Consider the following 72,089-nt stretch of genomic DNA (forward strand, 5'->3'; position numbering starts at 1 on the left):
ATGTGGACCATTTTTAAAGCCTTGATTGAATCCATTAAAATATTGCTTCTGTTTTATGCTTTGGCTCCTTGGCTGCAAGGCATGTGGGATCCTAGCTCCCTGACCAGGGATCAGACCCAACCCCCTGCACTGGAAGGCGAAGTCTCAACCACTGGACCACCAGGGAAGTCCCCATATAGCATTATTTTTAATAAGAAAAAAAAAAAGGGAAAACAATCTCAAATGTACTAGAAGAGGTGAATTTGTTTGAAAAAATGTGGCATATCCACATAATAGAATATTATATGTTTATTTGAAATATTAATTTATATTTATTTTGAGAAAGCTTTCATGATTTACTATGTGAGAAGAAACAGGCAGAAAGTCATATGCATTCTCTGATTCCAGTTTTTAAAGGATAGTTGTCTGCTTAGAATGATTTTTAAAACACATACATCAAAATGTTAACAGTAATTATGCCTGGATGATATGTATTTTCCTTTTTTCTATATTTTCATAATTTTTCAATGAGCATGTATATATTTTATAAACATAGAAAAACATAACTACTGCAAAAAAAAGATTTGTTTTGGTTTATTGTATTGTTAAACATGCAAATAGCTACTAATTAAGGTTAACCCAAAAGTATCTCGTGTTGATCAAGCTTAATTTCATAAAATCGCTATGTCTAACTGACCCATAGGCTTTTGTTGACTTCACCAAGACTAACGCCATCTTCTAACCTGGTACGCACCTTTGATCCTCCCTTTATCTCAAGACTAAGGAAGCAAGTATCCCCCTGCCCTCCATCTGCTCACATTAGCCAACCCTTACATCCCCTAGGAACCAGTACAAGTGCCTCCTCCTATGCAAAGTCCCCTGACTACCGCCCCCCGCCCCCCGCAGAGCAGTCACTTCTTGCTTTCTGCTCCCCTAGACAACAGGCACACTTCACTCCTGCATCTCCCATTCTGAACTATAATCATCTCTTGACCCCTTGGCTCCAACTAGACTGTGAGGTCCTCCAGACAGGAATTATATCTTATTCATCTCTGTACCACAAGAATTTAAACCCCATATGGCAGGTGGATACAGTAAATATTCACTAAATGAAATAATCTATTTAAATCTCCACGATCATTGTTTTTTATGGAATTAAATAAAATAAGAGAAAAGATATAATAAACCCAGCCCCTAGGACCATGCCTGACACAAAAAGTTGAAAAATATCTGATTGGTGAATGACCATTATCAATACAGCAATCACTTTAAAAATTAAGCATGTATTTTTCTCACATGATTTGCTAATTTCAAAAGACCTTTGAAAAAATACATGAGAATTCTGAGGCAAAAATAAAGAGGAAAAATTAAATACCTACACACACCACTATATTTATGTTTGCTCTTTGTTCTCTTTCATTTATATTGAAATAATTTTACTAAAGTTGTAAATTAAATTTAGCATTCTTAAGAAAAAAGGAAGATGAATATCCATCTTGATGCTGCATTTACTAGCTTGAATTAGCCAGGCACATAGGAAACAGTTGAAAGAATGTTCATAACATTTGACCCCTAATTTCACTTGGGAGAATCAGTATTATAGAAATAATCCATTGTGTATTTTAAAATGCATTAATGTATATAAAATAGAGTGTTAATATTTATATATACAATCATACAAAGTAGCAGTCAAATAATAGATTAATGGCCAAGTAATAGAAAACCCTTCCACAGCATAGACTATTAAGCAGCATTAAATATTAGAGTTCTTAATAACAGGGAAATTCTTTCACTAAAGTAGTAAGTGATTAACTCACAACACAAATTTATCTATCCAACATGAGCTTTAATAAGTGAAAATATATAGACGAAAAGACTATATGGAACCTAAAACAGTGGTCACTTTAGGGAATTCAGATAATGAATACATTTCTGTATCATATTTTCAATGATTAGCATGTCTTTATTTATTTATTTTTAACATCTTTGTTGGAGTATAATTGCTTTACAATGGTGTGTTAGTTTATGCTTTAGAACAAAGTGAATCAGCTATACATATACATATATCCCCATATCTCTTCTCTCTTGAGTCTCCCTCCCTCGCACTCTCCCTATCCCACCCCTTTAGGTGGTCACAATGCACTGAGCTGATCTCCCTGTGCTATGCAGCTGCTTCCCACTAGCTATCTATTTTACATTTGGTAGTGTATATATGTCCATGCCACTCTCTCACTTTGTCCCAGCTTACCCTTCCCCTTCCCCATGTCCTCAGGACCATTCTCTAGTAGGTCTGCATCTTTATTCCCATCTTGCCCCTAGGTTCTTCATAACCATTTTTTTTAGATTCCATATATATATGTTAGCATACAGTATTTGTTTTTCTCTTTCTGACTTACTTCACTCTGTATGACAGACTCTATGCCCATCCACTTCACTACAAACAACTCAATGTTGTTTCTTTTTATGGCTGAGTAATATTCCATTGTATATATGTGCCACATCTTCTTTATCCATTCATCTGTCGATGGACACAAAGGCTGCTTCCATGTCCTGGCTATTGTAAATAGAGCAGCAATGAACATTATGGTACATGCCTCTTTTTGAATTATGGTTTTCTCAGGGTATGTGCCCAGTAGTGGGATTGCTGGGTCATATGGTAGTTCTATTTTTAGTTTTTTAAGGAACCTCCATACTATTCTCCATAGTGCCTGTATCAATTTACATTCCCACCAACAGGGCAAGAGGGTTTTACTTTATAATTACAGGGAATAAATACATAGGGAGAAACATGTAACAGAATGTTCCTATTTTTCCCTAGCTGTTAAAATTATGGCTTTTAGAGCAAAAGCAAGAAGAACTATAATCCTGCAGCCTGTGGAACAAAACCCACATTCACAGAAAGACAGACAAGATGAAAAGGCAGAGGGCTATGTACCACATGAAGCAACAAGATAAAACCCCAGAAAAACAACTAAATGAACTGGAGATAGGCAACCTTCCAGAAAAAGAATTCAGAATAATCATAGTGAAGATGATCTAGGACCTCAGAAAAAGAATGGAGGCTAAGATTGAGAAGATGCAAGAAATGTTTAACAAAGACCTAGAAGAATTAAAGAACAAACAAACAGAGATGAACAATACAATAAATTGAAATGAAAAATACAAGAGAAGGAATCAATAGCAGAATAACTGAAGCAGAAGAACAGATAAGTGACCTGGAAGACAGACGGTGGAATTCACTGCTGCAGAACAGAATAAAGAAAAAAGAATGAAAACAAATGAAGACAGCCAAAGAGACCTCTGGGACAACATTAAACGCAACAACATTCGCATTATAGGGGTCCCAGAAGGAGAAAAGAGAGAGAAAGGACCCGAGAAAATATTTGAAGAGATTATAGTAGAAAACTTCCCTAACATGGGAAAGGAGATAGCCACCCAAGTGCAGGAGGTGCAGAGAGTCCCATACAGGATAAACCCAAGGAGATACACGCCGAGACACATAGTAATCAAATTGGCAAAAATTAAAGACAAAGAAAAATTACTGAAATCAGCAAGGGAAAAATGACAAATAACATATATGGGAACTCCTATAAGGTTAACAGCTGATTTCTCAGCAGAAACTCTACAAGCCAGAAGGGAGTGGCATGACATATTTAAAGTGATGAAAGGGAAGAACCTACAACCAAGATCACTCTACTGGGCAAGGATCTCATTCAGATTGGATGGAGAAATCAAAAGCTTTACAGACAAGCAAAAGCTAAGAGAATTCAGCACCACCAAACCAGCTCTACAACAAATGCTAAAGGAACTTCTCTAAGTGGGAAACACAAGAGAAGAAAAGGACCTACAAAAACAAACCCAAAACAATTAAGAAAACAGTAATAGGAACATACATATGGATAATTACCTTAAACGTGAATGGATTAAATGCTCCAACCAAAAGACACAGGCTCGCTGAATGGATACAAAAACAAGACCCATATATATGCTGTCTATAAGAGACCCACTTCAGACCTAGGGACACATACAAACTGAAAGTGAGGGGACGGAAAAAGATACTCCATGCAAATGGAAATCAAAAGAAAGCTGGAGTAGCAATTCTCATCCAGACAAAACAGACTTTAAAACAAAGACTATTACAAGAGACAAAGAACGACCCTACATAATGATCAAGGGATCAATCCAAGAAAAAGATATAACAATTGTAAATATTTATGCACCCAACACAGGAGCACCTCAATACATAAGGCAAATGCTAACAGCCAAAAAAAGGGGAAATCAACAGTAACACAATAACAGTAGAGAATTTTAACACCTCACTTACACCAATGGACAGATCATCCAAAATGAAAATAAATAAGGAAACACAAGCTTTAAGTGACACAATAGACCAGATAGATTTAATTGATATTTATAGGACATTCCATTCAAAAACAGGAGATTACACTATCTTCTCAAGTGCACATGGAACATTCTCAAGATAGATCACATCTTGGGTCACAAATCAAGCCTCAGTAAATTTAAGAAAACTGAGATCATATCAAGCATCTTTTCTGACCACAACACTATGAGACTAAATATCAATCACAGGGGAAAAAACGTAAAACACACAAACACACAGAGTCTAAACAATACGTTACTAAATAACCAAGTGATCACTGAAGAAATCAAAGAGGAAATCAAAAAATGCCTAGAGATGAAAAACAATGAAAACATGATGATCCAAAACCTATGGGATGCAACAAAAGCAGTTCTAAGAGGGAATTTTATAACAATACAATCCTACCTCAAGAAACAACAAACATCTCAAATAAACAATCTAACCTTACACCTAAAGGAACTAGAGAAAGAAGAACAAACAAGAACCAAAGTTAGAAGGAAAGAAATCATAAAGATTAGAGCACAAATAAATGAAAAAATTGAAGAATAAAAACTATATGATCCGAAGAGACAGACAATACCAAGAATTGGCTAGAATTTATAGAAAATGGAACCTGCATACATTGCTGAGAGGAATGTATAAGTGTGCGGTTGCTTTGGAAAACAGTCTGGCAGTTCTGTAAAACTGGAATTACTATTAAAAATAGAATAACTACATGAGCAGGCAATTCCACTCTTAAGTGTATACCCAAGACAACTGAGAACATATGTCTATATTAAAACTTTTACATGATTGCTTATAGCAGCAGCATTATTCATAGTAGCCAAAAAAGTGGCAATAACCTAAATATGAATGGATAAACAAACTGTGGTATACCCACTGGAGGAACTATTATTTGGCCATAAAAAGGAATGAAGTACTGACACATGCTCCAACAAGGATAAACCTTGAAAACATTATGCTAAGTAAATCAGTCACAGAAGACCATATATTATATGAATCCCTTTATATAAAATGTCCCAAATAGGCAAATCCATACAGACTGAAAACAGATTCATGGTTGCCAGGAGGTAGGGTAGGGGAAAATGGGGAATGATTGCTGCTGGGCTGTCAGGTTTATATTAGGGGTGAGGATAAGGCTCTGAAATTAGACAGTGGTGATAGTTGCATAATTCTGTGTAAATACTAAAACCCACTGCATAGTCCACCTTAAAAGGCTGAGTTTTACAGCATGTAAGTTATATCTCAACAATAACTATATATATATATATCAAATATTTGAATTTTTCTGAGTCAAAATTCCTTACAAGTAGAACAAATGTCTCTTAGAATGGCTAAATTCTTAAGAATTTTTAAAATCAAATTTAAACTTGAAGCCAAAAAAATTAGTTATTTCAAAAACAACGTACAAAAAATCTCATGGATATTTTCACTATAGCAGAACCCGCTGGGAGTCTGCAAATCAATTATGAGTGGTGTATAGAAAACAGTGATACTTAAAGCATTTTATTATCTACTACAGAGGCTACAAAAATGTAAGCAAACCATTCTCTTTCAAAATCAGCCTTGAAACAGTACTTACCAAGTACACTGCTCTTTGAAAGAAGGTGTAGTCTCCAGGATTTTGTGCACTGTGATGGTTTCAAACTCATCAGGGTCTAGCTGTTCCTTTTCAAAGGGCATTCCATGAACAGGACAACAGGCAGTGGACCAACTCCAGTCTGCTCATAGTAGCCTCCTGCTTCCTGAAACACATGGGACCACAAAGAGCATATTTTTGTCCATCCTGAGACAAATGGAACAAAGCATATTTTTCACATATACATGTTCTAACAAGAAAAAAAAATCAACAGAAATATGGAAACCAAGAAATAACTGAAGAAAAATTCTTTTAAAAATATATAAAGAACTAACACAGCATTGTAAATCAACTCGACTCCAAAAGAAATTAATTTAAAAAATATATAAAGACCATCATAGTTAATATCCTACTATGTAAATCTGAGTTTAAATTACTGAGTTTTAATAAAACCACACACACAAAAAAAATTAAAAATAAAACCATATGATCATCGCAATAGATGCAGAAAAAGCTTTTGATAAAATTCAACACTGATTTATGATAAAAAACTCTCCAGACAGTGGGCACAGAGGAAACCTACCTCAACATAATAAAGGCCATATATGTCAAACCCCCAGCAAACATCATTCTCAATGGTGAAAAACTGAAACCACTTCCTCTAAGATCAGGAACAAGAAAAGGATGTCCACTCTCACCACTATTATTCAACAGAGTTTTGGAAGTCCTAGCCATGGCAGTCAGAGAAGAAAAAGAAATAAAAAGAATACAAATTGGAAAAGAAGTAAAACTGTCACTGTTTGCAAATGATATGATACTATGCATAGAAAATCCTAAAGATGCCACCAGAAAACTACTAGAGCTAATCAATGAATTTGGTAGAGTTGCAGGATACAAAATTAATGCACAGAAATCTCTTGCATTCCTATACACTAATGATGAAAAATCTGAAAGCGAAATTAAGGAAACTCTCCCATTTACCATGGCAACAAAGAGAATAAAATACCTAGGAATAAACCTACCTAGGGAGACAGAAGAGCTGTATGCAGAAAACTATAAGACACTGATGAAAGAAATTAAAGATGATACCAACAGATGGAGAGATATACCATGTTCTTGGATTGGAAGAATCAATATTGTGAAAATGACTATACTACACAAGCAATCTACAGATTCAATTCAATCTCCATCAAAATACCAATGGCATTTTTTACAGAACTAGAACAAAAAATCTTAAAATTTGTATGGAGACACAAAAGACCCCAAATAGCCAAAGCAATCTTGAGGGGAAAAAACGGAGCTGCAGGAATCAGACTCCCTGACTTCACACTACACTACAAAACTATCCTTCTTATGGTTTCCTATAATTTTCTACAAGAGTGTAATTTTATTTTTATAGTCAGAGTAAAAATAATGTTATTCTAAAAATGAGAGGAAAGTATTGTTTTATAACTATAAAAAAATCTATCCTGAATGTGTGCAATGATTTAATTAAAATAGTTTTCACTAGAATGTCATTTATAGTAAAAATTTGGGAAAAAACCCCTAAATGCTCAATAATAGAAAATTAAATAAATTATAGCATATCCATACAAAGGAATCTTACAGAGAGCATTAAAAACAATGTTATAGGTAAATATTTAATAACATGGAAAGATATATGCCTAATATGCTCTTAAAAAAAGTTAGATAATGGTATTTATACCAACCTCTTTTTTATTAGTAAACAAAAACATCTGTATAGAAAAAAAAAAGAATGGAAAGAAAGATTAAAACCAAATATCAATGTTATTTTCATTGGACAGTGGTACTGATGATAAGTTTTAGCTTCTTTTTTTCCCTACCTATTTAAGTTCTAAGTTTTCTATAACAAGTATCACTATGTAAAAAGAAAAAAGACCCATTAAATTATTTGCCCCAAAGTCAATTCCCTCAGGCATTTTCCATATAAACATACCCAGAAAGACACATAAAGACATTGACATTCAACACCAGATGTTATGTGAAGTGATTCTTAAATTTAGTTAAGGTCAAAGTAGACTGACAACCAATACTTAAAATTTTCCAGGACACAACTATCTCTACGTTGATCTCTAGAAGCTGCTTTTAAGGTCTCAACTGAGTAATTGTCTAGGCATTTATACATACTAAAAGCAGGGTTTGTTTGCTTTTTTTTTGAGAGAAAACATGGTCCCCAATTGTTGGAATCCTTTTTGTATACCACTGTGCAAGGTGCCCACCCTCCATTCAGCAGGTCATGTTCCCTTAATTTCAAAATGGCATGCCAACCCTTTCTCCAGGACACTGTGTAGATAAAACACAGTATCTGCATTTAAACCGCAATACAGAGCATCTGTACTTCATTCACTTTGTAGAGAACGCAATCTTGCCTATGACTGAAGATTGAGATGATTAACATTTGTAAATTACTTCAGTTTAAGGAACATGTGAATCATAACTCCTACAGGTCAAGCTAGGTCACGAGAAATCAACATTTTTAGGGACTTCCCTGGCGGTCCAGTGGTTAAGATTCTGTGCTTCCATTGCAGGGGGTGCATGTTCAATCCCCGTGTGGGGAACTAAGATCCCACGTGCCTCAAGGCATGGCCAAAATAAATAAATAAACAAATGAAATTTTAAAAAAGAAATCAACATTTTTAGATGTACCTTAATCCTCTCACAAATGCTTTCTGTGCTTCTAAAATTCAAGATTCAGTTATACGTACTCAGCTTTGTCTGATAATAAAAGAAAATTCTATATGTCTAGGAGAACTCCATATTTTACCAAATCACAATTGAAGATACCCGTTACATTGCTAAATAGCCTTACTAAAAGGATCCAATTAATAAATTATTTTTAGACATTTATTAGACAAGCCAGGTAACCTATTGCCTTCTTCTGTGTGTGTGTGTGGGTGTGTGTGTTACAAGGAAGCTCTGAGTCAAATTTCCAGATATTCTTACCTGAATTTTAAATATAAATAAGGTCTTGTTCATAAATTCACTTAAATCCTTTCTGGAGGTAATAAGTGCCTATATTTGGCAAGCTTGAGGAGATTTTAGAGGGTATCTAAAATTTTAGACCCTTGATTATTAAACTGTGCTTTGTGTAATCTTAAAGCTTCAAGATTCTCCAGGAACCACCATGAGAACCAATGGATGAGGTCCTGGCTTCCAATTTCTGGTTCTAACTAGGAGGATTCAATCAGAGCAGCCAATCAGATTTTATTTACATATTAGAATTTAACACATTTATTTGATAAAAGCATTCCAAGGAGAAAAAATATTTTAAAAACATTTTACAGATGTAGAAACTAAAACCTACAGAAATTGAGAGGATATAAAATTATAAACACATTAATGATGGTGGTGATGATAATATGTTTACGTACATAGAATATTCATCATACCTAAAATTTCAAAAGATATTGTTGGTTATCTATTAAAGATGTGTAACTGGGATTAGCATTGGTGAGCACAGGAAAAATAAAAGATAAAATGAGGAACAAAGTAGAATTCCTAGCTGGGAATTGGTCCTTCTAGTTATCTTTCTTCCTCTGTAAGAAATCTATCCCCCTATCCTTATTCATGAGTGATGAGAATAGGGGAATGAAGATCAATGTATATTCGCTAATTCTACTTTTTAAAAGATGTAAGGAGGTCTTTACTGAAATGTTTGTGTGTGGTCAGTCCAACATTAAATTTTAGACTGTTCAATGCCTGCTTTCTGTTAGATGCTGAGTATATGCCAGATTTCATGAGTATGTTACTTAGCTTGTACTCAGCTCCATCATCAGTGCTTTAAAGAAGCCTCAGTAAAATGTGGTCTGTTTTGCACAGCCTTGTTTAAAAATATGCATTTACTTTTCTTTGCTACCATCGATAACTTAAAGTAACTCAAAATTTTCTCCAAGCTCTAAGAAAAATCTCACCTATCAGATTTCTACCCTTTAACAATATTTTGCTAGCCTTGGAGTTATTACAATTATTGATTGCTGTAAATACAGCAAAAAGTAAGAAAACTGCTTATTTCAGTTTACACCTTAGGTAACAAGTGTCAGATTGCTGAATAAGAGCATCTAAATATCTGTGTGCAGCCCTATGAAGAGGATTTTTTTAACTAGCTAATCCACATAAGTTTCACCTATCATTACCTGTTTTATCCTTCAGAGTCATTCATTTATATCAATTTTTGGTGCCACTCAATTGCATCATTTCATCTACTTCCTTTCACCTGCAATTTAATCAAAGGGAATGAGAAACCTTGCTTAAATCAGAATTAACATAGCTGTTTCTTTTCATCCCTTCTCTCATCCAGAGTATAGTTTCCATTGATTTCGAAAGGATCACTCGATTCAGATCAGCTCTGCAGCGTAGACAGCAAGATAGTAAATGAGTGGCTCATTAAGAGTGTGAAGTTATTTCTTTTATAAAATGTCTTTGGTAAATTCCACTTAGCTGCTCTTTTCAGGCCAACTCCCTACAGTGTCTATGTACATGAACCATGTGCACCTGCTGCCATGAGGCGACTATCTCACCAATCCGCCCCAGAAAATGCCACTACGTTGGTGGTTCTCAACTTTAGCACTATTGACATTTAGGGTCAGATAATTCTTTGTTGTAGGGAAGGAATGAAGTCCTGTGCATTGTAGGATGTTCAGCAGCATCCTTGGCCTTTAACATGAGATATCAGTAGCATCCTTCAGTTGTGACAACCAGAAGTGTCTGCAGACATTGGCAAATGTCTCCTGGGGGAAAAATCATACACAACTGAGAATTACTACACTAAACCAATGGTTCTCAAAGTGTGGTCCTTGCAGCATCACCTAGAAACTTGTTAGAAATGCAAATTTGGGGGTCCCACCCAGACCTATTGAGTCAGAGACTTTGAGGATAGGGCCCAGCGATGTGTGTTTTAACAACCTCTCAATGCATTCTGATGCACAGTCAAGTTTGAGAACCTTGGCACTAAACCAATGTTGACACTGTTTGGTTGAAGGACTACTGCATCAGAATAATCTGAGATCTTGTTAAATGTACATTTCTAAATCAATATGCTGCCTTAAACCACCAAAACTTTGAAACTTCTCTGAGGATGTGGATTAGTAAAGTGTGTTTCATGTGTATGTGTTTTACAAGCACCAACAGTTATTCTTAACTACTTTCAACCTTGAGAACCATTATCCTACCCTCCAATTCCTAAAGGCCCAAAATAAACTTGTCCATGGTGTCTCGGGCCAAAGATTCTGTTTCTAATACTACTCAATCAAAAGAAAGAGCATCTGATGTATTCTTAGACACAAATATGACTGATAATCTTCACAAAGATCCTCAAGAGAGACAGAACTGGCATATTCTCATTTTATAGGCCACATGGCAACCAGAAATTCTAACTAAATCCAAGTGCTTTTTCCTCTACCCCCATGCGGCATAAGGCCTAAAATTACTATTTTTGTGTTGCCCTGACATCTCAGGAAAACTGAGAGGGCCTCAGTTCCTACAAGTTCTCCTTCCCATTCTGCTCAGACAGATACGGTCCCCTAGCCAAACATTCCTTTTTATCATGGGTCCCAGGCACATTGCCTGCTTATTTATGCCTGAGGAGTGGTCTTCAATTCCCTGCCAGTCCATGAAATTATTCAAACAATCCAATCACACCCTCCTGCAAAAACCAGGGGGCATCTTATGCTCTTAATACTATAAAGTCAGCTTCCCACAGTCCCTGCTTGTTCATTCTATTCCCAAATGCAACCCCATGTGGCCCTGGGAAGCATGCAGTGTCCTCCTCCCCCAGGACTGATGAATTGCTATCAATCTCATCTGTCCAGTGTCAGGTGTCATGCTTTTGGCTATCCCCATAATCCTAGGATAGGAATCCCTCTCTCAGCAATAGGGTGAAGAAAAGTGATCAAAATACCCAATAAGGTTGATGACTAAATAATACATGACGGGGGAAAACACTGATATAGACCATAAAAGTAACATTAATTAGGCACTCATTATATACCATGCACTATGCTTTATATACATTATTCCTGAGGCTCACAACAGATATTGTTCTCATTATAGGGTAGAAGAAACTCAGGCTCCTAAAAAGTTAATTAACACTACAAAGTTATTTGTAAGGTGTAATGGTTAATTTCTGCATCAACTTGACGGAGCCAAGGGATGCCCAGATATCCAATTAAATATTATTTCTGCGTGTGTCTGTGAGGTTGTTTCTGAAAGAGATTAGCATTTGAATTGGTAGACTGAGTAAAGTAGATGGCCCTCCCTGACGTGGACGGACCTCATCCAATCCACTGATGGCCTGAATAGAACAAAAAGGTGGAGGAAGGTTGGAGTTGTCCCCCTCTAATCTGAGTCATCAATCTTCTACCCTCAGCACTCCTGGTTCTCAGACCTTTTAACTACCACAAGCTTTCTTGAGTCTCCAGTTGCAGACAACAGATCATGGGAATTCTCAACCTCCATAATCCTGTATGCCAATACCTTATAATAAATCATATATTGGTTCTATTTCTCTGGAAAACTCTAATACATAAGGGGCATGTCCAGGTATATCAGATGATCATTTATGCTGCAAATGTAAAAACAAAACTCAAAACTTAATAAGAATTTATTGCCTCCTTTATCTACAAAGTCCAAAGAAGGGCTAGCCTCAGGCATTCCCTGATTTGAGGCTTAAGGGGCATACTCATTTCTTGTTTTTCCTCCATCTAAGGGTTGACCTAATCTCAGGCTGCTCTTGTTATGGGCAGCAAAGTAGCTGCAGTCTCCATCCAATCTAGAGGAAGAGTGTTTGCCCCTTCTGGGGGCTAGTCCTCTTTAGCAGCCCACTTTCTCTTGGTACATGCTGACAACCTAAAAATAGGCTTAAGGACTAAACAATCATAACCTGTTGCTGACCAATCTTGGTGTTTCTTGGGCAACAGAATTAACTGCCTAAAAATACAGAGGTTTCAAGTTATATGCTACTGGTTAGCCCCATGAGCTAGTAACCATAGCCAGAGATCTACTAACACAAGGTCCAAAAAGAGAAAATATATTCACAATACATCTCCAGTGCTCTTACCCATTCCCCTAACTATCAGTTTCCTACTCCCATCTTGTCCTCTGCTTTAGAGGTGTATGACATGCTAGGATGAGGCAGGGAAGCTCTATGAATCTTCCTGGTCCACAGGCTGCATCCTCACAATGATGGTGACGGTCTCATTTGTCCAGATGGAGCCACTTAGGCTTTTCTGGGGCTCCAATCTTACCTTCTGCTGCAACGCTACCTCTTTTGCCTCCATTAGTACTAACCTTGGATGGGGTTGACCCTTGCGGCCTCTCCCGTTGCGGAGCACAGGCTCCGGATGCGCAGGCTCAGCGGCCATGGCTCACGGGCTCAGCCTCTCCGCCCCATGTGGGATCTCCCCGAACCGGGGCACGAACCCGTGTCCCCTGCATCGGCAGGCGGACTCTCAACCACTGCGCCACCAGGGAATCCCTCATTGAGCTTTTTCACACTTGCCAGCCCCAGGGGATCAGTCTTTCAGTCCTCTTGAAATACAGGTCTCAAGCAAAAGAGCTTTCCTTTAAAAAACCATGTTTCCTTCCTCTTTGCTGTCAGAAAGGCTAGTTTCAGCCTTAGCTTATCTCTATCCTATAGACCTCACTGAAGGTTCCAAAATGTAGCAGACATGCTCCAACCATCCTGAATTTTTCCTACCTTTGTCCTCCATTGCTGCAACCACAGTAGACACAGAGTCCCAATGTTCAAAAGGCACAGATTTAACTATGCCTAAATTTAAATTTAACTGTTTAACTATCCTAAGAAGGATGAGCATCATTCATGCCAAAAAAGAGATGGAGCCTCCTAGCTGCCCATCCCTTTGCTTCAGTTTACCTAATTCTACTCTTCTAAGAACTGATACATTCCTTTTTGCTTAACGTAGAGGTGAGGGTCTGCAAGTCTAGGTTAAGCAAAAAGGGATGTATCTGTTCATGTAAGTTTAGTCCTTGGGCAGAAGGCTGGTGGTATCATCAGGTTCTAGCTCTATCTGCTTCCTCTAACTTACTCACCTCTTTAGACAAGATAGTCACAGCAGTTCCAAGCTTCATGTCCACAAGAAAATCAAAGGAAAAATGAAAATAGCTGATTCTTTCCCAGTAACCACCAAAAACATTTCTTCCAGCTAGTAATTGATGATTCTGATTGGTTTACATACCCTTTGCTGAACTAAACACTATGGTCAGTGCAGTGTGATCTGCCATTTGGCTTAAGGCAAACAGAAAACACCTCTAGATCTAAGCTGGAGTAAATCTCACTCAAACCACATGGCTGAGAATGGGGTCATTCCCCTCACCCCCAATTTAGTGTATCTTTTGCAAAAAGGTAGAAGAATGGATACATAGCAGCAAATAAACAGGTACTAGCTGAACCAAATAAACTAGGCTATACCTGAGCCAAATCATGCCTATATTACTCACTATGCAACACACAGAACACCTGCACTGGAATCATATGGGATGCCCATTAAAGTTTACACTGCTAAGTTACTAAATCAGAATCTCAGGCACAAGGCTCAGGAACATACAGGTTAGCAAACTCCTGGGCTATTCTTATGACCACTACAGTTTGATATTCTTACACGCAACAACTTGCTACTTATTCTACAGAACATTTTAAAATGAAAAGCAATATAAGAATAATGCTAATTATAATCAGTTATAATTTTACAACTGTATAACCTTGTATAATAGGGAGGAAAATTATTCTAATGATTGGCAAAACTCCTCTTCCAAGTAAGAAGTTTTTATTTAGCAAAATATCTTGTTTGGCTACTTTGTGGCAAAAGAATATTACTCAGGGCATAAATGAATGCCTTAGAAGTTAACCAAAAACAGAACTAAAAACAACCTAGGCATTTAGAAGCGATAAGAATCTAGAAAAATGTGTGATGGCATTTGAGAAATGAAAAGGGCACAGCAACATGAAAGGAGGCCAGACCCTCAGTAGAAGAGACAACTAATAAAAATTTTTTAGACCCAGAAATAATTGAGAGATTTTTAAGGAAAAGGCTAGCTGAGATGAAATTTTAAGTTGTTTGCCAAATAACAAACCTTTTGTAAAATCAGCTACAGCTGACAATACTTTCTGTAGCAAAGGGATAGGGACGCTGTCCTGTAGTAAACTGCAAAGTAGAAATGGAGTCAGAGGCAAGAAGCAAAATGTGAGGCAGAGAATGAGAACTTTAAAAGCAGGAGATAACAACAGCCAGAAATAATTACATGCATTAACCTCATCTCCAAAATGCTGAACATTTTTACTACATAATATAGTGGGGGAGATAATGCCAATTTTACCTTAATATTATAACAAAGTGACCTTATACCTGGGGTTATGAGAGACTCTAAGAAATGCACTACAGATTGGAGGGAGCAAGTATTTTTGAGCCCTGCTAAGGCTTTTATAAATATTAAATGTAATTCTCATAGAAATCCAGTGGATTTGTATTTTCCATGTCAATGATGAGAAAGTGTTCTTAGAGTAACCTGCACAAGGACACATAGTCAGTGGCAGAGCCTGGCAGAGCCAGGAGTTCAACTGAGGGACAATCCTCCCCAAAGTCTTTGCTTTCCTCTCAGGGTTGGTGGTGCAAAATAGTAGTTTTCATCCATGTATTCACACCAGAATCGCCTGAAGAGTATGAAACAATTACCTATTCTTGAATCCCACCTCAGATAAATTAAGTCAGAGTCTATGGGGTTGCAGTTTAAGGCACCACTTTTGAAAACTTCTGGGGTAGAACAACAGATGTTTTAATTTTTGTTAGTTTTATAATAGTAAATTGAATATAGATATATCCAGCCTTTATAATTTTATATGCATTATTTTTGCCATGTGGCCACTCATTCACAATTCAAACATCTTTTAGGAAGTGTGTGTATGTTTGTCTTAATGTGACCCTCAAGAGATATCCCATACCAACATACTGGGTAGGATTTCAAAGCATTTCTTTCATTTCTCTTTTGTTCTGAATAAAACACAGAACAATTCTAAATCATACTCATCTCAAACACCAGATATCATCAGGGTGGCCTTCAGATATTTAAGTTTTTCCTCAACTTTTTTCCCTCTCACATCAACCTGCCTAATGAAACTACTACACATTTGCCAGATTCCAGATGTTTGGAAATTAGAAAATAGTATCAATAAAAACCTTTACAAGTATTTTTGTAATTTTGCTTTTTATCCACACAGCTTTGCATTACTCCTGGTCATGGCTTTGATAGAATTGCACATAATACACTGATGAATGGGGGGAAAGAACACTAATTTTTTTTCTCATCTCAACGTAAGTATATAAAAGCAAAAGTTATGGCTACCTTGTTTTTTTTTTTTATACAGCAATGAATTTGGTTCACAGCAGTACTGCCTCAAAATTTGAAGGACTTAAAATATCTTCTAAAAAGATGCAAAAATTATTCTAGCAGTTCATAAAGTTATTCCAATGAAGGGATCTGGTATTTGCATTTCAATGGCTTGTTTCAGGCTCCACAAACAATCTAATACACAATTCCTTCACAATGAGCTATGATCCGGGACTACAGAAATTACTCGTGATATTAGACCTTTTGCCTTGTTCACCTGGACAAAGGACAGAAAGTAATGATACTTGAGAGCAGCCAGGTGAAAACAAATGAAAGAAGTCACTCCAATCACTCTGAGGCAAATAAGCCCTCATTTATTCTAACTATGGTTATCTGATTACCTTAATATCCCATATTACCAATAGCACCTGAAGTGAAAGGCACACACTACTAAAATAACTAAATAGATTGAGACCCAAGGACCATTAACCTTAGCTACATATTAGCCCCTGAAATATAATTAATTGAAACTGAATTCCTGATATGCTTAGTAGAGAGGACCACATTTATTTTGTCAGACATGATCTTATATCCATGAATTTGTTGTTTTGCTGATATTCAGTGCTCTTGTCCTCTTTCACACACTATATTCTATGGGTGACAGCATTAATATCAATGACAATTTTCATAAAAATAGTAAAATTCAGCTTGTGATACTATCCTTATTGTTTCCTTTCTTGAAGATCCTTTAAAAAGAAATTACTATCTTAAAGGTTTTTCTGCATTTCCACAATATATTTTAATCAGAATCTATTATAAACATGTGTAAACAAACACACAGATACACACATATTACACATACATATATGTTACCATATATAACCATAAATGCTATTACACCTGACATATGGCCCATTTGATTTGTCTGAAGTGAAGATCATTTGATTACTTTTCATGGTATAGAATTACTGAGTCAGTTATGCACTGTAGTGGGTCCATGCAAGAATGTATCTTCAGGGCTTCCCTGGTGGCACAGTGGTTGAGAGTCCCCCTGCCGATGCAGGGGACACAGGTTCGTGCCCCGGTCTGGGAGGATCCCACATGCCACGGAGCGGCTGGGCCCGTGAGCCATGGCCACTGAGCCTGTGCGTCTGGAGCCTGTGCTCCGCAACGGGAGAGGCCACAACAGTGAGAGGCCCGTGTACCGCAAACAAACAAAAAAAAATGTATCTTCAGTATATATTGCATTGCTTACATAATCCACTCCCCTCCTCTGGCATTTCTAGCAGTTCAAGAAAACCTAAATAGGGAAAAATTAGGGTTCTTTTGTTTTATTTTTACATATAAATTTGTCCCAGAATATTTTCCACATTAAATGGAGATATATACCAAATTACGTTTATAATTTAAATATACTTCATATTTTCAAAGAGTGTATGATTTTAGATTTTTACATGCTGCTTACATACACTGTTGAAAATTTGATGATGATATGTCACAAGAAGATAAAAACGGTAAGATGAATCCACTTTTTAAAATTACAGAACATGGCGTAGTTAGCTAAGAGGGACAATCTTAAAGCTTCCCATAATTGAAGGATATTAGAAAGAAAATATAATACCATTATATAAATTATGGTATTCTTTCATCTTTCAACTGTCATTTTTCTTGGAGAGAAAGGCATACAAATTTTGTAATAGTATACCAAAAGAGACACTGAAAATGCTTTAAAGACATGGAACACTTACATGCATGAAAGCTTTAAGAAAAACTAGGACTTTTGTCTAGTAAAACTACTTTCATTACATGGATAAAACTCAAATCTAGTCACCTCTAGCCTCTGTTTCTCTGCTTGTCTCCAAGAAATCTCTCAGATATCTTGCTGCTATCTCAATTGCATGAAAGTCTTGCCAGTCAATAACATTCATTAAGCATTACTGGGTGCTTAATAAATGTTTCTGAGCGTTATGACAGCTACCCTAGGGAGATGCAACAGAAACAGAGGATACAGTCTCTGACATCAAGGAACTTTCAATAGTATTGATTATTCACGCTATATAAATGGACTAAAATAGGGTTTCCAAAGAAATACATAATTTAATTATTGCAAATTAAAACAGTACAAATGATATATGTATGCTGAGGTGATTCAGTGGGTGATCTGAGTGGCGGAAGCAAACAGAATATTTTAAATCATGTATTATAAGGGTCAAAAAGACATGGATTAATGAGCTAAGGAAGAAGAGTTTTTCAGAGGGTAGAAGGTTTGCCTAAAAGGAAGGAGGAGAAATAAATCCTGAAGTAGTGTGGGTGGAACTAGAATCTGAAAGACTAGGCAGCAGGCTATTGGCCTGACTTTGCTCATACATCTTTCCTGCAATATCACTTACTAATTTTTTATCTGGCTGGTATAGTCTAGAGCAGAATCTCCCAAGCTGTTGCTTTTCATTGACCCCTTTTATGAGGAGAAATACCCTTCAAATAAACAATGTCTCTCCAACATAATTCCTGCTACCACTATCCATTAAAAACACAAGATTAATGGGGGGAAAATGTTAGTACTTGTTATTACTTCCATCTGTCTTCAATGAAATGTCAACTAAGTTTCCTCTGTACTCAAAAAAGTTAAGGCATTGTTGTATTGTTACTATTAATGTAATGGAGACCACAGTGTGAACTGCTACAGGTTCTGTCATAGTCCTCTCTCCCCCACCCCAGACCACACTTACACAATGGGAACCCTAAAATAAGAATAAAGGAACATTAATTCCTTTCTACATGTACACAAACCTCACACAAATCAACACTGTATGGTGTTGACTGTCATTACAGTAGCAGTAGTAGTAAAGGTAATGGTGGTAGTGGTAATTTATATTGATTTAGATTTACTGCGTGGCAGATACCATTAGAAGCACTTTACACGTATTATTTAATCCTAACCACTCTAATAATCATTATTAATCCCATTTCATAGAAAAAATATTGAAGCCCAAATAAGCAACTTGCCCAAAGACACACACCAGGTGGGTGGTGTGGTGGGGCTGCGATGGCAGAGCACACGCTTTTAGACATGACACCGGACTACCTCTGCATATGCCATGTGCCTACCCCATAAACGCTGGCCCTCAATTTCTAGCTGAAAATAATACCTGTTCTCTTACCTGCCTCTTAAAGATATAATAAGGATTAATTTGATGTCTGCAAAGTGTTATGACCTCTTCATAAAGACACCCAGATGATTAAAACTCCTTAATTCCCATTTCTTCATACGCCACACCTTCAATTACAGTATCTTATAGGTATGCAGTCTGGGAACCGATTGACTTTGCTTTCTCTCATACCACATTCAGACTGTAATCAGTTGCTATTTTATCATAGGAACATCATCCCTAAAATTCACTCGTTTTATTCTAATTTTCGATGCTTAAGCTATCATTAGTCTCAGTTATTGTAATCTCCTTAGAGTACTGCATTTTACCTTGCAAAGAGGAAATTTTAATGGAAATTGGGTCCTAATACCCATCAGGGGGAAAGAAAAAAGTTCATGTGTTAATCAAGAAACAAATAATCTCATTCAAATATGCACATTCTTAAGTTGCTCTCAGCTTCGAAATCCTCCTTAAGTCTCAATTCCACTGACTACTTACAGGCTCTGTATATTCTATTTCTGCACTTTCACCTTTAACAATTTCTGAAGATAGTAGAATTTTGGAGCTAAAATGGAACTTAAAGATAACCTAAGGCAAACTCCATTTAAGAAATGAGAAAACTAGGGATCACAGATGTTAGATAACTTGCCCAAGGTCCCTCGGCTAAAATGTGATAGATCTAGAACTAAACCCAGGCATTCTGATTTCAGATATATACCATTTCTAATCTACATGTCCTTCCATCTAATCCCATGCCTTTGAATATTTAATGCAGATAACTTCCCAATCTTTTTCTAGTCCTACTTTTTCTCCCAGGTTCCAGGCCTGTATTTTCAACTGCTTAGTGAAATTTTAGGAGGATGATAATATTGAAAACTAATCTTATTATCTCCCCTTTGAAACCTATTTATCTCCATCCACTTTTTGCTCTTTTATCTTTCAATCCCATGAAAGATACTAGGTATAATGGATCTAGATAGGCTCCAGAAGAAAGAAGATATGGAAGAGATGATTTAAGTCAGTTCTGTCTCCAACTAGAAGAATATTATTCTCTTGGATTCCATTTGCATACTTCTTTTTCCAAAACTGATGATATCTAATAAATCAGATCAGCAAATAGGCCTAGGCACATGGAGTCACTTGGCTTGTTAGATGTTAAAATGTAGCTCTGATGGATTATATATGGTCCAACCAGTTTAAACAAATTTGAGATCAAGTATCAACTGGTAATTATGTATACAGGACATTTGTCTGAAAAATGTCTTCTGTGCTTATCTTGGCAAACTGTGCAACAATAGGAGGCTGTAGGAATATTTGTGCATCTAGGTTTATGAGCAATTTTTTCCTCCACTGGAAATGCTCTAGTATGACAATAATTCCATTGTGGATGTGTTACTTCAAAACATCAAATTTCTAAAGCCATGTATCTCTTAAAATCTAAATCCTTGGTGGAAGCAAGGCTTATACAGCATATAATAAATATATAGGAAAAATCTGAGAGGGAGTGGATAGACATTCAGTTCTGGAGTCAATGCAAGCTCTAAAAATAGTAGCTACACACATAAATTAACCCTACATCATGTGAAGTGTGCAGAAATCTAGTCTTAGAAGACATAAGAATTCATTATTGGAGCCAGAAAAAAAATTCTTCAAAGAGGTTAAATTCTAGGAGGCAGTTCAGCCTCTTAGATTAGTAGGTTGGTTGGTTTCACTATTCCAGCTCATTTTATTCACAATAGCCAAGATCTGGAAACCACCTTGATGTCCACGGACAGATGAATGGATAAAGAAAATATGATATGTACATACAATGAAATATTATTTAGACTTAAAGAATGAAATCCTGTAATATGCAACAATATGGATGAAACTTGAACACACTATGCTAAGCAAAATAAGCCAATCATAGAAAAACAAATACTGCATGATTCTACTTATATGAGATATCTATAATAGTCAAATCCATAGAATCGAAGAGTGGTACAGTGGTTGCCAGGGACTGAGGGGAGAGGGAAATTAGGAGATACTAATCAACAGGCATAACGTTTCAGGTAAGCAAGGTGAATAAGCTCTAGAGATCTGCTGTACAACACTGCATCTATAATCAACAATATTGTACTGTGCATTTAAAAATTGTTAGGAGGGTAGATCTCATGTTAAGTATTCTTACCACGATAAAATAATTTTTTTAAAGTGGGAAGGGAGTGTTTTATTACTAAGCCTTAATCATTGTCACTAATTTTAAGAATCCAGAATATAGATTTGTCCGAAGTGAAATTCAACAAGGAATGAAAAAGTAAAAATGGGTTCTGGGGGCAGATAGGGGATGTGTCATCTTCTTGGACTGAAAGGAAGGAAAAATGCAATATTTCCAGGCAAAGAAGGTATTTTGAGTCTTGTGCCTAGAACACCTGCTCTAGGAATCTGATGTGTGTTGTAGCTGCAGAAAAACTGAGTAAGCTGATCTGCAACACACACACACACACACACACACACACACACACAACAGAGAGAGAGAAACCAAATTCATGGTTACGTAAATAGAAATAATTGCTAGGGCTTTTGAAGGTAATAGAAACTTCTGTAGAAACACTTGAAAAAACAGGTTTTAAAAGTTTTTTTCTTGATATTAAGGTAAAAATTGTGACAAAGAGAAGGATGTTTGGATTCAGCAGAGTCCCAAATCTCAGAGGATAAAAGAAAAATGGTTCCTAGCAGTTGGCCTTATAAAATCTAGATGAAAGGAGACAAGAAATGTCAAGTGGAATTGGAAACAAAGTAGGGTCTTGCTTCTGAAGGAAATGAGGTTGCAGAAAAAAGATGTTTGTGTTTCCTCAGAAGTAGTGAAGTAATCTGAGGACCAGGGAATTCAAAGCAAGATAAAAACTAGGTTTAGGAGGAGCACATGGCAAAGACATTGTGGTGTTCACTGGGTCCTTGAGAGCACACGTGAGGAGCATCCACAGCAGCAACTCCCACTCTGACGTCTTCAGATGGGAATTTTAGCATCTGGATGAAACCAGTGTGTTTGGAGGTAGGAAGAAGGTCCTGAGGTGAGAGTGGGGACCATTACAAGATAAAGGGATTTCTGGGCAGTATGCATTAGCATCAAATATAGTTCAGAAATAGAAGAGTGGACTTAGAATACTGAAGATCTTTCTTGAATGGGAGAAAAAAATCAAATAATATTAGGAATATGAGGAATGCAAAATAAGTCAGAAAAAATGAAAAGAATAAAATCTGCAACACTTTCAGTTCACCACACATTTAAAACTTTTCTCTGGCTTTTACCATGAAACCATGTTTAGGATTTGAAAAGATTTAATAAAGGTTAAGTATAAATGACCTGAGAATGAATGACTAACCATTCTAAATTCCTTATCAGACTGAAGAAAGCTCAAATGGCTTCCGCAAAAGAGATTTTCTGTTCTCTTCCACCCTGGCTCTTGACAAATATATGTAACAAGTATCAGAGGAGTTATAACAGATGATGAGAGCAATAAAACACCATAACAGATTGTCAACAATTTACTGTTTATCTCCTGTACACTTAGGTGAATTCTGATTTGCTTGATTCTAAGAATAATGAGGTGAAAAAATGATGACAGAGATAACAATGGACATAATAACTTAGGTGACAATAAAACATTTCCTGATAAATCTCTAGCCATACCTTAAAAGCAAGCAAAAGAAGAATAAAATTGCTTTCTAGAAAGAAAAAGAAGTAAATAGAAACACGGATGTTCCTTAATAAGCTCTTGCATATTTTCTGCTGCAGAAGTTACTTCACATAAGATAAGATCAACATAATTAGCATCTTTCTCCATGGCTGCTTCCTCTATCCTGCAGAACAGGCAAAGTTTAATGTGGGTAACTCACTGCTACTTTCTTCCAATTCAACAAATCCCAAATCTGTAGTGACTTTTTCTTTTAATTTGAGGTATAACTTACATAATATAAAAATACACAAATCGTAACTGTAGAGTTCCATGAATTTTGACAATAATAACCATCCATGTGTAACTACCAGGCCAATCAAGATATAGAATATTGCCATCACCCCATTAAGTTCCCTCCTCATTTCCAGTCAACCTCCACCACTCATTTAGAAACCACCACTATTCTGATTTCTATCACCATATGTTAGCTTTGTCTGCTCTTTCTTCTCCTTTTGGAACAGCTTTATTGAACTATATAAAGTTCACCCATCACAAGTATATAATTCAGTGCTTTTTTTAGTACATTTACAGAGTTGCACAACCATCACCATGATCCAGTTGTGCATTTCCACCAACTCAAAAAGTTCCCTTATGCCGGTTTGCACTCTCCACTCCCCAGTCCATGAAATTATTGATCTGCATTCCATGATCACAGACTTGCCTTTTCTGGAAATTTAATATATATGGAATCATACAATATGTAGTCTTTCATGTCTAGCATCTTTCACTTAGTGTAATGCTTTCCCTGTCATAGTGTTTATCAGATGTTCTCCTTTTTTTTTTCTGGATAATATTCCATATTCCATTGTATTGATATGCCACATTTTATCTGTTCACCAGTTGATGGATATTTAGACTGCTTCCTGTTTTGCCTGTTATAACTTCATATAAATTCAAATATATTATTTGTGTCTGCTTTCCTTCATTCAACATAAAATTTTGAGATTCATCCAAGTTGTTTTGTTTCAGTTATTTGCTCCCTTATATTGCTGAGTAGTATGTATGAATATTCCATGATTTATTTATTCATTGTTCTATTAATAAACAGTTGAGCTATTTCACTTTTTGTCCATTATGAATAAAGCAACTCTAAACTATTTTTGCATTTGTATTTCTCTTGGGTAAATATCTAGGAGTAAAATTTTTGGATCACTAATTAGGCCTATTTTTAATTTTTATAAGAAACTGCCGAACTGTTTCCAAATAATTATACCATTTTACACACTCACCAACAATATGAGAGCTTTAGTTTTCCACATTCTCACCAATCTTTGATATTGTCATTTTTTAAATTTTAGCAATTTGTCTGGCTATGGAATGTGTGGTTTTAATTTGCATTTCCATAATTATGCTGAGCACTCTTTCATATGCTTATTGGCCATTCATTTCTCTTCTTTTTGTTGAAGTATTTGTTCTAGTCTGTTAATTTTTATTGAGTTGATGGTCATTATTATTGACTTGTAGGATTCTGGAACAATTATCTTGACAGATAAAAGGTTGCAAATATTGTCTCCAAGTTTATAGCTTGCTTTTTATTTCCTTAACAATTTTCTTTTTTATTTGTTTTTGATGAGAGAAAAACTGTAATTATTATACAATCCAATTCATCTATATTTTTTCCTTTTGTGGTTGGGGTGTGTGCGTGTGTGTGTATATGTGTGTGTTGCTAAGAAATCCTCAAATGTCAAAGACACAGTGAAATTCTCCTTTGTTATTCTCCTAGAAGCTTTATGTTTTGGCTCTTAAATTTACATCTATGACACATCTTCCATTAACTTTTTTTATAGTGTGAGGTAGGGATAGAGGTTCATTTTCTAGTTGCTGTAGAACCATTTGTTGAAGATTTTCCTTTCTTTCATTGAACTGTTTTGGTGCTTTTGTCCAAAATCAATTTACTATATTTGTGTTCCGTTCTGTTCAGTTGATCTAATTGCCTAGCCCTATGCTAATAACACACCTGTCTTCATTATTTTAGCTTTAAAGTAACTCTTAAAATCAAGCAGTTTATGTACGTTCTTCAATATTGTTCTTTCAAGATTCTTTTTGACTATTCTAAGACCTTCGCATTTCCATATGATTCTTTTTTAAAGTGAAGCACAGTTGATTTACAATATTATGTTAGTTTCAGTATACATCAAAGTGATTCAGTTATACATATATATTTTTTTCAGATTCTTTCCCCTTACAGGTTATTACAAAATATTGAGTATAGTTCCCTGTGCTATACAGTAGGTCCTTGTATGTGTATATGTTAATCCCAAACTCCTAACTTAACCACCCCCTTTCCCCTCTGGTAACCATAAGTTTGTTTTCTATATCTATGGGTCTATTTCTGGTTTGTATATAAGTTCATTTGTATCATTTTTTTAGATTCCACATATAAGCGATATCATACGATATTTGTCTTTCTTGGTCCCCATATGAATTTTAGAATCAATCTGCCAATTTCTACAAAAAAGAATCTATTGGGATTTTTTGTGGGGGGGGGGGGAATTTCACTGAATCTATAGAATTTGTGAAGAAATGACATCTTAACAATATTGAGTTCCAATCTATGAAGATGGTATATCTTTCCACTTATTCGGCTATTCTTTTGCAGTTCCTTTCTTATGACTTATAACTACAAAGAATGAGCTTATGAAAAAGAACTATTTTAATTATTAATGATGAACTAAACCGATTCTTTAAGAGGACATATTTGTTTTTGTTTGATAAATGCTTATACTAGTTTTTTGTAAAAAATCATAAAATTTTGGAGCTTCCCTGGTTGAGAGTCTGCCTGCAGATGCAGGGTACACGGGTTCGTACACTGGTCCAGGAAGATCCCACATGCCGTGGAGCGGCTGGGCCCGTGAGCCATGGCCGCTAAGCCTGCGCGTCCGGAGCCTGTGCTCCACAACGGGAGAGGCCACAACAGTGAGAGGCCCATGTACCACAAAAAAAAAAAAAAAAATCATAAAATTTTAAAATTGAAAAGAAAACTTGGAAGTCATTTGATCCAATACTTTATTTTTATTGAAATTAGAAGCCTTAAAATCAAGGTGTAAAGTACTTTTATATTACACTGGAATTGGTTTTCCTCATTTGTCCTCAGTAGTTAAGTGAGGAAGGAGAATACTAGAAACTACTCTCCTGTGATAGAAGGAGTAGCTTTGAAGGGTCACAGTACAGACAATAAAGAGTTTGCTAAACTTTTGTTTTCAATTACCAAGATATTAATTAAGTAAGCCCTGGATATTCAAAAAGCACTGGTAGAATATAGATTGTTTTATGACATAATACCTTGGTTTTGTATTAATGTGTTTTATATACCTCTACTTTGAATGCTTATGATTATAAATATAGGTGGAAGATAAAGATCAAAAAAATTCCTTGGATCATGTTTAAGCTGATAACTGTAGATGCTCTTCAGCAGTCACATTACGTTAGGAAGAAAAGCATCTAGAGAAAAATACTTTAAAATGCAGCAACATAGGCTCTGTCGAGTATGAGGATCAGCTTAATTTGTATGATGATGTCTAGATCAGGGGACACAAATTTTTCTCTAAAGGGCATGGTTTTGCAGGCCATGCTCAACTCTGCTGTTATAGCATGAAAGTAGTCACAGATATTACACAAATGAATGAGCATTGTGTTCCAATAAAACCTTACAAAAATAGGCAGTGGGTCAGATTCAACCCACAGGCAACCTTAACCTAGATTAATTCTCATCATTCACATTATGATGTCCATTACATATACCTGTTACATATATGTCATCATACATGAATACACACACTCAGACATAAACTATCATATTGAATATTTCAGGGACTGTGTTCTGAAAGTGCGAGAATAATCTAAATAATGGAAAATTTCCCATTACTCTCTTTCTTTTTTCTATTATATGATTAGTGATGAAGTCGTTTGAACAATATCAAAGATATTACATTTATTCTCCGTGGACATTTTATTATCTTTCAGACAACTAGATAACAATACCTTATACTCATTGTCTCTGTGCTTATAAATCAGATACTTTATAAATATTCACAGAAGCAGACTATTCCCTATAGAATTATCTCCAAAACAATAATTATGCAAATTGCTGATTGTCCAAAGCACTTAATTTCTTAGCAATATGCAATCTGAGCTAGCCTAAAGACAAGTTAGTAAACAGTCTTTAAAATAAATGATAGAAGTGCCTTGTATCTATCATCAGTGATAAAGTTTAGAAAACAGAATGAACAATCTCAGAGGCAATTTTTAATTTGATAAACATACTAAAACTTACTTCTACAAAATATATGAGAGATATTATAAACACTGCAAATAAATTCAGCATATCACAAATGCTGTAATGTAAGAACATCTCTTTCAATTATAGCAACAGAGTAATTTTCTATCAGATTTTCCTGAAAGAGTATTGTTTACCTATTTATGCATTTAACTCCACTAAGATCTCAATCCAACTAGGATGCTAGAACATTGACTGTGTACTTTTCTTTCTTAAAAAAAGCAAAAGATTTACTAATAGAAGTGTAATTCATGGGTCTTTCTATACCAATTTGCTTTTCTTTTAGGTACCCTGGAAGACTTTGAATTATATAGGTAAACCAGCTACAAAGACCATGCCTTTATAACCATGAAAACAGGATAAATAACTTTCAAATAATGAAGAGAGCTTATTTAGGAAGTTTTGCAATAAAACACATAAACCATATTTTAGAAAATGATCAAATCCTTCTTCCAACAAGTTTGTTACAGAAACATTATTAACAACATTTTGTTGATTTAGCTTTCTTCTCTTCGTTTCTTGACTTAAGTTGCAATAAAAACAACTAAGCAGAGTTTATTAAGTAGCTCAACACTGCTCAATCACTCCACTCAACACTATAGGTGTCCAGTGGGCTGCTCCAGGTAGCTTATGATCTAGTTAGCAAGGCAAATACACAGGAAAAAAAAAAAGGTAACAATAAAAGTTTGAAACGAAAGTTCAAAATAGAAACTAGCACAGGGAGTCCATCATTAATTTAAAAATAAAGAGAAACAGTTGTTCATATAGTTTAGAAAAAATTCTCTAATTATTGAGAGCTTATTTGTGTGACTGAATGCCTAGGTTTCTTCACCATAAAGCAACAAAATTTTGATTTAGAGAAATCTCTTTAAAAAACCAAGCTTATAAATAAGGAGGAAAAGTAATCATATGTCAAAATTATGCCAAAATAAATGACAAATTGAGGCACATGTTGAGAAAACAGTTTATAATTAATCACAATTAGTCAAAAAATATTTGAAAAACTTCTATGAGACAAGACTATTTACTTTGGTTAAAAACAAAACTGAAAACAAAAATGAAAAATGCCTGTCTCCAAGGAGCTTATATTCTGGTTTGAGGAAAGGGATAATAAATATATAAATAAATAAAATTATTTCAGTTACTTATAAGGACTATGAAGATAATAATATAATATAATATGGGAAAGAAAATAACTATGGCAGTGGGGGGACGGAAGTAAAATATTTTATCAAGAGGTAGTCAGGGAAGGCCTCTTTGAGGAGACATTTGGATCAAGATTTCAAAGATGAAAAATGTGTCAGCCATGCAAATATCTGGAGAAAGCTTTCCAAGAAGAGGGGAATAAAAACAGCAAGTACAAAGGCTTCTAGGTAAGGATGAGCTTGGCATATTAATGTAGGAAATATAGAAAAAGAGCCATTATGGCTGGAACATCTTGAAAATGGAAGGAATATCGATTACGTTAATAATCTATTCCTACTAGAATATTTTATTTTCATCATTCATACCTAACTATAGGAAGCCAAAATCTCCCATCATCAGTGTACACTGGTCTGAAATTTTTTAAATATGATGTTCATATGTGGAAAGAACACACAGTAATGTGGAAAAAAGGAGTGTTCAAATCCCAGCTTTGCATTTATCAGCTTTCTGAGGCCTTGAGAAAGTCACTTACCTTTCTAAGTCTCAGATTCTTTATCAAGTCTCAGTTTTCTCACCTGTAAATTTGTGATGCTTTTATCTGCCTCCCAGGTTATGAGAAGGATTAAATACGATGTGCAAGAACCTGGTACATAACTGGCACTCAGGAAGTACAGGCTGTCATCCTTACCCATCAAGGTCTTTGTTACATATACCAGCTCCATTAACATGACCATCATCATCAGTATTAGGTAAGTTCAAGTTAGATAGAATGCTCTTCCAGAAAAGCAGCAAAAATAAGCATGCAGTAATAGTAGCCATTGGGAAAGACCACTGAATTCACATCATATTTTTAAATAATTTAATAATTAGCTTTAAAATGTAGGGGAAGTATTAGGAAAAATTATTGAGTTGTAAGAATATTTACATATTTAAAAATAGTAAAATCAGGTTATTTGCAAACATTTAATCCTCAAGTTGATTTAGATTAAATGCAATCCCTGTCAAAATTATAACTTCCTTTTTTTTGCAGAAATGGACAAGCTGATCCTAAAATTTATATAGAAAAAAAGATTTAAAAAAATAAAACAAAATTTATATAGAAATGTAAGTCACCCACTATAGCCAAACAATCTTGAAAAAGAAGTACAAAGTTGAAGGACTCACACTTCCTAATTTCAAAATCTACCACAAAACTACAGTCATCAGGACTGTGTAATACTAGAATAAAGACAGACATATACATCAATGGAATAGAATTGAGAGTCAAGAAATACACCCTTACAGCTACACAGTCAATTGATTTTCAACAAGGATACCAGGATCACTCAATGGGGAAAGAATAGTGTCTTCAACAAATGGTGCTGGGACAACTGGCATCCACACACAAAGGAATGAACTTGGATCCCTATTTCACACCATATAAAAACTAACTCAAAATAGATCAAATTTCTAAAATCAGAGCTAAAGCCATAAAACTCTTAGGATAAGACACAGGAGTAAATCTTTGAGTTATATGATCCCTTGAATTAAGTAAAAGTTTCTTAGATATGACCAAATGCATCTGCAACCAAAGAAAAAATAGATTATTTAGATTCATTTTAAAATTTTAAATAAGCTGGATATTTAATAAAAATTAGAAAAAATAAAACTGGACTTCCCTGGTGGCACAGTGGTTAAGAATCCGCCTGCCAATGCAGGTGACACGGTTCTGAGCCCTGGTTCAGGAAGATCCCACATGCCATGGAGCAACTGAGCCCGTGCACCACAACTACTGAGCCTGTGCTCTAAAGCCCACAAGCCACAACTACTGAGCCCACATGCCACAACTACTGAAGCCCATGCACCTAGAGCCTATGCTCCACAACAAGAGAAGCCACCATAACAAGAAGTCTGCGCACCACAACAAGAAGCCTGTGCACCACAACGAAGAATAGCCTCTGCTCTCCACAACTAGAGAAAGCCCGTAAGCAGCAACAAAGACCCAACACAGCCATAAATTAATTAATTAATTTTAAAAAAAACACTTTTCTGTGTCAAAGGATACTACCAAGAAAATGAAAAAAAACAACTAAGCAATGGGAGAGAATATTTGCAAATCATACACCTAATAAGGGTCTAGTTTCTAGAATGTATAAAGAACACCTACAACTAAATAATGAAGAGACAAACAACCAATTCAAAAATGGCTGAAGAATTTAAATAGATATTTCTACAAAGAAGATACACAAATGGCAAATAAGTACATGAAAAGATGTTCAACATCATTAGTCATCAGAGAAGTGCAAATCAAAACCACAATAATATGCCACTTCACAAATCAGGATGGCTATAATTTTTAAAAATGGAAAATAACTAGTGTTGGCAAAGATCTGAAGAAATCTAAACCTTCATACACTGCTGGTGGGAATGTAAAATGGTGCAGTCAATGTGGAAAACAGTTTGGCAGTTCCTCAAAAATTTAAATATAGAGTTACCAGGTGATCTAGCAATTCCACTTCTAGGTATATACCCAAGAGAAATGAAAACTTAGGTCCACACAAAAACTTGTACACAAATTTTCACAGCTGCATTATTCATATTAGCAAAAAGTAGAAATAACTCAAATGTCCATCAACTGATGAATAAACAAAATGTGGTATATTCACACAATGGAATATTATTTGGCCATAAAAAAGACTAAATTACCGACACATGTTACAACATGGATGAACCTCAAATAATTATGTTACATGAGGAAGACAAATACCTAAGGCCACATATTATATGATTCCACTTACATGAAACTTCCAGAACAGGCAAATCTACACAAACAGAAATTAGATTAGTAGTTCCCAGGGGCCTGGGAGTGGGGATAATGTGGAGTGACTATTAACTCATACAAAGTTTCTCTTTGGGGTAATGGAAGTATTCTGGAATTAAGTAGAAGTGACGGTTGCATAATCTCATGAATTTACTCAAAACCACTTAACTCTACACTTTATGATGGTGAACTTTATGACATATAAATTATAATTCAGGAATTCCCTGATGGTCCAGTGGTTAGGACTCTCCACTTTCACTGCTAAGGGGCCAGGTTCGATTCCTGCTCAGGGAACTAAGATCCCACAAGCCACGCAGTGCAGCCAAAAAAAAAAAAAAATTATATCTCAAGTTTTTAAGTGATAGAGTCCAGTATGGCTAATTTCATACAAAGAGCTTCAGTATTAAACAAGCAAGAAAATACAACAGGAAACAATTCAGATATATCCAAATAATTCCAAATGTACTAACAAGATGCTTGCTCTGACAGTGGCTATTGAGGTTGAAGCCATTTTCTACAAATACCTTTATTCCCACATATAACTTAAAAATGAAGAATTTAAGAAATTAACAGCATCTTATAATGGTAATTTTCAACTTAGATATGATAGATGTGTTTCTACAAAATAAAAGCATTTGCCATACAGAAATATATCCATAACGAATATTTGCTAATCAACTTTTAGCCTGCCTCTGGTCTAGAACTATCAGTTTTGGTTAATGAGTATGAGCAGGTATCCTCCTTTTCTTCTGTTCTCCTATTTCTCTTCTGTGTGTTTTTATTCTCTAATTCCATTTACAACTGTCAGGGAAGAACTGATGTCTACCCCTCCATAAAACCATCTCTGATACAACACACCATTTTATTTTTTCCATGAGCATTAGTTTTGTTGCTATAACTAGACAGTAATTTCTGGCTGTGGGAACTATATTACACTTTTAAAATTTACCATAGTACCTAACACAACACTTGATTCATAGTGTGCACTCCATAATTATTAACATAACAAAAGGTAGCAAGGCAGCATCTCAACTCACTGAAGAAAAGATGGATTATTCAATAAATGCCACTAGGTAGCCATCTAGAAAAAAATAACATTAGAGCTATACCTCATATTCTACATCAGGATAAATACCAAATGAATCAAAGATTTAACTGAAAAAGTGAAAGCATAAAAGTATTAGAAGAAACCTGGGAGAAATGTTTTATAATCTTGGTGTAGAAGAAGCCTATTTAAATATGACACAGAAGCCATCAATCAAAAGATTGATAAATTCTACAACATAGAAAATTCATAACAAATTCATAACAATCTTTATAGCAAAAACTATAACAAACAATGGCAAAAGAAAAATGACAAGCTGGGATAAATATTTGCAATGCCTATCACAAACCAATAAACAATAAACACCTACTACTTGATAATAAATGGCCCAAAAGAAAAATAAGCAAACAATGTGTACAGTTTGTGGAAAATGAAACACAAATAACTCTTAAACACATGAATAAGAAAAATGAAAATTAAAACTACACTAATATACCATTCTTTACCTATCAGATGGGCAAAAATACCAAAGATTAATAATACTGTTTGGCCAGGCAGTTGGGAAACAGGCATTTTTGTATGCTGTTAGTCAATGTGAAGACTGGCACAACCTCTACAGAAGGTAATTTAACAATATCTATCAAATTTATAGAAGTACATACCCTTTAATCCAACTCTACTTCAAGGAATTTTTCTTAAAGTCATAGTGACTTATGGGTGAATAGACCTATATATAGGTTATTCACTGCAATATGGTTTGGAATAGCAAGATTTGGAAACTACCTAAATGTCCATAACAGATGGCTGTTAAAATAGATTATGAAACACCCACAAAAGAAAATAGTTTGTAGGCATAAAAAAAGGATATAATCTGTTACTCAGGCTATGGAATAATCTCCAAGATATGTGTGTGAAAAAGCAAGATTAGGAACTACGCATCGGATGTTACTATATGTGTAAAGCAGGCTGTACAACCCAGATGTTGGGGAGAATATCCTCCACTTGGCTTGTATTTGCTTATCTGCACACAAGAAACTGGTAATATTTGTTGCCTCTGGAGATGGAAACAGAGGTGAAGTAATAATTTTCATGGTATTTTTATTATGTACCTTTATGTATTTTTCAAATTATGAACATACTGATTATTTAAAATAAATATTCAAAAATACATCTTTTTATAAATCTTTCACAGCACCTAGCAGTGCTTGATTCACAGTATGAACTCAGAAAATACCCAAATAATAATATTGCCTTATGTTTGCTTATTGTTTTTAAACTTGCAAATTCATTTACATTAATTATCATATTAAGAAGTATATATAAACTGTTTTTATTAATGATCTAAACATTTTAGACTACATGTGAGTGTGGATATGAAGTCATTTGTACTTAGAAAATTGTCGCATAAGAGAAACACTTAACTTCAAGTATTAGAAAGTATTCCTTCCACTCCCACTAGACTTGAGATATTTTTTTGACTGCCTATAAATGAATAAAATTTCCTGTAAGAGTTTATTTAAAACTTTAATATATTTAAGAAACACAATTCTTTTTTTAAATATCGGCAAAATTGATATTTTTAATTGTTACATTTTCCTCAAAATTTTCTTAACTCTAGAATAATTTTTTGTTTCATTTTTTTAATTAGAAAACCCAAATAAAGCACTAGCTATGAAGTCTTGTTTCTCTGAGAGATGAACTATATAATCGCCTAGCCATAAAAAATTATCCTTATTCCATCTGAGTAATGATATAAAGGCCTATTTTGAGGATTACATGATACACTATGATTTACATAATAATATACAAAAGGAGGTTCGTGTTCCCTTTCCAACCCACCCTCGCCTTTAGAATGTGCTTGTTTCCAAACAAAATGTAGGACCTTGGGCTTCCCTGGCTGCGCAGTGGTTGAGAGTCCGCCTGCCGATACATTTTTAAGCTCCCAATGCAAGCATTATTCTTTACCACACAAATTCCAGTTTATAGAAGTACTAAAAATTATACTGACTGAATTTGAATAACATCAAAATTTTAATAAGCGCTCATGTCAGTCGATTATAATTCCAGAAGAAGGGCCTAAAGCATTCATCTTCTCAGAAGTCCCTGGTTTAGAACCAAAATATATTATCTTGGAAACAACTATGACAACTTTGCCCCCAAATTAACACAAATACAGCACAATCTTAACTTTTCTTCTTCAGTTGACAAAGCTTTGAAATCACAACAGAATCCATAGGTTATCAACTCTAATAGGGTCAGGTAGTAGTGTGGTTGATGACAAGAGAAGTGATACGGAAGGTGGTAAAATGAGAGCCCAGGCTGCATTTTAAAGGGAGCAGAGAGTACTTCCTCCTAGCCCCTGTTTCAGACCTTCCAGACAAATCACAAACTTAGATTTGCATGTGAAACCTTGTGATTTTTAAATAGGATAATTATTCAAAGTTTATGTATGGTCACATTGTAAACTTTCCTTTATAGGACCCCCCCTCCAGGATGTTCCACAAACATAGTGCCATGTGTTGTTAGTGAGAAAATGATGGACCTGGGAGTCTAGGGAACCAAAGTTTGAATTACTCCTCTACCACTTAGCAACTTTGTGCCCTCAGGTGAGGTGCTCTCCACCTCAGTCTCCTTATTTGCAGAATGAGGATTATAATATCTATGGCTTTTGTACAATTATAAATTAAAAATATAAATGCCTATGCATTTAAAAATAATAAAAATTGTGTTTATGAATACTTTAATAAACCAAATAATAGTGTCATTGGGGGGAAATTTCCACTTGCTCTTCAAATCTGGACTTAGTGAAAAAATAATGCCATTTATTACAGTTATAAATTACTATGAATGTGATTTACAGAAATCATAGACTATGTCAGGATACCAAGTAGTTTGCAGCCACATAGAGGCAGTGGTCTCTGATTGCTTCCAACTATGAACTGTCACCATCACTTACTTATCTTGTTTATCTAAGAGCGTCACTTGTTTTACATGTATATACATACCCACTTTTACTGAGTAATGAAGATGAGAGTTATGGTGAGAATAAAGGCAAAGGTGAATAATGCAAGAGGCAGTATTAGCATTTTGGCTCAGAGTTTGAGGTTGGGTGTCAAGTGAAACAATATCTCAGTCCTAGCTTTATCATTTTTTTCTCACTGTTAAGACTTAGAAGAGTCAATACTTCTCTCTAAGCCTTAGTTTTTTCATCTGAAAACTTTTGGATAGTCTGCTCTATAGGATTTTCCTCCTACATAGTAAGAACTCCATAGTGTTAACTGTTACTTTCTTTATTCATACTACTATATTCACATAAGATAGAAATATTTTAAACAATATAGCTATCCTGCCATAAAATAATTGCAAAATAATATCAGCTCATAATAATCAAGATGGCATAAGAAAAGGTAACCATACATGTCAATGGCAAAGTAAGACTCATTCAATTGTTTAAAGTTCTGATAAGGGATTTATCAACTGAGTATATTACATATGTGATTTGATGAATCCCATTTAATAAAAGGATAATGTCCTTCCTAAGTATTTGAAATAAAAAACTAATATTAATAATTTCTTACGTTTGAAGAGTAATGTATTCAAAGTGCTCACACATATATTACCTCATTTGATCTTCAAATAAACTATGTGATATAAATAGAGTAGTTTCAAGAATAAGGAACCAATGCTGATAAAGATTATATTACTTGACCAATGGCACTTGAAAAGGAAATGATGAAGCTGAGGCCAAATGTAGGTTTGCTCACATCTAATTCAATTTTCAAAATACTATACCACATTTAACAATTTAGCGTTTCCCCTTTTGTGTTAAAACCAAACTGTGATTTTTGTATTCCAGACTCATCAGCATTAACTTTGTTGGCAATGGCTTGAATGACCTTAACTAGTCTTTAAATCACTGTTGCCAGGTACAGAAATACAGGCATTGTCTTGAGAATCATTGTCCTCTTTATAAATAGGTACTGAATTCTCCAGCCTCACCATGTTTAATGTTTAACAATTAGAGGTACCAATAGGGAGGAGAAATAAGAACCCCACTCTAATAAGCCACCCTTCCTATCTCCAGACTCCAGATGAAATCCTGCCATGGTAACCATTTGGTTTAGTATAGCAATCATTTGTTAAATTATAATAATCAGGAGACAAGTGATACTCCAAGGTTCCATTAAAACAGTTTAAGAACTGTGATTAAACTAAACCAGATAAATATTTTAATTTTGTATAATAATTTTAATTTTTGTACAACTCACATATGAAATTAAATTAATAAGGAATCATTCACTTTCCTTTAGAAAACCCATTGCAGTGCCAAATAGGAGGTCATTTACATTAGTTGCTACAGCACAAATTGGTCAAACTTGTAATTATATATAGTCAAAACTGCCAATTTGTTAAAGTAATTTCAATAATATTATTTTAAATAAAAAATGTTAACAGATATACCTTTAAAATATTTGCCAAAAAAAGTGATAAAGGGCTAATAGTACTGCCTTGGAAAAAATATAGCACTTTTAAATTAAAGCAAACTGTAAGGCATCCCCTTGGTGTATAGCTACTTGTGAGCCCGGATAAATGACAAGCCTTTTTGATACCTTCCTGAGCCAAAAAGAAAGTGCGCTCCTCTTAAAAGTCACTTAAATCCTCATTGTTTCTCAAAGAACTTATTTAGTCCAGTCCTCTGCTTCCAAGAGAGGATGACAGCTTGGTGGTATTTCAGCTCCTATTGCCCACATTCATGAATTACTTATGAGCAATTTCAATTCTTGGTGTCAAATTATTCAACTGAAGCCAACAAATACAGGCATTACTCTTTGTAAACATGCCAATTTCATAGAATTTATAACTTTTAATCTCTGGGTTTACACCAACCTTCAAGAGACAGAAAATGAGAAGGATTAGTATTGGTAATTAGTCTTTGCCTGGGTCACCCTGAAAGCCTGAGAAAAGGCTTGCAGGCAGGTAGTTTATTTGGGAATTGATCTCAGGGAATAGTAGTGAGGGATGGAGGAATCTGTAGGGAAGAAGGCAAAGTCATTACAAAGATGTGTTATCTAGCTGGAAACCTCTATGGGCAATAATTACTAGTTCAAAACAGATTATGAGGGCTTCCCTGGTGGCGCAGTGGTTAAGAATCCACCTGCCAATGCAGGGGACACGGGTTCGATCCCTGGTCCAGGAAGATCCCACATGCCGCAGAGCAGCTAAGCCCGTGTGCCACAACTACTGAGCCTGCGCTCCACAACTACTGAAGCCCATGTGCCTAGAGCCCATGCTTCACAAGAGAACCCACTGCAATGAGAAGCCCGTGCACCACACCGACAAGTAGCCCCCACTCACCACAACCAGAGAAAAGCCCGCACACAGCAACAAAGACCCAACACAGCCAAAAATAAAATAAATAAAATAAAATAAATAAATTTATTAAAAAAAAAACAGATTATGAGAAGCTTTATGGACATGCATTTCAGAATTGCCCACCTGGTATTGAAAAGGAAGAAACATTTATCTACCTGGTATATTCTCTATTAGTCAAGTGGCCCCACGGGCATTAACTCCTTTGCCTCCATTCTTTTGGTTGATCATGCATGAGAGCCCAGCAGTTCTAAGGTAGTCAGAGAAACAGAAGATGGGAAAAAAGAAGGAACTGGCCCTGGCTGAGGCACTGTCAGGCTATGCCTATATAAATCTGGTCAAAGACTGTGTGGACCTGGCCACTGCAGCAGTGAATGGAGGAAAAAATGGAGCTAAGATGATATAAAGTAGTATATAAGTGGGGGTCCAGTTCACTAGGTAATAATAAAGTGGTTCTACCTACTTTGTAACTGTTGCTTGGTTCCATGATCTTATTCTTTGGACTTAGAGAACTAAAAATACTACCAAACCCCAAATCAATCCACAGACTTCTCTACACTGGCAAGAGGTCAGTGGGAGAAAAGACAATCTTGCCCGTAAAGGAACAGATTCATTTATGTATTTTAAAAGACTGTAAATGTTAAAATGACCATACTACCCAAGGCAATCTACAGATTCAACCCTAACCCTAACCCTATCAAAATACCAATGGCATTTTTCACAGAACTAGAATAATTTTAAAATTTGTATGGAAACACAAAAGACCCTGAATAGCCAAAGCAATCTTGAGAAGACAGAACAGAGCTGGAGGAATCATGCTCCCTGACTTCAGACTATATTACATAGCTACAATAATCAAAACAGTATGGTTCTGGCACAAAAACAGACACATAGATCAATGGAACAAGATAAAGAGCCCAGAAATAAACCCACGCACTTATGGTCAATTAATCTATGACAAAGGAGACAAGAATATACAATGGAGAAAAGACAGTCTCTTCAATAGTGGTACTGGGAAAACAGGACAGCTACATGTAGAAGAATGAAATTAGAACATTCTCTAACACCATATACAAAAATAGACTCAAAATTGATTAAAAGTCTAAATGTAAGACCCCAATACTGTAAAACTCCTAGAGGAAAACATACGCAGAACACTCTTTGACATGAATTGTAGCAATATTTTTTGGATCTGTCTCTTAAAGTAAAGGAAATAAAAGAAAAAGTAAACAAATGGGAGCTAATTAAATGTAAAAGCTTTTGCACAGCAAAGGAAACCATCAACAAAATGAAGACAACCTACTGAATGGGAGAAAATATTTGTGAATAATATAACCGATAAGGGATTAATATCCAACATATATAAACAGCTCATATAACTCAACATCAAAAAAACAAACAACCTGGTTAAAAAATGGGCAGAAAAACTGAATAGACATTTTTCCAAAGAGGAAATGTAGACAGCCAACAGGCATATGAAAAGATGCTCAACACTTCTAATCATCAGGGAAATGAAAATCAAAACCACAATGAGATATCACCTCAAACCTGTCAGAATGACTATCATCAAAAAGAACACAAATAACAAACGTTGGCAATGATGTGGAGAAAAGGGAACCCTTGTACACTGTTGGTGGGAATGTAAATTGGTGCAGCCACTGTGGAAAGCAGTGTGGAGGTTTCTCAAGCTCCACAATGTAGGACCCGAGAGAGAGAACAGAAAAGCCATAGAATTGACCACATATTTCCATCCATAAGCAGACAAGCTAATGCCACTGGAGAAATTTAAAGAGGCAGAAAGACAAAAGTAAAGACCCTTTTGGATTATATCCCATGATTGTATTAATTACATAGAATAGGCACCACACAGCTTGCTTAAAGCAACTGATATCATAAAATCTGTTTTCATATAAAAACTTATGAAGAGATGATTATTTACTTAGACATTTGTTGACAATATCAAATTTGGGGGTTTACCCACTGACTGACTCTAATTCACATTTAAATCTTGTATCAATTAGGTTAGTATGAAAATTTCAGCAATGTCTAGTTCCAGCAATGTCTAGTACTTTAGGAAACAACTCAGATAATATTTATACCCACTAAATTTTGAGCACACTGGTCAGTAGCAGCAGTTCTTAACAGCGCAGTGCTATTGCAGAAGTCATTCCCCTGCAACCCCTTCATAAAAGAGAAGAAACATTAGTAGGTAATGTTGCAGAGTGGTTAGGGTATTGGAATATGCAGTTAGATTGCTTGTTTTAAACAGCAGTAACCTTGGGCAAGCCATTTAATCTCTCTAAGCCTCATTTTCTCATCTTAAAAATGAGGATAATAATTTCTACTTCATACAGCATCTGCGAGGAGGAAATGAGATAAAGTATATGAAACACTTAGCACAGTGTCTGCCATATGGAAGGTTTTAACAAATATTACTATTATCGTTATCACATTAGTCCTCTAGAGAACACTGTAATACACACATAACACACAATGGGCTAGAAAAATAAAGAGAAATTTCTAAAGTACTATACAAATGTAAAGGGCCACTGTTGATTTTACTTTCATTCTCTCTCTCTCTCTCTCTTTCAAAAGGAAATATAATAAAATTAATTTGTTGTGGTAGAAAAAGGATATCTTGAATGGTTTTTGTACTCAACCTCTCAGAACCTCAGTTCCCCCATTTATAGAATGGCAATCATATTGCAATGCTTAGTTCTCTGGGATGTTGAAAGATGAGAACAGGTAGCATGTTGTGAACAGCTCGGCAGTGAGTTACAGACACAGACATGCACATGGAGGGAAAGTGGCTTTGAAGCATCTTCCCTACACTAAGAAGCTCTTCTTGCACTGCAATGGAAAAAATGCAGGATCTTCACATCTGGGCTTCAAGAAAAGTAAGAGAAAAGTGACTTCTTAGGACACAAGGTGTGAGCAGACTGCAATCAAAAGTCCTGCCTACCACCAGCTTTAGGCAGATAGTTAAGAATATTTTTAAAGATCAACACATAGAGATCAAAAGAAATAAATGTAATTATTTACAATGTACAACATTATGAAATTAAAATTCTGAGAATAACTTTTGAATGGCATCATTAGAAAGTTTCTGCTCCTGAATGTTCAAATATATATGTCAATATTCATCAAAAACAATGATTATAAGGTAATAAATCGAATATTACTATATAAAAAGCAATCTGATTTTAAAATGCTAAGTATTATGAAACCTATAAATATCAAAATAATACATGTGATTGGTATCTAATATTATTTATAAAATATAAACTACACATGATAAGTTTAGTAAATTCCTTAGGAAAAAGCTATTTTCAGCACTTCCAAATCTTACACTGTTTTGCAACGAATGGGGTATGTTGTAACTTTATTTTACCTACCCTCAGATGAATAAGGTTTGATTTAATCATCTTGTAGTCACCAGAGAAATAAGGATGGAAAAAAGTACTGTGCAAGGCTATATTCCAGCATCACAAGTGGAGGCAGCAGGACACCCATCCACTGACTGCGTGATCTTGCCCAATTCACTCGATCTCTCCTCTTCTTTAAAAGAAGAGTAATAATTGAATGGGCTGTCAGGGTCAAACTGAATGTAAAGGAGCTGGGAGAACTGCTAAGTGCAATATATAAATAGATAAGCCACTCAACCTCACTGTGACTGTTTCCTCATCTGTAAAATGAGGTATGAGAGTTGTCACTAAAAACTTTTGAAGCATGTAAATTCTGTGATTCTAGGCTTAAAATGAAGGTACAAAAGTTGCCTTCTCCCACCGTATCTCATTCCTAGATATTGACATCAACCCCCAAATCGCACACCATTTTTGTGGACTTGTTTCTTCACAGACTGCCTGCCAGACACAGCAGAGATTGGGTGACAGCACTACCTGAGGCAACACACATCTTAAATACAGATAGGCCCTTCTTCTAAAAAAACTTTGAAAACTGTGAGTTTAATTGCAATTAAAAAGTCCATTGAAATTCAGTGCAACTAGCATTAAAATAAACAACTTTCTAATAAAATATACCAGTATGGATTTTATGCTTTAAAAAAAAAAAGGATCCTCAATGGATATAACTATGTGTAACATTTAAATATTTATGCATAAATTTTCATTTTACTACAAATGAAAATTATTGGTTTATCTAATAAGTAATCAGTGTATGAAAGGGATTTTAAATTGAAGAAAGTAATTTAAAATAACCAAGCATGCTTAATGAAAATTATCCCTTTTAATATCTTTTTTCTAATTAATGTGTTTTTCTAAAATTTAAAAGAAGCCGGGTATTCAATAAACTATGACATCTAGATATTTTACATTATCCTTATTTAGATAGGATTTTAGGATTAGAAGGGACCTTTAAATGTCACCTGTTTAGCTTTAGTATCACATCTGCCAAGTGGTCATCTAATGAATGTTTGAATTCCTCAAGTCTCAGGGAACTCACTCCCTCTCATTTTAACTTCAGAGAGCATGGATTATTAGAATTTCACCTATTCTGCCAAAACTTAACCTAAATTTTTAACTTAGAAAATTAACAAAATGACCAAATAATGACCAGTGTCCAGATTTGGAATAACACTATAGTAAAAGCAAACAACTTGTTAGTTTAATTCAACTGTGCCTGAAGTCATCTGGCATTAGACAAACTCCACAACACAGGTGAAATAAATTTCCATGGAAGTGTTCTTAGCACTGCAGAGACCAACTGTGCTCATCCAATTCCCCACAGGCTGACAATCGGGACCTACAATACCCACGGCCAGGTGCAGGCCCTTAAAAACAACAATCAGTGAGCCCTGTTCTGCCTGAGCCAATGAGAATGAGGCCTGACTGAATATTAGAGTTATGGTCCCAAAGGTCTGGAATTTGTCTGTCAGCAGAAGCTCATGTCTTCCCTGACCACAGTGATCCCAAGCCCCAGGCTGGAACCTCTGTCCCACCATTCATACCAAGTCTCTATTTCTGGCCTTCGGCCATGCTTTCCACTTTATATTCAAGCTCCCTATCCTAAATTCTGGTCCATTTGCCTGGGATCCAAATAATTGCCTACCTCTTGTCTCCTTAATGTGGCTGGACCCTAGATGAGGTTCAGGTTCTATCTGGATCTGTTCTCCCAGAAACAAGCTGGGAGACACTAAACGGGGGTCTAGGTTCCACAACCACAAGGAACTGAATTCTGCCAGCAACTCAAATGAGCAGGAAACAGATTCTCCTCTAGAACCTCCAGGAAGGAACAGAGTCTTCCAACACCTTGATTTTCATCTGGTGAAATCTGTACTGGACTTCCTACCTACAGAACTGTAAAATAACAAATCTGTGTTGTTTTAGGTACTAAGTTGATGGTAATTTGTTAAGGCAGCAATAGGAAACTAATATAGGGAAAGAGAAGGTTTATTTGCCAGCCCTAGTTAGTTGGACAGTCAGAGTTACTAAGACTGGTTCATGTGACTGAGAGTTTAGAGTTTGTTCACACATTAACTATGTAGTTTGGGGGCTAGGGGCTCAAATGCAGAGATCGCGAGACATTTCTGAGACAAACAGTGGGAGAACCTAACCAAATAACTACCAGATTTGGTTCTTTCTTTTCCTTTTCTCCACCTCTTCTTCATTGCTCCTCTCTAAGTTTCCAACTTTTATTTAGTAATTTATTTAACAAATCTTGTAAGGCCTTAGGAATCCAAAGATATAATATACATCTTTCCCCAAGTAGCTCAAAACCTTGTCAGTACAACAGATGTATCAACAATTTACATTATATTCCTAAAGAGCAGACCAAATATTTCACCTGCATTCTCATTTAACCCTCACAGCATCTTTCTACATAGGGCACTAACTGTATTGCAGACTATAAGTAGACACTGTGTGTTTATGTGCGCGCGTGTGTGTGTGTGTAGAAAAACACTCAAAATGGGGCAGGAGGAGAAAAATTTTGAAAAAAAAGAGTGCTCTGCTAAGCTTTCGCTAGTTTAGTTTGCACAGTGTAGACATGGCCATGAATAATATTTTACCCCCAAAAGATTCAAAATCAAAGTATCTCTTAAATGAAATTCAAAATGGATCAAAAAGAATTGTTATAAGCACTAAGCAATTATTAATCTAAATCCTAAATAAACTCCTGTTAGCCATTAATATTAAAAACAGCTACTGAATTTCTCCAATACTGTGAGAAAAAACCCAACAATTAGTTTACCAGAATTTCATGAAGAGATAGGAACTGCATTCATTTCACACCTACCCTACATCAAACACTGCGTGAAGTACTTTACTGGCCTTATCTCATTTACCTCAATACAGCCCCATCAGTCACTCACCTCCTAGGTAATTCCTTTGTTACCGAGGAATTCAAAGCTCCGAAGAAATAAATGTGCTGGCCCACTAGCAGAGAAGTATTCAAGGAAAAACAACAATAAAGCAACAAAATTGTTATCGGTGGGACAAACTGGACAGCAAAACAAATGTCAGATAAAGGTATGTAATAAACTATTAGTTTCCTATTGCTGCTATAACAAATTACCAGAAAATTAGTGGCTTAAAATAACACAAATGTATTGTCATACAGTTCTAGAGGTTAAGAAGTTCAAAATCTGTCCAACTGGGCTAAAGTCAAAGTGTTGGCAGGGCTGATTCCTTCTGGAAGTTCTAAGGGGAAATTTTGTCTCCCTGCCTTTTCTAGGTTCTTGAGGATGTCTGCATTCCTTGGCTCATGGTCCCTCCCTCCATCTTCAAGGCCAGCAGGACAGCCTCTCCCAATCTCTTTCTCTAACTGACTTTCCTACCTCTCTCTTAAAAGGACCCTTGTGATTACACTGGCCCACTCAGTAATCCAGGATGATCTCCCCATCTCAAGATTCTTAATCACATCTGCTTAGTCCATTTTGCCATGTATGGTGACATATTCACAGGATATGGCAGTTATCTTTGAGGAGCCATTACTCAGCCTACCACATAAGCATATGTAGATTAAAGTCAAGGAAGAGAATTTAGCTAGGAACAAGGAAGTACTGAAGTTTACAATTTTATCTCCTACTCCTCCCTTATGTGTGTTGAACAAACACTTTTGTCAAAAAAAATGGGTGAAATGCCTAAGCACATCTGAGATTCACTCTGAGAAGGAAAAATTCAGATGCAGGACAAAAAATCAAGCTGGGTCGAGGCTAATGGACTATGCAAAGTCCTTCTCCAGAGCTTGGGCAATCGCAGTACATTCAAGAGGCCTAGACACAATTCTCCCAACTATTGGCATTCCTATTGCTGCTCATTAACTGTTTTCAAGTTTCTCTTAGACCAACGTAGAAGATTTCGCTAGCAAATAATTACCTGAAATCTGTAAGCAGCTCCTGAGAGAAGAACACTAGAGCTAGCTGTCTTAGCATTATAAGGTAAAATAATCAAGAGAAGAACCAGTGATGGCTCATAAAAGCACTGAGTTCCCTGAATTCTCAAGGCCATGCCATTTAAAAGATCTAACATGTAGGTTATTACTATAAAATATAAGTGTGATAAAGAAACATCATCAGGGTCTGAGATAGAAGGGGTTCAGTTCAGGGCTCAGGCATGTGGCCTGAGAAAAACATCCCTCCCCATCTCACACTCTATTACCACAGGTACCTAACTTGTCTCTTTCCCTTCAGTTTTGCCCCACTAAATTCATATACCTCAATGCCAAGATTATCTTTCCAAAACACATATCTGATCACCTTGCTTTCCATCTTAACCTCAGGTAATTCTGTCTATAGAATGAAGTGTAAACTCTTTGATTTAACAGATAAGGTCCTGAAACTGAGGCTACCTATATTTATAATTTTATCTCCTAATCCTCCCTTACGTGTGTTGAACAAACATTTTTGTCAAAATGGATGTCTCAGTATTGAAGATACCTTTCTTATTTTTATCTCTGTCTTTGCATATGCTATTCCTTTAACCTGAAAAAAAAAAGACATTTATTCAATGACTAGCCAATTCAAATGTCAATCATTCAGCAAAGCCTCCCTGAAACTAGCTCAGCAAAGTTTTAAATTCTTCCTATGTTGTGCTCCCATTGCTAACATAGAGGCATAGAGAAAATGTTCCTAGTGCATGGCAAACTTGAACCCAAGCTACACCAATATCACTTTCCAAATAATTCCCATCTGGTCATGGCACAGCAAGGGACCCCAGGGATCGTGTTTTCAGCATGTGCTGTCCATCAGATCAACTACAAAGGTTTGTAAAAGATCGGGAAAAAAAAAAAGGGTCCTTAGACTCACTCCAGGTATACTGAACCAGAATCTATGCCAGTGGTGCTGAGAGGGCTTGCAGGTGTTTAATAAGCTTCACAGGTGATTCTGATGCAGAAAAGGGAATAAAGGTCCTCAACCAGGCTGATGCCACAACAGATATAGGACTGTCAATGCTAGTGACTGGGAGTGTGAGATCAGACCCATTGGAGAGGGTCTAAGCCAGAGCTAAGCAGGTAGCCAGGGCCACAGGTATGCGGGCTAAGACTCAGGGCAGCAGAGGGCTAAAGTCAGGAAACCAAGGTGGAAGCTCTTCTATCTGAATCAAAGAAACATCAGAAATGGAGGAAGAGCAGGACTCAGTAAGTAATCCAGTACACCTGGCCTGTCTTAGACACACTGGGTACCCAACTTTGGGAAATGAGAGTAATTCTAGAAGTCACCAACTGGAAGCTTCTCCAAACAGCAACACTGCATCATCTGGAAACATTAGAAAAGTATCTTGGGTCCCATCCCAGACCTACTGAGTGAGAATCTGCATTTTCTCCTTATCCCCAGGTGATATAAAAGCCACATCAAAATTTACAAAGCACCCAAGCCTGGTTCCAGATGATGCCAATGCTACTAGTCTGTAGACCACACTATGAGAAGCAAGTCTTGACCTACAACTGAGCATGCAGAAGAAATTCAAGTGTTACCACTCTTAGCAGTTTGAGGGCAGGAATCTCAATTACCTTGTCTCAGCAATTAGCACAGGGTCTTAGGAACTGATAATACAGTCTATTGGTTGAGACCTCAGGACTTGGAGCTGGTTCAATTCCAACTCTACCACTCACAAGCTGTGTGGTATTGTCAAGTTACTTAACTTCATTATGCTTCAGTCTCTCATCTGCAATACAGATATAACTGCCTCATAAGAGTGAGGGAGAGAGCGCATGTTATTTTTGATAGCACTGTAAGTGCTCAATAGATGATGAAAAAATTAATAAGATAATGAATTATTGATTAATCAGTTGATATACTGATTTTTGGTGAGTAAAATAGATCCAAAATTCTGGTGGTGTAAATGATCTCAATCTGACTCATATAAACTAAGAAGAAGAAAGACTGAAATCTTAGTGACTGACAGACATTCCAGGCATAAGATTTCTGAGAGTATTAATATGTAAGTTCTCCTAAGTGATGGATGAAAGAACTGTCTAAAGCAAGAGAATCACTAACCTTTTTGGAGTAGTGACATCAAAATGATGTTTATGAGATCTCAAAGCTCTCTTAATTCTCCCCCAAATACCTAAGATGGAAATTTTTCATGGCTTATTTTCACTAAATTAAATTTAAATTGATTTACTTGACAATATTTTGACATTTTTGCATTATAGAGTATTGCATCTGCCATAATAAACAATACACATTCAAAGAAACACATTTAGTTTTAGGCTAATCCTTAAAATAACTTCCTTATTTTTGTCTAGTGCTTTTAAATTTTCAAAAAACTTTCACTCCTTCTACCTCATTTATCCCCATAACAACTCTACAGTTGTTTTTTCTAAAGCCTAGAAAAGTTTGTTATTCCTGTCTGACAGTTGAGGAAATCGAAAATGATTTTAAAGTGCTCAAAGTCACATAGCTGGTTTGTGGCAGAAATAGAACTAGAACCAAGTTTTCTAACTCCCAGCCATTTCTTTAAGCTACCTACCGGTACCACTACCACCATCTGGTTGCCATATACTATTCTGTATACAAACCCACGACAAAGCCAGGTCACCAGCTCAAATGCCCAATATTCTAATTCCTCTCCCAAACAAGTGTCCTTTCCCCAAAAAGAATGTTCTAAATACCACAAAAGCAACAGTTTTCTAAACATACAGGAAAACCTTTTTTATTTTGTTAAAGTAACTTTTCAGTTCTAGAAGTTAGAAGTCAAATTTGGAGGTGCGACTTTAAAATTTTTTAAATGCTAGTGAAATATAATTTTTTTTTAATTTGACTAGTTCATTCTTTCACTAAACACTACATCTGCCTACAGATTTCTCAGCTCAACTGTCTTTAAAAAAACGTTCTAAGCTATAAAAGGAAGTTTTTAAAAAGTGTTACTGTGCATTCCAATTTTGGATACCAATATTTATTGAGTCCTAACACTTGGGTTTTAGAAATGAGCACAAATCTTAGACTGACAAATGATAAAGCAATGGGATCTTATTATTAAAGATTAATATTTAAGTCTTCAAACATACCCCAAGCAGCACAGCATGTTCTTAAAAAAAAAAAAAATTACTGTAGTTAAAGATTTCAATTTAGTCATTAAACTTCAGAACTGATACTGTGAAATGTTTTCCCAAAGTTAGTACACATTTTTAAAGCATTTTTAAGGGTTCTGGATAGTCTATAACGTTATATAGTTTATGACAACAATTATGACAGAATCACTAAAGAAAAACTGACAACTCTAAGCTGACAAGTGTAAGAAATTCCAGAGTTGCACTGACAATTCAGATCTACTTCCTTTCATGCCCAGATTCACTTAATATCTCATTTGGTTTTCAAACCTCCCCTCAGAAGCAATTGGAACAAAACCATGAGCAAGCTCAATCTCCATTTGGGCATGTAACCCTTTTACAAACACAATTACAGCCAAACACTATTGTAACCTGATTTGCATTTGCACTAAGTTACAAAGCACATTGAAAATGCCTGCTATGCATGCTACAGACTTATTAGGAGGATAGATTGCAGGGCTTCTGTGAACACTAATTAAAAAGGTTTTATCTTTCCCCTCTGATCCACTGAAATTGTTCAAATGCCTTGCCTGCTACAACTTTGTTCAAAAACAGTTTTCAAACATGTGATCAGAGCTAGGCAACTATTTCAGGTGGCTTGATTCTGTTTCCACCGTGGACAAGGCCAGAAAGACAAAGTTTCAGTCTAAACTTTGAGCTTCCTTTCCTTTGTTATTTTGTGTTGCAACCTTAGCATTATCCAACTGTGGACTTTTATCTGTGAATATCTAAATCCTGTCTTGTGGAAAACTAATTACTGAACCACTGAGAGCTTCATAATGTCCTGCATTTAAGTCCTGAGCATCATACATAATGCATAGGCAGCAGTCTCTGCACTCTGATTACAGAACACTGTCATTAAGTGAGCAAATTAAAGATGTGAATAATTCACTGGCTGAGCTTATTGTCAGTGCTGCATTGTGAAATTAGAATTTCTAATAAGTACTGCAATTTTTTTAACCCAATTAACACAGAGAACATCTTGAGACTGATTAGTACAATAAAAATTATTACCTTATTCTTTTGCTTCACAACAGCCAAATTAAATACTGTACTTAATTATGCAGCATTCATTCCTTCTCTGTTAAAAAAAAAACCCTATCATTTTAATAAGAGTTCTAATATTTGTATGCGAGCTAAAAATACAGCACATGCATCTGTAGCTCACTGTCTTTTTGCAAAGTTTTTTTTTAAGAGTCTGAACATCAGTATTATCACCAGTGGTGGATTACGATGACACCAGTCTATTCTTAAACCAAATATTTTTTCTAAAAAAACAAATAGCACACACAGAATTGACAAAGTAACTAACCTCCCCAAATTGAGTTGAATATATTATACCTCTGCTTTTTTTTGGATCTTTAGATGCAGATTAACACAGATTTGCCCCTACTGTACTATATATGATTGAGGCTGAAACATATATTTAAGAAAATTAACTGATTAGGAAAAAATCAAGTATCTGTAAGAGTGGGTCTTACCTCAGATGCTCATATAGCACACAGTGATCTGTCTCACTCCTGCCAGGCAAGTGGGAAAGTCCAGTTTATGCTCGGCATGATGATCCTACGCAGAGAGTGTCTGCTGCCATGTTAAATAAAGAAAATGATCATTTAAACGGGGGCTTTTGTCTCCCAATATTTCCTCCTGCTGCCCCTTTCGCATCAAAGCCCAGAGAGGCAGGCACATCTGGCAGCAGTCCCTGCCCCTGACCGCAGCTGCCTCTGGAGAGCTCCCCCCTTCCTTTCAGCTCCTCTGCATCCCCTTCCTGGGCAACTTCAGCCCCCTAAAATGGGGGAAAGAAACGATGACATTGCAGGCAGAATATGAGATTGTTTGTTCAGCTTCTGAGCCACCTCCTTCCTGTCTAGATATTTTACAGAAAGGGAATGAGAAGAGGGAAACAGCGAAGGTGCTCTGAAAATCAGTCAGACACAATGCAATAGGGAGATGGAGAGGAGGGAAAGGAGAAAGAGAGAGCGAGAGTGTGTGTGAAGGGGGGGTAGCTGTCAGTGCAGATAAATCTGCATATGGAAATTAGGGTTATCCTGGGTGCAGTTTTATTTAACTATGATCTACTGTTTTTTTAATTAGACCAGAATTTTAGCAAAGGAAAGGAAGAAGGAAAGTGAGTCTTGAAACCAGAGACAGAAACTTCTAATTCAGTAGACTTAAAATTTCATAGCAACTGCAAATAGCAAATCTAGAAGTTGTAGGAAAAAGAAAAGGAACAACAACAACCAAAAGGACATTTTTTTCCCTATTTTGTTTAATAAACTAGAAAACCTCCCCACCTCCAAATAAATAAATAAATAAGGAAATTGGGATAAGACTGTAAAGCATTTGAAAGGAAGGAAAAAACACCTTTCATGGTCTGTGTAAAAATTTTCCTTAAATGATAGAAGAATCATATGGGACAAAGGAATTGTCAAAAGTAGAAATTGGCATTACATGTGGAAACCAGTAGCAACACATTCTGCATTTTAATATCAGAGGTATAGCATGTTTTTTGCCTTCCTTAGAAAACACCTTTTGCAGCTCTAACCTATGGCAAAGTGCCACAGGCTATAATCAGTCTGAGGTTGTCACTGACACAAGCCAACTACTCCTTTTGAGGCACTGGGAGTAAAACAGTGAGGAGGCAGAGTTACCACTACGGGAGGTTGGCTGGTATGCTTGGCACTGAGCCCTCCACCAGAGGTGCTGGTTGGATAGCAGTTTGACCAGAAGGAAGCATGAGTTAATTCTGTAATCTGTGAGTGGGGAATTTCATGGAACGGATTACCATTTACTAGTTCACCTACAATGTGGCAAATATTGTAAATGAACACTCCATGGTTTCTGCTCTCAAGAAGCCAGAATTCGATGGAAAAAAAATAAGTTAAAAATGAGATGGTAGTGCACTTTTATAAACCAAGGAGTGCTTCAGATAGTCTAGATTTGAGCAGTGTGAGGAGTTGTCAGTACCCTCAAAGCTCTCCACACAGATGGCTGACTGGATCCTTCAAGACCAGCTCAGGCACTGTAAATAAAATTACTTTGTCCCTTTGAACTTTTGTTTCTTCAACTGTAAAATACCTGCTTTTTAAGTTTGGGATATGAGATAACAACAACAACAAAAAAAATCACCTTTTGTCTGGCTCATGATAATGGCTCAAAATATCAAATCAATTGTCAGTTCAGATGTCACCTCCTCTGTGAATCCTTCCCCAATATCTACAAACAGGCTCAGAGGCTTCTTCTGCAATTCTCCCACTGTTCTCCATTATATTATATCCTTGTCATTTTCGGCAGGTCTCTCTTTACCAGTGAGTCTCAACCAGGGGCCATTTTGTCCCCTTAGGGGATATTTGACAATGTCTGGAGACGTTATTGATTTTCACAACTGGAGAAGAAGGGTTGCCGTGGGCATCTAATAGGCAGAGGCCAGGGATGCTGTTAAACAATCTACAATACACAGAACAGGTCCCAACAACAAAGAATTATCAGGCCCAAAATGTTAACAATGTAGCAATGAACACAACTAGCACCCAGATATTGGTTTCTAATAAAAGGAACCAGAGGTTCTTGGACAAAAGGCTGATTTTAGATGTGGGACAAGAAAAATACGTGATCTAGAGCACTTCTAGTGCTAGAAAGTAAGAAGTGCTCAAAAAACAACGAAAGTTATAAAACAAAACGCTGATGGCGTATGTCAAAGGGACACAGGAACCATCTGAAAGATCTCCCAAGGGCAAAAGTTGGAACTATTTGAGCAACAAATACACATAATAGTATTGGATTATAACCTAAGCTATAATATAAATATCCATGTGTCCATAGTGATATAAATGTTATTGAAAACTAATTAAGTGAAAGAGAAGAGAAATCTTCCTTTCAGAAGAATTCCAAATAATTTATGTAAATAATTCTTCCTCAAGGAGATAGAACATAACTCCCCACTCCTTAGGTGCGGGTTTCTCATAATAACTTCCATAGTCGTGGGTGGGGAGGCGGGACTGAGAGTAACTTTATAGAGGAGAAATCTGACCTAACACTACTTCAGCCAGGTGGTCAAGGTTAACATCAACAATGGTAAGTCACGTTGTTCATGTATGTGCCCTAACCCTAGTCTAGTTATGAAAAAAAATCAGACAAATTCCCATAGAGGGACATTCTACAAAACACCTGACCAAGACTCCTCAAAAACAGAAAAAGTCTGAGAAATTGTCACAGCCAAGAGGAGCCTAAAAATATATGAACACTAAATGTATGGTGGTATCCTGGATGGGATCCTTGAACAGAAAAAGGATTTTAGGTTAAAACTAAAGAAGTCTGAATAGAGTATGGACTTTAGTTAATAGTAATATATCAATTGATGGGTTTATTAATTTTAACAAAGGTACCACCTTAATGTAAAATGTTAATAATAGTGGAAACTGGGTGCGAGTATACAGGAACTCTGCACTATCTTTGCAAAGTTTCTGTAAATCTAAAACTGTTCTAAAAAATGTATTTAATTTTTAAAACGTCAATAGTGCCAAAGTGAAGAAACTCTGCCCTGTACTATACTATAAGCTTCTGAAAGAAAGGGGCTTTGTGGGTTTGCTGAGTATGTTTATAGGCTCATGGTGGTAGCTCATCCTCAAAGATGACCCCCAGTAAACCATGTCTCTCAGAATTCATATTCATGTGTGTTCCCCTCCACCTGAATCTGGGCTGGCCCTATGACAGAGTGCATTAGAAGTAACACTGTGAGACCTCTGAGGCAAGGTTTTAAGAAGCCTTGTAGTTTCCACCTGAGTCTCTTGCAACACTTGTTTTGAGAAAGATAACCATTGGGTAAGAAGTCTGAATACACTGAGATCTCCATACTAGTAAAAAGCCCAAGCCACCTAATGGGGAAGCCTAAGGAGAGAGAGAGAGAATTAATGATTATGTGTGTGTGAGAGACAGAGACAGAGAAACAGAGATGTCCAGCCAGCCCACTGCTGTTCCATCCACTCTAGTAGAGGCACCAATACATGTGAGTGAAGAAACCACATTTGACATCCTGCACATTCAAGCCTATAGATGACTGTAGTCCCAGCCTCTATTTGCCTGAAATAGTATTACAGAAACCAAATAATAACTACTCAGATGAGCCCAATTTACCCACAGAACTATATAGTAAATCACAATAAATCATTGGTTTAAGACACTAGATTTAGGGGGGGCTTGCTGTGGAGCAGTAGATCAGTCAGTGCCTTTTACTTAGTAGCCATTCCAGAAAAATGAAAGAGGAGCTTCAATATTGTGGAAAGAAAATAATGGTGGGATTTCTTTTAACATTTTAAAACATTTCTGTTAAAAAAAAAAAAAAAAACCTACCCGCTGGTAAATTCAATAAGATAATGGGTTTTGCAATTAGGTTTAAAAAGGTAAAAACAAAACAAAAAAGAAACGTGGTTAATATATAATACAGTCAGGCCAAACTGGGGTGGAGAGAGAGAAGAGTAAATGGGGAAAGAAAGAGATTCATTATGGGGTGGAGGGTGGATATATATTTTAAAATATGTATTTTCTACTTTAATATGTTAAAAATGACTTTAAGATTTATTGAGTGCCAGGTACCTTTACATGTAGTATTAGCTTCCCAGAATTACATGAGGTGAATACTACTTTAACCTCAGTTTTACAGATGAGGAAATAGTGTCTCAGAGTAGCTAAGTTACTTGTCTAAGATCTCCCAACCAGTATATGTGACCAGGATTTGTACCTTGCAAGTCTGACTCCAGAGTCCATTCTCTTAGCACAGTCTAATAGAGAAATAAGCATAAATAAAATAATCATACAAACAAATATGTGGAAATACAAACTATTATAAGTTTCATAAAGCTAACTGCAAGATACTATGATCATAAAACAGATACCTGACCCAGTATGGGAGTTTGGGGAGGCTGTAAAAAGTTTGAGGTTGAGGGTGTCACTTGGGTTAGTAAGGTCAGGTGCTGGGTAGATAAACTGGCCCATGAACCAGAAAAAGGCAGAGGTGAAAACAGGTGTATGATTGGCTGTTGGTGAAGTGTCTCTCTTAGAAGTAACACTGTCCTTATAGCCTAAAAGCCAGAGAATGTGGGGAAGTCCTGGTGAAGAGAGAGCTGGAAGAGATCATCTACCTCTGTGTATGAATCAACAGAAGTCTTAGGCTCACCCCTAAGTTGTGCGTATGTGAAGCATAACCAGAGGAGCAAAGCAAAGGTTATGAGAACTGAACTGTGTATAAACTACTGCCCAAGCCTCAAACTAACCCCTGAGTGGTATATGGAAAGCACAACAAATGCTTTGAAAACTGAAAAGACATTCATCCACAGAAAGTGAAACAAAACTTACAGCTTGAACCTAACTGGACTATTGCTTCCGAAAACAAACAAATAAACAAAACCCTCAAACAAACAAAGAGACAAGCAAATAAATTATTTGGAGGATTTTACTAGGTTCCCAAAGTCTCACATAAACAAAACTGCAGAAGATATAATATAAAATTATTGGACATGTAAAGAACCTGGCAAAAATCTGACCAAATTTCAAGGGAAAATACAGTTAAGAGATGCCAATCCTGGAATGACAGATATTTAAATTATTTAAATTTTCAGGCAAGACATTAAAGCAGCTACTGTAACCATCCTACAAGACATAAAAGTGAACACTCTTAAAATGAACAGAAAGATAGATAGTCTCTACAGAAAAGTAGAAAATGAAAAAGAACCAAATAGAAAGTTTGGAGTCAAAAATTACATATTTTAAATAAGTTCATAAGATGAGCACAATAGCAGAACAGACATGATAGAGGGAAAAAAATCAGTAAACTTGAAAATTAATCCGTAGAAATTGCATAATTTGAAGAACAGAGAAAAAGGATTGAAAAAACAAGAGATAAATACTGAAAGACCTAATATGTAATTGGATTTTCTGGAGGAGAAGAGAAAGAGATTAATGCAGAAAAAAAATATATTTTTAAACAAATAATGAATGAAATTCTCCCAAATTTTGTGAAAGACATAAATTTACAAAATTCAGAAGGTCAATGAAACTCAAACAGGATAAATTCAAAGGAAACTATGTTCACACATGACACAATAAAACTGCTGGAAGCCAAAGGAGGAAAAAAAACCTTAAAAGCCACTGGAGAAAACTGACACATTATATATAAGGGAACAATTATTCAAATGACTGTGGATTTTTTATCAGAAAAAACAGGGGCCAGAAGACTGCAGAATACTGAAAGGAAAGAACTGTCAAACCAGGATAATATATCTTCTGAAAATATCCTTCAGGAATGAAGGTGAATAAAGACATTTAAGATAAAAGATGAAGGAAAACTAAGCATTTATTGCCAACAGACTTACTCTAAAAAAAATGCTAAAGAAAGTTACTTCTTCAGGCTGCAGGTAAATGATACCAGAGGGAAATTTGGAACTTTAGTGATGGAGGAAGAGCAATATAAATGACAAATGTCTGGGTAAAAATAATAGAGAATTTAACATATCTTAAGTTTTAAAAAGTATTTATGACTCTTGAAATAAAAAATCATAACACTGTCTGGATAATTTTTCAATATATGTAGTATAATACAAATGACAACTATAACATAAAAAGGAGAGGGTAAAGAAACCTGTATGGTGGTAAGGCTTTTTTACATTTTACTTGAAGTGATAAATATTAACTCCAGTTATATTCTGAAAGATTAAGTGTGTACACTGTGATCCCTAGAGAAATTACTATAAATATGCTACAAAGAGATACAGTCAAAAAGCTAATAGATAAATTAAAGTAGAATATTAAAATATAGTCAAAATATATAAAATACAGTATTTAAAATATAATTCAAAAGACTATAAGAAAGAGTAAACATGCAAACAAAAACCGAGAAGGGGCAAACAGAAAAATAATTTAAAAATAAATACGACCGTATCACATTAAATGAAAATGATCTAAACACACCAAGTAAAATACAGACTGTCAGGTTGGATGGAAAACAAAATCCAACTACATATTGTTTGTAAACTGACCCACTTTTTGTAAGAAACCCACTTTTAATATAATGATATATATTAAAAGCAAAATCATTGTAAAAGATATACCATGCAAATACTAGTGAAAGGAAAGCTGCAGTGGCCATACTAGTATCAGACAAAATAGACTGAAATGAAGAAAGCTATCAGGAATAAAGAGGGATATTATATCATGATAAAAGTGTCAAATCACTAAGAAGACATAGGAACCCTAAATGTATATGAACCTAACAACAATTTTAAAACACATGAAGGAAAAACTGATACAAATGAGAGGAGAAATAGATAAATTCTCAGTTATACTTGGACATTTCAACACTCCTCTTTCAGTAATCAGTTAAACAAGTAGAATATCAGCAAGAATATAGAAAACCAGATCAACCTTATCATCCACTTGACCTAACTGACTTTTATAGAACATTCTACCCAACAATAGCAGAATACATAAAAGTTTCAAATGTACCTGTCACATTCACCAAGATGGGTCATATTTTGGGCGATAAAACAAACATTAACAAATATAAAAGGACTGAAATCTTACATAGTATGTTATCTGACCACAATGAAATTAAACAAGAAATCAATAAGAGAAAGATACCTGGCCAAGTCCCAAGTATTTGAAAATCATGCAACACACTACTAAATAACCCATAGGTCAGAGAGAAAGTTTCAAGAGAAACTGGAAAATATTTTTAACTAAGTTAAAATGAAAACATCACATATCAAAATATGTGGAATGAAGCTAAAGCATTGCTTAGAGGGAAATTAATAGCACTAAATGCTTTTATTAGAAAAGAAGAAAGTCTCAATCAATAACTAAGCTTCCATCTTAAAAAACTAGAAAAAAATAGTAAGTTACAATCAGAGCAGAGAAGTAAATAAACAATAAAGATAAAACAGAAAGTAATAAAACTGAAAAAAGAAAAACAACAGAGGCAAGCCACACACTGGGAGAACATAATTACAAATCATATATAAGATAAAACATTTCACCAAAGAACATATATGAGTGCCCAATAGAGACATGAAAAGATATCCCAAGTCATTAGTCATTGGAGAAATGCAAATTAAAACTACTTAATACCCACAAGAATAGCACCAAAAAAAGATGACAATAACAGATCTTGACAAGGATATTGAGAAAATGGAATCTTTATATATTGATGGTGGAAATATAAAGCAGTGCAGCCATTTTGGAAAACTGTTTTTCAGTTTCTTAAAATGTTATCCATAAATTTACCTTAAGACCCAGCAATTCTATTTTTATGCCATATTTACTCAGGAGAAATGAAGGCATATGTCCACATAAAAAACTTGTGTACAAATGTTCATAACAGCTATATTGATAATACTCAAAAAGTGGAAATAACTCCAAAAGAAACAAACTATTGATGCATACAACATGGATGAACCCAAAATACATTATGCCAAGTAAAAGAAGCCATATCAAAAGGCTGGATACTATAGAATATAATTTATATGACATTCTGGAAACAGCAAAAATACAGGAACAGAGAATAGATTAGTGGTTGTCAGGAGTTGAAGGAGGAGAGGAGGTTTGACTGAAGTGCTTACATGAGGAAATTCTGGGGGGGGAATAATGAAACTGTATGTGTACTAATTTTGATGGTGCTTATACAACTTTATGAATTTTTCAAAACTCATAGAACTGGACAACAAAGAATGAATTTTACTATATTAAAGTTTAAATTAAAAAATTTTAATATTTCATTTATGACTTTTCTTATACTTTCAATTGTAGAGAATGGAATGGAAAAGTTCTTTCCATTCTTTCAATTTGAAAAATGGTAACTCAGCTTCCTTTGACCTTCAGAGAACAATTATAAGCTGATAACATATAAAATTTTGCCTATATTAAATCTATATTTGTCCTCATTTTCTTAACATACTGCCCATTCTATATCATTTTGACTTGGCCTTACATATTTCTCTAATTATTTTATATTTTAAGTTTTGTCTCTCTAATAGAATTAGAGACTTCTTGAGGGCAGGAATCATGAATTCGTATGCTTCTTTAACTATCATAGTGATAGAAATGTCTTAGAATTTTCAGTAACTCCTTCTGGAATAGAATGAAATGAAATAGGATGGGTGTTACATGTTGGATAAACTAAAGTAATGGAATAGAAGAAGGTTCCCTATGCCTCTTAATAAGTATTATCCTCCAATTCTCAGGCAATAAACCTGACACTCAGAGAGTTTAAGAAATTTATCCAAGATCACACAACTAGAAAATACAGAATGTAGGATTCAAATTTAGGTATGCTGACCCATGAACTCTCCTTTAAACAATGATTTCCACTCCACCTCATCCCATAATGTGGTGAACAAATCCCAATGAAGCTAAATTGACAAAGACTCTTGACATTATATCAAAATATCAAGAGGAGGCTATAGTACTTCATTGATTCTTTAAGTCTTTGCTTCTTACAGAAGCCCAAGTGATTAGATAGTAATGAGAGCTCCCTTATAGTTATATTACTGTAGAAAGGGAACTGACCTTTGGAGCCAAAACTTCTGGCTCTTCCCCTTCCCAAATCTGTGCCTTGTGAAATCCATAAGATTCAGCTTCCTAGAATCAGGAAATTAGGTTAGGTGATTTTTGTTGGTGGGAAGAATCTGAGGTAGAGCTTAATAGGCAAGAAGTTTATTGAGGAATACTCTTGGGAACAACCAAAAGTTGGTTCTTCTGTGAAAGACAGGGAATGAAAGTAGGACTGGACAGAGGGAGATAATGGGCTACAATGTAATCTCAATGAGGCCTCAGCTAAATGATGGGAGCTCTGAAGCTGGGATAACCCTTCATAGTTATCCCAACTTAGGGTAGGGGGAGGAAGGGTTGGGCATTTATACTTTCACGCCATTGTCATTGGATGCCAGATGCCCCAATTTGGGCAAGCAAGCTCTCTTTACTGAAAGCAATTCTGAAAAGGGCTGACAGGCAAGAGCTTACAGCAGCACTTCAGCAGCTGGAAGGGGAATCTTGTGTCTCACATAGTGACTTCTTAAGTACCTTCCTGCTCTGGTAGCATCATGAGGATTAGCCAGAAAACAATTCCAAATGAAAAAAACCAAAAAGTCTTCATCTTACTCACCTCCCATAAAAAACAGAAAATTAAAGAAAATACTGGGGGAGAAAAGTATGTTGTAAGGAACATATTTAAAACACTTTTACTTGTAACTGTTGGCTTTCAGAGGGACACTCTTAAAGCTCCAAGGAACTTCATGCCTCTAAATAGATGTTATTCAACAAACTTATTAATGTAACTCAGGGGTTGGCAATTCTTTTCTATAAAGAGCCAGACAGTAAATAGTTTCGGCTTTGGGGACCATACACTCTTAGCTGCAACCCTCAACGCTGCAGTTGTAGTGAGAAAGGAACAAGAGACAGTATGTCAACTAATGGGCGAGGCTGAGTTTCAATAAAATTTTATTTACAAAAACAGGTGGCAGGCCAAATTTGGCCCATGGGCTATAGTGTGCTACTATAACTAATATAATTGAATGATATGAAATTTAACTCATTCCCTTTCTTGATACCACAGAGTACCACACAAGCCCTAGAATGATTATATGACTCTCATGTGAAAGATAATGAAACCTTTTTCCTGTGAAGTCACTTTCTTGCTGAATTTTCTGTTACTTGTAGCTGAACCCAACCCAAAATATTACAGAAATTTACTTTAGATTGAGTGATCAGAGAAGACTTCTATGAAGGAGAAGAGTTTTAGCCTCTATAACTTAGTGTTGTGAGAAAATAAAACTGATGGGTGTCTGTGGGGGCAACTGCCAGTTGTCCATCTTATTTATTTTAACCTGTCCCCTAATTTTAGTGACAGGATAAAGACTGTCTTTCCCAGCTTGCCTAACTTTCAGCTGGATGTGACAGAGCTAAGCTAAGACCAAGGAAGTACTGAAGTGGGTCAGAAACTGGGTGAAATGCCTAGGCACATCTGAGGGTGGGTGTTAACTGTTTCCAAGTATGCTCTATGATGCAATATGTGTAAGTGAATGTAGTATGAGTACCTTCTAGAATTGAGCTTAAAAGGATACATGCCCTTCCCCCTTTTTCTCCTTCCTGCCAGCTAGAATGTACATGTGCTGGCTACAACAGGAGCAGCCCTTATGGACCATGAAGTGAACTTAAAATTGAGGCCACACATTGTGGAGACATAAGATATAAGGATCCTGGAATCCTGAAACCACACAAAACTACCAGGTCTAGACTGATTCCATGACTTTCATGGGAAAAGGAGATGCTTTTTCTTGTTAAGATATAATTATTCTGAGTTTTATGTCATTTGCAGCTTTGCCCAACTCAAACTATTACAGAAATTTATGTTAAATTGAGGGTTCAACGGAAGCCTCTATGTGGAAGAGAGGTTTTAGTCAGGATCTCAAGGACAAATGGAGCCAGGCTTAGAAAAAGCAAGAGAAAAAAATCAGTTCTGGCATAAAGCACAACTTGGACAAACATTTTGAGACAGAAAAGAATACAGTATGTGAGAGGAACTGAGAGAAGGCCAGTATGGCTGATGACTTGTGAAAGAGGTGGAGGGTGGACATAGGAAGGGGTCAAATCACAAATAGGAGGAGTTAGATTTCACTCTAAGAACAGTAGGAGACCACTGAAAGATTTTAAGCAAGGAAGAGATTTGCACATCCCCTTGACAACTGCGAATGACTGCCCCCCAGAGCCTGACTTTCTGTGCCCTCCCCAGCCTCTTTTTATTTATTTATTTTTTTTACGGTACGTGGGCCTTTCACTGCTGTGGCCTCTCCCGTTGCGGAACACAGGCTCTGGACGTGCAGGCTCAGCGGCCATGGCTCACGGGCCCAGCCACTCCGTGGCACATGGGATCTTCCCGGACCAGGGCACGAACCCGTGACCCCTGCATCGGCAGGCGGACTCCCAACCACTGAGCCACCAAGGAAGCCCTAATTTTTTATTTTATATTGGAGTATAGTTGATTTACAGTGTTGTGTTAGTTTCAGGCATACAGCAAAGTGATTCAGTTATATTTACATATACATATATCCATACATACACTACTATATATAAAATAGATAATCAACAAAGCCTACTGTATAGCACAGGGAACTCTACTCAATATTCTGTAATAACTTGTATGGGAAAAGAATCTAGCCTCTTGGTGTCACCTGAGCACTTCAGGCAGTCCTCTTCACAATCTTCCTCCCAAGACACCTCAGGTCTGGCTCCCTCCCTCAGGAGCCACACACCACTTATTCACCCCAGTGGCAGTACAGCTCACTCCCTCCACAGCACTCTCTCCTGGCCCTGCCACCATAAGCCACACCAGCCAATCTTCTGCTTTCAGATCTGTCAGCATTGAGACAGAGATCTGTGTGCCCCCAAATGCCAGGGGATAGAGGCCAGCCTCTCTAAGTGGTTCCTGAAGTTCTCCTCGCTTGGCTTGAGGAAAGAGGGGGAAAACACTTCCACACTTAGTCTCTAAAGAAGTCCTCACTCTTAAAACTCTAGTCCCTAGTGAATTGTTTTTTATATATAGACTAAAGGTGGATGATCAGCTAATGCTGATAAAAGCAAATTTTGGCTACCTACTTTGCAATAATGATCTAGCACCTCAGTCAGAATATTGGGTTATAGTTATTTTTCTCAGGTTGGTGCCTCAGCTCAAACTGCAAGACTAAGAAAGTATAATTACAACAACTTTCAAAAAGATTTGGGACTTCCCTGGAGCTCCAGTGGTTAAGACTCCACGCTTCCAACGCAGGGGGCGTGGGTTCAATCCCTGGTCAGGGAACTAAGATTCTGCATGCCGTGTGGCCAAAAACAAACAAACAAAAAATCATTATGTTGTACACCCGAAACTAATATAATGTTACATGTCAATTATACCTCAATAAAATAAGAAAGATTTTTTATAAAAAGATGAATATTGATAGTTAAACACAAGAGGCAACATTTCATTCATTTAGTCAAAAGGGCCTACTATTTTTAAGGGCCTACTATATGCATGTGCTATCTCAAGCTTATAGTCTAGTGAGGAGACAGATATGGCACAGTTACTCTGTGTATATGAAATACGTTATTTTGTGTATTTATTCTATGTATAAAAGTTACATATTCTACTTGTATGACATGAAAATCTAACCTGTGGACGTTTGGAAAAAGACTAGAACCTTCAGGGATGTTTAGGAAAGAATAGAATCCTCGGTATAGTCTTTGAACAGAGAAGTGGGGTGCCAGAAGACCAGATATGAGGAATTTGTAAGGCAGATCATAGAAAATATCCTGAGCTAAACAAAAAATTACAAATGTCTTAGTTAGAAATAGGCCTAAGGATCTGTAACTTGTGTAGGCACCAGGAAAAGAGTGAACTGGGTAACTGAAGAAAAGCAGCAGACCAGGAAGCAGTATGCTATCTGTGGGGTAGAATCTTTCTCCCTGGAGGAAGCTGCCTCTAAGAGACAGGCAGATACATCACAGCTATTTTGCTGTAGCACACTAAAGGTGATGATATAGTACTTATTACTTATACAAATGTAAAAGAGAATAATTTATTTTTCCTGGTCATGGAGATGTTTTGGTAGGAAGTGACAGCACAGCAGTGATATAAGTGGCGTACAGGGAGATAAGCAAATCCCACCACGCAGAGAAGGGGAAAGGAGCGTTAGGCATCTGCTGCTTTGCCTGTACAGCATTTCATCTTCCTTCCTTTGGTAACAACACTCCACTTTTGCTTTGGAGAATCACCCCTCCTTCATTTCCTGTTGTCTTAAAGGGATTATCAATTAAGGTGTCCTATTCCCTATCCACTTTCAAACTCTATATACAACCATTTAGATATGTTAAGAAGCAGGAGGCAAAGGGCACAAAACAGTTTAAAATAAGTGCTTTCCACAGTGATACTGTGATATAGACTAGATTCAGGGATTGCAAACTGGCAGCCAGAAGCCCAACTTGGCCTAGAAATGTGTTTTTCTTGACTCGCATATGTTTTTACTAGTGTGTTTATACGTCTTTGACCAGGGTTTACAACCTCCAGATCACCACATACTTCAATGCTACCTTCTGCCTTATACCAGCCCTTAGGTCTCAGGTAGACATGAAAGGAGGCCTGAGTGTTCATGCTGTACTATGTTGGAAACTTTAGTTACATTTTTAATGTAATTGCCACAACAAGCGTATAAGGTACTAACTGAAAATGAAACAGGCTTTGAAATCAGATCTATCTATAGAATCATCTTGGGTCTTTCTACCATACCTAAAAACCAATTCAACAATACATTCACTCAGTTAATATACATTCGTTCATTTAATATACATTTATTGAACATCCTCAAGATGCAGTTTTGAAGGTATAATGTTAAGTAAAAGTAGACATGGTTCCTCTTCTCTTGAAGCTTACAGTGTAGAACAGGATATAAATATTACCAAATAATTACATACGTTAATATAAAGTTGCACCTGTGGTGAGCTACATGGGTACCTATAATAGAGGGGGTTGGCATAATTAGGAAGGTCATGGAAGACTTCTCTGAGGAGGTGATGTGTGCGTAGAGATCTTAAGGATGTGCAGTAGTGCTAAGAAAGGGAAGGAAGCACAATGAAGGCAGAGAGAACAACATGTACACAGGCCTTGTGGGAAGGTAGGAGGAACTTAAAGGAGACCAGTGAGGCTGGAGCAGACAAGAGTGGGTTTGGCTAGGGCAGAGTAGTTAAGAGTCAAACATTCAGTGTCTTATAGATCTTATTAAATTTTTTCTGAACCTTTAAGAGCAGTTATTTTAAAAATAGGGTAGAGGTTGGTGTTACATTAACATTTTGGAAAAAATCACTTTGGGTGAAGTGTAGAGAAGACAAGGGGAGAGGAGATCACATGCAGGGTGAATGCTGGTTAACAAGTTATGAAGTTATTGTAATTCTTGGTAAGAGTATTCATAGCTACTCATAACTGGTTTGAATTGTAGTGATGGATATGGAGATAAGTGGATGGATTCTGAGGTAGGTAAGTAAAATTGGAAACACTTGGTGTTGGAATGAGTATGGGGATGATGTTAGACAAGGTTGTCAAGGTAGACTACTAGTAAGGCTTCAGACTTTCTCTACTGGAAATGTACTATGATCCCATTCATAAAGATAGAACTTTCTGTAAGAGGATCTGGCTTGGGAGAAAGAAAGATGCATTCATTATCAGACATCAAATTTGAGGGTTTTTTTAGATATTCATGCATAGATATTAAATAGGTAGCATATTTACAGGTCTGCAACTCAGAGGCAGATTTTGAATAGAGAGATAAATTTTAAATTAATCTGTATAGAAATTAGTAATTGAAACTGTGTCTGTGAATAGGTCAGTCTGGAAAAAATATAGAGTGAGACCTGAAGGGAGCTTAGCACCACTTAGTCGGACTCAGAATCAATGTGACTATTTAGATATTCACAAGTATGGTTTGTGGGGCTTCTTTCCTTCCCTTCCTTCCTCCTTGTCTCCCTCCCTCCCTCCCTCCCTCCCTCTTTCCTTCCTTCTTTCTTTCCTTCCTTCCTTCCTTTCTTTCCTTCCTTCCTTCTTCCTTTCTTTCATGCTAGTAGTTATAGTAGTTATCTATTGCTATGTAATACATTATACCAAAACTTAGTGACTTGAAACAACAAATTCTATTATCTCATAGTTACTGTAGTTCAAGAATCTGAATATGGCTTAGCTGGGTCTGCTTCAGGGTCTTTCAGAGGCTGCAATCAAGGTGCCAGCCACAGCTGGTGGTGAGTTCACAGCAATGCTGCTACAAGAGTTCAGACAACTTTGAAGTTAGGGGACAATCTACACAAAGCTGCCCTCACTTCTGACACCAATTGCAGGTTCAGGGGTTCACAAAACCACACTCAGTTTTGATAATTTGCTAGAAAAACTCATAGAACTCATTGAAAATTACTATATTCACAATTATGGTTTATTACAGGGAAAGGATACAGACTCAAATTAGCCAAGGAAGAAATGTTAAGGGTAGAGTCTGAGAAGGTACCAAATGTGGAGCTTCCATTGTCTTTTCCCAGAGAGAAGCCAGGACACGTTACTTTCCCAGCGTCAATGGGTGACAATATGCATGGTACCGACAACCAGGGAAACTTGCCCAAGCTTGCGTTCAGAGTTTTTATTGGGACTCCATTATGTAAGCATGATCTAGTGGTTACCCACAGGGTTGATCTCAGTCTCCAGGCTGACTGATATCCTATGACCCAAAGGCCCACCCCAAGTTATAATGTTGGTCTTTGGGGCATGGCCAGCCCCCCAAACCATATTGGCAGACTGTCCAGTATGACCCAAGGCCCTCAGGCAAAAAAGACACTCTTATCAGACATAACATTACAAAGATTACTTAGAGATTACTTCCCAGAAGCTAAAAGCAAAGGTCAGACCCCTTTTTAGACTGGTTTAAATTCTATACACCTGCCAAGGCCTTGTCATTTTTCAAGGCTCAGTGGGGGAAGAATCTACTTCCTAAGCTCACTCACATAGTTGTCAGCAGGATTCAGTTCCTTGTGGACTGTTGGACTGAGAGCCACAGTTCCTCCTTAGCTGTTGGCCAGAGTCTGCTCTCAGTTTTTGTCATGTGGTCTTTTCTGACATGGCAGTTTACTTCATCAAAGTGAACAAGTTGAGAAGGCAAGAAAGAAGAAGTGCCCGTGAGAGACAGTGCTAGCAAGATGGAACTCACAGCCTTTGTAACCTAATCATGGAAGTGACAAGTCATCACTTTTTGCTTTATTCTATTCATTAGGCACAAGTCACTAATTAGGTTTAGCCCACACTCAAGGGGAGATTACACAAAGGCATGAATACAAGGTGACAGAGATTGGAAGACATGCCTACCACAGTAGGGTTAGGGAAAGAAGACAGGGGAGAGAAAGAGGTTGAAGGTAAAAAGAGGGGTGATTGATGAATCAAGCTCCTGGAGGTAAAATGAAATGGAATGAGAACACATGCAAGATGGGAAGATGCTACACATACAGAAAAATGAATGAGGATCAATAATGAAATTTTCTTTGGTCTAGTTGTTTAAGGTTCTATATGATGTATGACATTATAAATGACCCAATGCTCTCAACAGCTGCTTGAAAATTCCTTTTACTATATAGGAAAGTTGCTCCTTCTCAACTAACTAAACCTGCCCATCACTACTGAAGTAGTTTAAATCATGATATCTATTCCAGAAGCACTTGGAACATTAGGAGTTCATTATTTGTTGCACAAAATTAGTGTAATAAAATACTGTAGGTTGACAGAAAGTCAACTGAAGGTGTGTTGTATACACACTTACAAAAGATTGCTCATAGAGATACTCTAATATTTTCAATATTAGGATTAAAAGCCATAACTGAGTTTAGCTATCTCACTGTATCCTCCATAATGACAAGTTGTATAAGATCATTAAAATTGGATTTACCATTGGTCAGATTTTACTAAAATACTGAATCCAATTCTAGGTGTGTGAGCAGTTACTATAAAAGACATAAAGTGATCCTTGGTTTCATTTAAATTATGAGGGAAAGCTCTTAAACTTTAAAAAAGATTTCCATTAAAACAGTGATAAAACTTCTGAAACTGAGGGCTTTAACTTTGGTATATATTATATTCAGTCAAATTTATGAAAAGTTTCCCTACTAAAAACATGACATTCATATTAAATTGCTTCATTTTTAGTCTGATAACATAATAATAGATTATCAAATGGATGATAGATGGTTTGTTAAAATATTTAAAAGAAAAAAGCAAATCAGAATGGGTTTACTAATAATGTAACATTCAAATTCTATCATATGTACCCCCTCCTGAATGTTAGAAATTGTTTGTTAGAAATCACAAAACCAAGAAAATCACAAAACTATGCTAATTGAACTCAATTTTTTAAATCACAAATCTCAAATAGTCACTCAACACTCCCAGACATTCCTACTACAGTTCCCTGCTAAATACTTTTTTACTCAACAATATGACCATCACACATCTTTTGTCTCCTCAAATCTCTAACAACCACTCTTGCTTCTCACTTAAGTCAATATGTCATTAAGAATATATATGAAAACAAAATCTACTAAAACAAAATCTACTTCAACTTCCAACCACCCATTTCACCATCTTTGGCTATCTTTATCTATATACCTCCCATTCTTTCTGTTAATTAAGAATTGTCCTTGATCCTATTAGAGGCCGATATGTCATCTGTGTGGTAAACAGGATTCCCTCTTGTCTTCCCAATGCCAGCAGTCCTGCAATCATTCCTCTTCTCTTCAGTATCATCAACTCTTCCCTTTATACTTGATAACTGCCATAACCTCATACAAATGCTCTAATATTTCCTATCTTCAAAACACCATCTCTGGATCTCCACACCTCCCTCCTGCCCTAATTTTCTGCTTTATTTTAAATTAAATTCCTGGGTAAAGTTTTTATATTTGCTGACTCACCTCCCATTTTCTATCCAACCCACTCCCATCTAACAACCCCTCCACCACTACTCAACTGACATGGCTTTTATCAACATCAGTAATAACCTACATTTTGCCAAACTCGATGGTTAACTTGTTTTCTCTTATTTTTCCAGTTATCAGCAGCATTTGATATAGATTACCCATTCTTTTATGAAAATCTCTTGGCTTTTGTGACAGATGTCACACCACACTGCACACACTTGAGTTTTCTCCTGAGAACTGGCCTTACTTCTTGCCTTTCTTGGCTGACATTTCCCTGTTTCCTAGTCCTCTGAATATCCAAAAGTTTTATAATTTTAGCTCTTAGATTTAGGTCTGTGATCCATAGTGAGGTAAAGTTTGTAAATAGTGCAAAGTAAAGGTCAAACTTCATCTTTTAGTGTATCAGTATCCAATAGTTGAAGACTGTTTTTTCACCATTGAATTATCTTTGCCAAAAATAAATTGACCGTATATGTATGGGAGTCTATTCCTGAATTCTATTCTGTCCCACTGACCATGTCTATCCTTAGACAAATACCACACTGTTTTGATTATTGTAGCTTTATAATAAGTCCTGAAATCAGATACTCTGAATCTGCCAGTACTGTTCTTATTCAAAATTTTTTTGGTTATTCTAGGTCCTTTTCATTTCCTATCAATTTCTGAAAGCATATGGGAATTTCTACAAAAGAAAGGCCCCCTGGGATTTTGATTAACATTCCATTGAATTTGTAGATAAATGTCAGAAGAAATCTTAGTAATACTGAGTGTTCCAATTCATTATCATGCTATACCTATTTAATTGGGTATTCTTGAACTTCTCTCAGCAATAATTTGCAATCCTCAGCATACAAAATCTTGTGCATATTTTGTTAAATTTATCTCTAAGTACTTTTGATGCCATTAACAATGTCCAAATGTTCATTGCTTGTTTATAAAAATACGATTTATTTTGTATAGTGACATTGAACACTGTGCCACCTTGCTGAATTCATTATTAGTTCTACTAGCTGTTTTTTAGATATTTTCTACATAAGGATTTTCTACATAATTATGTCATCTGAGAATGATGTTTGTTTTCCTACTTCATTTAAAATCTATGACATTTATTTCTTTCTCATACTTTACTACATTGGTTAGTTACCTCCAGTACAATGTTGAATAGAAGTAGAGAAAGAAGACATCCTTGTCTAGTCCTCAATCTTAGGAAGAAAACATTCATTTTCATGATGTTAATAGTTGGTTTGTCATGGTTGCCATTTATCAGGTTAGGGAAATTTTATTATACTCCTAATTTGCTAAGAAATTTTATCATGAATTGATATTGAATTTTTAAAGTAATGTTTTTCTTCATATTGAGGTGACAATGTGATTTTTCTTTTAACAGTCTTTTGATATAATGAACTACCCTAATTGTGTTTTAAAATTCAAACCAACCTTGCATTCCCAAAATGAACCTGATTTTCTTAGCATATGTCATCCTTTTTTTTTTTTACTGGAGTATAGTTGCTTTACAATATTGTGTTAAGTTATACTGTTGAGCAAAGTGAATCAGCTATATGTATACAACTAGTCCCAGTTTTTTGGATTTCCTTCTCATTTAGGTCACCACAGAGCACTGAGTTCCCTGTGCTATACAGTAGGTTCTCATTAGTTATCTATTTTATACATAGTATCAATAGAGTATATATGTCAATCCCAATCGCCCAATTCACCCTCCCCCCTCCCCCTCTTGGTAGCCATATGTTTGTTCTCTATGTCTAAGTCTATTTCTGCTTTGTAAATAGGATCGTCTATGCCACTTTTTTAATAATAATTTATTAAAATCGTCTATGCCAACTTTTTCAGTATATATGCATTAACATATGATATTTGTTTTTCTCTTTCCAACTTACTTCAGTCAGTATGACAGTCTCTAGGTCCATCCATGTCTCTACAAATGACCCAATTTCATTCCTTTTTATGGCTGAGTAATATTCCATTGTATATATGTACCAAAACGTCTTTATCCATTTGTCTGTCGATGGGCATTTAGGTTGCTTCCATGTCCTGGCTATTGTAAATAGTGCTGCAATGAACATTGGGGTGCATGTGTCTTTTTGAATTATGGCTTTCTCTGGGTATATGCCCCGTAGTGGGATTGCTGAGTCATATGGTAGTTCTATTTTTAGTTTTTAAGGAATCTCCATACTATTCTTCACAGTGGCTATATCAATTTACATTCCCACCAACAATGAATGAGGGTTCCCTTTTCTCCACATCCTCTCCAGCATTTATTGTACGCAGATTTTTTTGATGATGGCCATTCTGACTGGTGTGTGGTGATACCTCATTGTAGTTTTGATTTGCATTTCTCTAATAATTAGTGATGTTTAGCATCTTTTCATGTGTTTGTTGCCCATCTGTATGTCTTCTTGGGAGAAATGCCTACTTAGGTCTTCTGTCCATTTTTGGATTGGGCTGTTTGTGTTTTTGATATTGAGCTTCATGAACTGTTTGTGTATTTTGGAGATTAATTCTTTGTCAGTTGCTTCATTTGCAAATATTTTCTCCCATTCTGAGGGCTATCTTTTCATCTTGTTTATGGTTTCCTTTGCTGTGCAAAAGCTTTTAAGCTTAATTAGGTCCCATTTGTTTATTTTTGTTTTTATTCTCATTACTCTAAGAGGTGGGGCAAAAGAGATCTTGCTGAGGTTTATTTCAAAGAGTGTTCTGCCTATGTTTTTCTCTTAAAGGATTTATAGCATCCGGCCTTACATTTAGCTCTTTAATCCATTTTGAGTTTATTTTTTGTGTATGGTGTTAAGGAGCATTCTAATATCACTCTTTTATATGTAGTTGTCCAGTTTTCCCAGCACCACTTACTGAAGAGGCTTTGCTCCATTGTATATTCTGGCCTCCTCTGTCATAGTTTAAGTAACCATAGGTGCATGGGTTTATCTCTGGGCTTTCTATCCTGTTTCATTGACCTATATTTCTGTTTTTGTGCCAGTACCATACTGTCTTGACTACTATACCTTTGTAGTATAGTCAGGGAGGTCAGGGAGTCTGATTCCTCCAGGTCTATTTTTGTTTCTCAAGATTACTTTTGCTATTCCATACAAATTGTAAAATTTTTTGTTCTAGTTCTGTGAAAAATGCCATTGGTAATTTGATAGGGATTGCATTAAATCTGTAGATTGTTTTGGGTAGTATAGTCATTTTCACAATATTGACTCTTCCAGTCCAAGAACACAGTGTACCTCTCCATCTGTTTGTGTCATCTTTGATTTTTTTTTCATCTGTATCTTGTAGTTTTCTGCATACAGGCCTTTTGCCTCCTTAGGTAGGTTTATCCCTAGGTATTTTATTCTTTTTGTTGCAGTGGTAAATGGGAGTGTTTCCTTAATTTCTCTTTCAGATTTTTCATCATTAGTGTATAGGAATGCAAGAGATTTCTGTGTATTAATTTTGTATCATGTGACTTTACTTAATTCATTGATTAGTTCTAGTAGTTTTCTGCTGGCATGTTAAGGATTTTTTATGTATAGTATCATGTCATCTGCAAACAGTGACAGTTTTACTTCTTTGCCAATTTGGATTATTTTTATTTCTTTTTCTTCTCTGATTGCCATGCTAGGACTTCCAAAACTATGTTGAGTAATAGTGGCAAGAGTGGGCACCCAGGAGTATATGTCATCCTTTTTACATATTGCTAGATTTTACTTGGTAAAATTTCTGCCTCTGTTTGTGTGATTGAATTGTATTCCTTTTTCTTGTTTTTGTCAAGTTTTTATGTAAGTGTAATGCTGGCCACATTAAATGAGTTTTGAAGTATTCCATCCCCTTCTTATTTCTGAAAGAGTTAGTATAGAATTGGTACTATTCCTTCCTTAAATGTTTGGGAGAATTCAATAGTAAAACCATCTGGTCCTGAAGTTTTCTTGTAAGAAGTGTGTGATGTGTGTGTGAGTTTAACTAAGTATTAAAATTACTAAGATGAATATAGAGATAGTCGTTATCTTTTTCTTCTTTTGTGAGCTTTGAAGTTGGTGTCTTTCAAGGAAAATGTCCATTTCATTTATGTTTATTGCATAAAGATGTTCTTAATACCCCTATCCTTTTAATATCTGTAGACTTGGTAGTGATGACATCTCTTTAATTCCTGATACAGGTAATTTGTGTCTTCTCTCTTTTTTTCTTGATCAGTCTGGCTAAGGGTTTATCAGTATACTGATCTTTCCAAAGAATCAACTTTTGGTTTCATTTATTTTCTCTATTCTTCT

The sequence above is a fragment of the Neophocaena asiaeorientalis genome, unplaced genomic scaffold (assembly GCF_003031525.2).
Source record: "Neophocaena asiaeorientalis asiaeorientalis breed wild unplaced genomic scaffold, Neophocaena_asiaeorientalis_V1.1 scaffold505, whole genome shotgun sequence".
NCBI lineage: Eukaryota > Metazoa > Chordata > Mammalia > Artiodactyla > Phocoenidae > Neophocaena > Neophocaena asiaeorientalis.